Raw genomic sequence first — 72,089 nt, 5'->3', positions numbered from 1 at the left:
GTACAGAATAAAATGCACCAATACCTAATACCAGCCCCTAAACGAATAATAATTAGTCCCCGTTTGTCCTAATGTCATAAGGTGCTACAGTACAAATCTTGTTGCATGTTAAACAATGATACTTTTATGAAACAAATAGGCTCAGTGAGAGTGAGGAAGAACAGGAAAAACCTTGAACTGCAACATTTTGAGAGGAAAGCTTCGTCTAGAGCCTACATAGAAATCTGCTATTATGACAGAGTCACAATACATATCACATTGAATAACGTTTCAGTGCACATTTTGTTACGTGTGAAGACAGTGAAAATGAAAACATGGCCACGTAGTCAATTTCAAAATGGAGTTAGGGCCTAGTCTGGCCAGTTTAAGGAAACGTAGTTCTATTAAGTGCCGCTAGCTTTGATTCAAACACAAATTATTAATGCCACAAAATAGTAATTAATTGTTAATCACAAATGTGCTCTAACAGAGGCTTCCATCTTCGGAAGACTGCAAAGGGATGTTGTAGTGGAAGACAGGAGCCACCGCCTGACAGACTGAACATTAAAGTAATTGGTGGAAGAAGGAAGCACAGACTACCATTTAATTCTGCTGTATCTTACTAAGCAGTGGTACAAAGGCCAGTGATGGGAGGCCACGCCCTACAAATGTAAACATGTAGTGCACTCGCGTTCTAGCCCCTGATACCTATTGCAGCCCCTGTCTCTATGAGTGGACGGTGGAGAGAGGATGGCAATAATTGTCAAGGAGTGGAGCGGAGACAGAATTATACTTTTCAGAGGTAGCATTTTGGCACTGACATCACCTATAAGGATTGGGATTAGAGGGCGTCAGTTGCAACAGACAGGAGATGTAGTAACTTGTGAAAGGAGTAAAATGGAGGGAAGAGTGAGAAAGTAGCTGCATATGAGATTGATGCAAAAAGAGGACAGAGTAGAGTAGAGTAGGAAACAGCAGTAGAAACGAGAGAGTACAAAAGAGTAAGACAGGAGAGCAGGAAGCATAAGACCAGAAAAGGGGAATAGAGTGAATAAGACATGTAAGGAAAGACAGCATTGCAGGCGAAGAGGGAAATGTGAAGTAAGACAGGAGATGGGCAATGTATCCAAACAGAGTAGGATAATCAGAAAGACAGTATGTAAAGACTGAGCATGTACAAATCAATAGTAAAGCAAGAGAAAGGGAAAACAGGCAGGTTAGAGAATCCAAGAAAGATGTGAGTAGGCAGCTGGGAAGTAAGAAGCATGTGAAGAAATGAGAGGCATCCAAGAAATTACCAAGTAACAAACACAGCATGTGAAAATGTAAAGGGGAGAACGAGAGGTTAAAGTACAGGTCAAAAGAAATGTTGACAATGTCATTATAGTTTGTTGGGCCTGCTATCTGTGTTGGGAGATTTTTTTTTACCCATAGCGAAACAATAATGGCTGGTGTAAAATGCCATGGCGAAATACAAGACAGGTATTCGGCCCCAACAAGTGCTGAGGGACGGTTAAACAGTCTTTCATTCATTGCTTTATGGCATTCAGGCTAAACCGAATGATTTTCGAAAACAAGGCCAAAACAAGCAATACTATCAGTGCTGTGCAAATGCAACACTACATTCCTCCCAAAATGGAAGAAAAGACAAGAAAAACATCTCTACTAGAGCAAATAGTCTATCGCTGCGACATTGGGGAATGGCCCTAAAACAGTATCGTGAATGTTCGGTCCTGCTGGACTGTGGAAAACAAGTAATTGTGAGAGTCATCTTCGAAGTCATTGGTTCTTGTGGCAGTGGTAAACGGCGAGCGCAGTCAGACTGTGGGGGTGATCCAGGCATGACATCAGGGGAGTTTGTTTGTATCGGTGAACACCATTCTATGTTATGATCAAGACTGTCTTCAGAATCATTGTGTTCTTCATTGTTAGAATGCCTCAAAACGTCTTGAAAAATAAATGTTCCTTGTCATAAATTCTGTTCCTCTTTTCGCAGTCACCATTGCGCACCCTAGTTTAATTACTTCCCAAGATGACCCATCTTGAAAATAAAATAAAATACCAAGATGTCTGTCTCTGATTAGAACTAAACCTCCTCTACAGATTCTGATTTTCTTTGCTCTGTGTCATATGCTACACTATTTAATTTTCTCTTTTCTTCAGAGTTTTTCAATCATCCATACTTTAGGGACCCTTAATGGGTCATTAAACAGTGGGTTCAGTTACACATGACTACGTGCACAACCTGTCTGGTTAGTCTGTATTCCTTACTATTCTATGCTCTGCCCTGCAACATGGATGATTCTCATGAGTTTGTCAATGTTCCCTATAAAGTGTTCCATCCCTCCATTGGCCTGTGGCCACCCGAGTGTGATCTTGAAATACTTTACTTTTAGAGAAGATAAGCATTCAGAAAAGTCTTTGGGGCATATTATCAAGAAACGGCGTTAAAACTATCGCCGCTTTAGCGGCAGAAAACTGCAGCTAAAGCGGCGATAATGGGCTTGATAATATGCCCTTGAGAATTCCCATAGGAGCCCATGTTCTGGTGTCAACAAGGAATTCTATGGGAATTCTCTGCGGCATATTATCAAGCCCATTATTGCCGCTTTAGCGGCAGTTTTCTGCCGCTAAACCGGCGATAATTTTAACGCCGTGCATGATAATAAGCCCCCACGTCTTTAAATGGAAGTTCAATATCAGTTCACAACTCCTTTATCTCTCTATGAATGGCCATCACTTTTTCTAGTTTTTAGTTTGGTGGCTGACGTAGAGTTCACAGTCTCAACTTCAAAGTACTTGGAGAAGTCATCTATGATAACAAACAGATGATGCCCATCAGGAAAAACACCAAAATCTGCCCTTGCTCTTACCAACTGATGCGTACAGACTTTGTTGGTGATTATTACAGTTAGGGGACCAGATAGCCTAGACACGTGGCAGAGGTAGCATTCTCCCACAGTGTGGTACACCACCTTGGGAAACTAGACTTTACAAAGAAGCAGGCTTTTTGGTTTCACAATGTGTTGGTTCCCAATACTGGCTAAGTGTACCACCTCCAGTATAGTGACTCTTGGTGTGACTCAGTGGTTCCCTCTCAAGAGACATCATTCAGACTTCACCCCTCATTACTTCCTCACATTCTACAGTGACTTGCAAACGTGTCTAGCCTCTGGAGTGTGGGTTGACAGCTTGGAAGTCAGTGATCAGTTTCCATTCTGGCTGGCTCAGATCACAAGCCATAATCATTTTCTGTGGTAATTCTAATGTTTTCTAAGTTATTTTGGGCACTGATAAAACTGCTCAGTGACCAGTCTGACATATTTCTCTGTCTCAATGACACTCTGCATTTTATGACTGATAAATATTCGCTGATGTGGTGGAAGATAATCAGCAGTATTCTGCAACCCAGGTCGATAGACCATGGAGAAGGAGTAGTTCTGCAATTGATGAAACCATTTCTTGAACTTGGGTGGAGGCTTTGATGATGATGTTTGAAATAACAGAATTGGAGGTTTGTGCTTGGTACAAATTGTAAATGAATGTTGATAAAAGGAAAAGTGAAAGTTACTGGACTTCCAATGTGTTTTAATGGATGCTGCATTATTCAAATACCCGACCACCTGACATAAAATATCATCACAAAGCAATGATATAACATGAGCAGTTTTCAAAATACATACATATCTTTAAAATAAACAGCACTCATATTTCTCTCAGCTTTTTATGCAATAAGTGAATTATATCTCAAAATCTGCCAAAGCCCATGCATCTCTGACCTCATCACATTTCACACAATAAACCTACATCTCATCCCTGAAACAGAAAGATTCTCTCTCCTCCACAAACACTGACCTTACAAAAATGAAAACAGCAAAATAATTTTCCACAAAAACGATTGGCTCAAATATTAAGGGCTACAATTGGTGCTACACATCCACTTCTTCCATTCCTTCAAACGTCTCTCAATAACCATCAAAATGAACCATAATATCACCATCTGTGGTCATACTAGACATTGTCTACAAGGGCATGACATTACTTTCTTGATCCGAGCTCAATATATCTACAATGTCTGACTATTCTAACAATATTTCCTAGGTGTTTTTTCATTTCCATGAAACATTAATTCCAATTTCTTTGAAGTTAAAATAAATTTCCACACTCTTTGATCTGACATAACTTGCCCCATTCACCACAGTAAAGTATACAAAAAAGTGATGGATGGAATGCTTGAAATATTCTCAGCCACTGGTAATTGCTAGGGCTGCATCCTACTCCATTATTTTGCACACCATGTCACCTCAGTTTGAACCCAGCTACGTACAAGTCAGTCTTGACCCTGCTCCAATCAGAACAGTCCAGCCCGAACTTCCAAGTCAAGTCCTCCCTGAATCGGAACACTAGCAACCCAGGACTGGTTTTGCCCTGGCTATGGGCTCATCAGACGGATACAGCTTGGTTCTAGTGACACAGTGTGCACAGGACCCATGTCTGAGCATACCCGTCCCACTTAGGGTGACAGACTAAAGTATACAAAAAAGTGATGAATAGAATGTCTAAATTAATCTCAGCCACATGTTATAACTCGGGCTGTACTACAATCCATCGTTTTGCACACCATGTCACCTCAGTTTGGACCCAGCTACATGCAAATCAGTCTCGACCTTGCTCCAATCATAACAGTCCAACCGGAAAACAAGCAACCCAAGACCAGTTTCGCCCTTGTTGTGGGCTCGTCAGCAGTGCACACTGTGTCACTGAAACCAAGCTATATCTGGCTGATGAGCCCATAACGAGGGTGAAACCGGTCCTGGATTGCTTGTGTTCCAGTTCATTGAGGATATGGCATGGCAGTTTGGTCTAGACTGTTCCTATTCGAGCAGGATCAAGTCTGATTTGCATATAGCTGGGTCGATACTGAGGTGGCATGGTGTGCAAAATAATGATGGACTTTGATGCGGCCCGAGTAATTACTAGTGGCTGAGATTAATTCAAGCGTTCTATCTATCACTTTTGTATACTTTGGTATGCTGCCTTAAGTGGGACGGGTATACCCAGACCTAGGTCCTCTGCACACTGTGTCACTGGAACCAAGTGATATCCAGCTGATGAACCCATAACAAGGGTGAAACAGGTCCTGGATTGCTTGTGTTCTGGTTCATGGAGAATCTGGCTTCGCAGTTCGGGCTGGACCGTTCCTATATAGAGCAGGATCAAGACTGATTTGCATATAGCGGGGTCCGAACTGAAGTGGCATGGTGTGCAAAATAACGATGGACTGGAATGATGCACTAAGTAATTATCGAGGCTGAGAATAACCTAAGCATTCCATCCATCAGTTTTGTATACTTTAGTATGTCGCCTTCAGTGGGATGGGTATGTCCAGGCTTGGGTCCAGTGTACACTGTGTCATGGGAATCAAGCTATATCTGGATGATGAGCCCATACCAAGGGTGAAACCGGTCCTGGATTGCTTATGGTTCATGAATGATCTAGCTTGGCAGAACGGGCTCTACTGTTACTATTGGAGCAGGATCAAGACTGATTTACATACAGCTGGGTCCAAACGGCGGTGGCATGACATGCAAAATAACAAAGGACTGGGATGAGGCCCAAGTAATTACCAGTGGCTGAGATTAATTAAAAGTGTTCCATTCATCACTTTTGTATACTTTAGTATGTCACCTTAAGTGGGACGGGTATGCCCAGACGTGGATCCCGTGCACACTGTGTCACTGGTACCAAGCGATATCTGGCTGATGAGTCCATAACAAGAGCTAAAACTGGTCCTGGATTGCTTGTGTTCTAGTTCATGGAGGATCTGACTTGGCAGTTCGGGATAGACTGTTACTATTGGAACAGGAACAAGACTGATATACATATAGCTGGGTCCAAACTGAAGTGGCATGGTGCGCAAATGATGATGGACTTTGATGTGGCCCAAGTAATTACCAGTGGCTGCAATCGTATAATTATCCCCCCTTAAGTGGGACGGATATGCCCAGGCGTGGGTCCCATGCACACTGTGTCACTGGAACCAAGCCATACCCGGCTGAAGGGCCCATAATAAGGGTGAAACCAGTCCTGGATTGCTTGTGTTCTAGTTCATGGAGGATCTGGCTTGACAGTTCGGGCTGGACTGTTCCTATTGTAGCAGGATCAAGACTGATTTGCACATAGCTGGGTCCAAACTGAGGTGGCATGGTGCACAAACTAACAATGGACTGGGATGTGGCCCAAGCAATGACCAGTGGCTGAGATTAATTTAAGTGTTCCATCCATCACTTTTGTATACTTTAGTATGTCGCCCTCCCAACTCACAGCAAAGGTAACAACTTTGCTCTCATTATCTCTATTCCAAACCTTCTCAACCTTGACAGAACTCTCAAGCTTGACTGGTCAGACTACTATATGAAATGATTAAAATCTACCATGCTACACATTAATAATGAAGGCTAACCCTGATCCATAAAAACTCTTAGGAGACAAATAAAAGACATTTACATCTCTCAACTGCTTCAAGAACTCATTGGTCTTTCTACATAAAAGAACCCACATATTACTACAGCACAGTCACCCATATAATAACAAAACAGGAACCTCTGGGGCGTGGCTTAGGCACCGAGCGCGATGGCCGTACGTCGGTGAAGCTCCTTCCTTCCGCGGCCTAAGCCGGCCTCAATGTCCGCACATAGATCCGTGAAATACCCCAGAGCCGCTGCGGAGAAACTGCTCAACCGTGCTGTTGAGCCGTGACCGCAGAAAACGCTGGCAATGGAGGCTTCACAGATAACGAACTGCGCACCGACTAGGCCCAAAAAGCCCCAGGCTCGAGTTTGCGTGAGCCGCCAGGGACTTCCAGGGGAAACGTGCATTGTCACCAGCATGTTGGGGCGCATTAAACACCAACCCTGTGATTTCAAGAACGGAACCCAAGCCTCCAATCCTGTTGAGAGTTGGTCCCCTCCCCTACTGCAGGGATGAGGGAGGTGTGAGGAAGGGCTGCCGCTCGCGCCCGAGTCCGTGGCAGACTGTGCAAGTGAGGCGCTGCCCCGCAGAATATTCCTGATGACAAATCAGTGAGCCGACCCTGTGGAGGCTCGAGTACGGGGTCCGTCAAGGAAATCGGCACAAAGTAAGTGCAGCTGCATCCAAACTGAGAGGCCCCGGGCTCGAGTGGCGGCCTTTGCGTCCTGATCTACCATTGGGGGTGGCCCTGGCGGGCCGCAGTGGGGATGCTGGTTTTAAACAAGGCGGACCAGAATAACGTTGGGGGGAAGGGCCTCACAGTGCGGGTGCGTTGGAGTGCCGACTGTGGACACGTGTGGGCCCCCCAGACGCAATCAGGAGGATTACCAGAACCGATCATTTTGAAACAGCGTGAACCCGATCCACCGTGGATTTGGGGTGCCCTGCGCAGCGCCTACCCCATAACAAAGTGTGCAGCACTCAGAGGATTGGTCCCCAGGAAGACACGTTTGTAGGCTACTAACGGGCCTAACAGTGGAGGCAGGGATCTAAGTGTACGGGGGCCCCCAACAAGCAATGAGGAGTAGGAAACAACACCAACAGGTGACCCTAGGAACATCAAGACTTAGAACCCCCTGGGCAAACCCCGCCAGGATGTCAAGGGAGGTAAATCCCTAGAGCAGGCGGTGGGCAGTACCTGTGGGGGGCTCTCCGCTGTATATATACAGAGATTGGAATTGTCTGGGGCAAAGGGACAAAAAGGTACGCTCCAAACCAAATTAGACAAATATACCACTCAAAAGCCGGGAGAGGCAGACGCCACAAATAGAGGAGATGCAGACAAGACGACGACCCTGGACAAGGGGAAGCCCACACTCAAGGATGTCATGGTGGCCATAGTGGGAGTACGTACATCGCTGGAACAAAGGATGGATACCATTATTACTAAAATGACCCTGATACGAGCTGCTCTGCAGAAGACAAGTGAGAAAGTGAAATCCATGGAAATAGTGACCACTGAGCTCAGCAGCGAAACCCATCAGATGTGGCAAGAGATCAAAGAACTTCAGGTCGCTCAGAAAAGGACAGAAAGTCAGCTAGATGACTACGAGGGTCGATCGAGACGCAATAATGTAAGGATCATAGGGGTTCCCGAGAGGGCCAGCTGTCGACCTATTCGTGGAGAACCCAATCTTGAACCACCTCCGGCCCAAAACCCTATCGGAGTATTTCGCGGTTGAAACAGCGCACAGGGTACCAGGGGGGGAGGCCAAAGCCAGGAGCTCCCACATGGCCAATACTGGCGAAACTCATGAATTTCAGGGACCGCGACTTCATACTGCAAATGGTTCGATCGAATCCTCCACTCAACTTCAAGAACAGTGAACTTTCCTTCTTTCCGGATTTCACCATGTCAGTCCAACGACAAAGGAGAACCTTCCTTAATGTAAAAAAGCAAAAAAGGGACAATAATATTTGGTACGGAATGTTAATCCCCACAAAACTCAGAGTTGAAGCAGACGGCAGGGCCTGGTTCTTTGACACCCCAGAATCAGTGCAGGAATGGCTGGAAGGTTGGAGGCCACAAGACCGTAATCCTCAGGCGATTGACGTGCAAAGATCGCCGACTAAAGAGGGCTCGGGCCGCTGTACTATTTTTTGGGACGACACCATGGCAAAAAGCAAGCGGCGGATTAAGAGGACATTACTTACGCTAAGTGGCAATGTTTGAAATTGAGTATGTTTTAGTAAATAGAATGGGGACACACTAAAGCAGGCAGACGGCCGCGGGGGTGGGGGGAATCGCCACCCCCCGAATTTCTTGTTAGTTTAGAAGAATAGGGCAACAGGCACTCTGCACTACTGGGGATTTGGGCAGTTTTAGGGCCAGAGTGTGGCAAGCAGGGAGAGGGGATGTTGGGAATTACGAGTCATATCATTTCACTTGGGTAACAGCCAAGTAAAGCACACAGTCGGGTTTGGGAGGGATGGTGCAAGGGAATCAATACCTGATGGCCCCACAAAGCAAGCACACAGCAAAGAAAACAGTTGTTCGGGTCCGGGGGGAGGAGCTCAAGATGAGATGGGGAGGTGTAGGGGAGGCGAAAATGGGTTTGGTGGGTGAAAAGAAATTCAGGCTTTTATCCTGGAATGTCAATGGCTTAGGGGATAAGCTGAAGAGGGGAATAGTTCTACAGTTTATTTAATGACACATCCCAGATGTGGTGTTGTTCCAGGAGACACACCTGGTAGGAAACAAATGCAGTGCACTGGATAGGTGGGGTTACCGATTGGTTGTACACTCTGGGTTTACTTCAGGATCACGGGGTGTCAGCATTATGATGCGTAAATCCTTTCCCATGTCAACTGAACCTACCTGGACTGAGGAACTGGGCAGATACGCAGCAGTGTCGGGGAAATGGGAGGGTGGGCCATTAACTCTGGTGTCCGTTTATGTCCCCCTGGGACTACAGGCCATAGCGTTTTGGGACTTCGGGAGCACTATGATAGAGTTTCCAGAGGGGAGGTTGATTCTTGGAGGCGACTTCAACTCCGTGGTATGTGGCAGGTGTGATCGCTGTCCTCCCAGAGACTTGGGACCTATGCAATTGTTTCTTCCCACCTTCCTTGACGCTAACGGATTGGCGGACGCATGGCAGACCCGCCACCCCACCGATATCCAGTTTACATTTCACTCCGGGGTACACAACAGCCTCTCTCGTATTGATTATATCCTCATGCCGGCAGACCAAGTTGGACACATTACCGAAGTCAGACACATGGCACGGGGCATATCGGACCACTCTCCCATATGGGTGCAGGTGGGGAGGGGTGAGGGTCAAGTAGGCAGAATAGAGCCCATAAACCCATGGCACTTACGTAACCCCATTATCAGGAAGAACATTGCACTGACTATCGAACACTACTTCCAGGACAATGAGGGAGTGGTGGGCTCGGCGCAGACGCTCTGAGAGGCATTTAAGATGGTGGTTCAGGGGCAGGCAATCTCCCAGATAACTGGGGCAAGAAAAGAGAAGAATGCTGAACTAACTAAGCTGGAAGGGGAAGTTTTGCAACTTGAAGGGGACCTGTTGGCATCAGGTGAACCCGACACAACACACAGACTCAACCTCAAGAAGGAAGAATATAAAAGCGTAGCTACGGATAGGGCTAAAATACTACAAAGGGACAAACTCAGTAGAATATATGAGCAGGGGGACAAAGCAGGCAAATTACTTGCGTGGCTAGACCGACGCGAACATGCAAGTCGCCTGGTCATGGAACTCACAGCTGGGACGGGGGAGACAATTTCAGCCATGCGGTTGATAGCGGACAAATTCGCCAAGCACTACACTCGGATAAATGAATCTCACTCTGCTCATCCAGCGGAAGATTTGAGTGCCCTGTTAACTGGCATACGGTTTCCGACACTGTCGAAGGCCAACAGCGACTCACTTGATAGTGAACTCACGGACGATGAAGTGGTGTGTGCCATCAGGGATCTCCAGTCGGGGAATACAATGGGCCCTAACGGCCTCCCAATAGAACTTTACAAATTAAAGCCCGATAAAATAGCCCCTTACCTTAAAGCGATGTATGAGGAAAGCCGAGAGATCGGCCAACATCCCCAAGATCAACGATTCGCCACAGTAGTGGTAATACATAAAGAGGGCAAACCTAGGGACCAGTGCTCTTCATATACACCTATCTCACTATTGAATGCTGAAGCGACAATATTAGCTAAACTGTCGGCGACACGCCTGGTCAGAGTAATTTCTGGGCTGGTCCATCCGGACCAATCGGGCTTTATGCCTTCTAGAAATACCTCCGTAAATCTCCGCCGACTCAACGGGGTACTGGGGAGAGTGGACACGCTGAGAGAAAACACAGTAGTGGTGTCCCTGGATGCCAGTATGGCATTCGATACTATTGAATGGCCCTATCTCTTCACAGTGCTGGGGAAGATGGGGTTTGGCCCCGGATTTATTGGGTGGGTGAAACTCCTTTACTCTGACCCGTTGGCACAGGTGGTAGTGAACAATAAAAAGTGTGGGATCTTCATCCTCGGAAAGAGGACGAGACAAAGATGCCCTCTGTCCCCGCTTCTCTTTGACCTGGCACTGGAGCCCCTGGTGAGCTTGATCCGCAAGGACCCCATTGTCAGAGGGTTGAGATGGTCAGAGGAATGGGAAGGTCGCATCTCCCTATATGCGACAACATCCTGTTTTATCTAGCGTCACCGCGGGCCTCGATAAATAGAGTCCTTGATATATTCAACACCTTCGGCAGGTACTCTGGATATACCATTAATTGGACCAAGTCATTGCTCTATGTGCTAAGGGCAAGGTTTCCGCTGTCCCAAGGGTTGTAACGTGACAGAGGCAGTAGACAGCTCTAAATACCTTGGCATATACATTACTAGAGATCCCAAGATGTATTACGACCACAACCTCCTGCCACCGCTGCAGCGACTTAAGAGTGACATAGAGCACTGGAAATCTCTCCCGCTGTCCCTTCTGGGTAGGGCGGCGCTTTTTAAAATGATGTCCCTACCTCGCTTTCTGTATATCTTACATAACTCGCCCAGTCCGGTCCCAGCGACCTACTTTGCGGCAAACAAAGAGCTCTCCTCTGGGTAAAGGGGACACCACGAATATCATTTCCCAAATTGGTTCAGGATGGTACGTGGAGGGATTGGACTCCCAGACACCAAAAGATACTACTGGCCTGCGCAATTGGCAGCTTTTTATCAGGGCATACACAGACCACTTGACGACCCGGGATACCAAGTGGATAGATGGCTCCTACCGGGAGGCTCTTACACCAGGGCACTTTACTCCAGACCCGCTAATTTACGACTATGTCGCACTCGGTCCAGATTTGACACACAACCCACAAGAGTCTAGGCTGGGACACTCTGGCCACCCCCCCCCATGGTACTCATATCTGTTGGGAACACTTTGCAATACCAAGGGCTTTGACAAATGGGATTTGATTGGACTGTCTAAGGTGGGTGACATGTGGATAGTGGTAGACTTCTCTGTGCTGCAATGCAAATATGATCTAGCAGCCTCGGAACTATTCAGATACTACCAATTAAGACATGCCTTGTATGCATGTATCCCGTTAGGGGAGACATTACCCGAAGCAACGCCACTGGAGGACAGACTCCTCGATGGCTACATGCCCAGAAAATCAATATCCCTCACCTACCGGATGTTAATCAACCACATATCCAAGGCCCTTATGCGGCTTTGGGAAAATGGGCTGATTACCTGTTTGAAATGGATGACGAAGACTGGACGGAGGCACTTGCCTCCCCCAGGTAAGTCGCAATCTCATTGCGGCTTAAACTGGTGCAACAAAAAATTCTCCATAGAACATACTACTCTGGACCAGCCTTAGTACGGATGGGGTATGGGGAAGACTTCAGCTGTAGGCAAAATTATGAGAAGGAAGGCACGTTTATGCATATTCTGTGGGAATGCGCCAACATCCGTAAGTACTGGACCGGTGTGCTCAAATGTATGGAGGAGGTGCTTGGTCAGGACCTGAACCTAGAGACCAGGAGGTATCTGCTCAATGTGTGGCGACCGACGGATTTGAGTAGCAAGGAGAAAATCTGGGCATCCCTGGGACACATGGCAGCTAAGCACAACATTGCTAGAATGTGGGGAGCGAGGGAGGCCCCAGGTCTAAAATCGTGGAAACCAGATATGTATGTTTCGGGAAAAAACAGTGTGTGCTTCTAGATGGTGTCCGAAAAAGTGGTGCCAAATATGGACTAAATGGAATGTCTATCGTGGAAATATTTGTGCTCCCCCTGTTCTTCCCCCTACCCCTCCCTGATGAACCTGTAATTGCTAATTACTGTGAAAACAAATGGTCATAACAGTGAGAGACACGTGTACCATCCAGAACTCACCTGTACCTAATCTGCATATTCTAAATACCCAATGACTGTATATGTATAGTTGCTAAACTGTTTTCAATACAAAGAACTGAAAACAGGAACCTCTTGCCCCAGGACTCATTATGGAAAAACCCTGGTGCCCCAAGGGTCTTAATTTAAGAAAATGAAAACCAGAAAATTACAGAAAACCTGTCAGAAAATCTCTGATTTCTAGAAGCTCTCCAAGCTCAAAAGAGGTCTACAGGCAAATAAATCTCCCCACCAATTCCAATTATTTCAGGATACATATCAACAAGGTAACTAGACATCAAAGAACGTTATTTAAAAATGTAAAACACTCTACCAACTCAGCTAACAGTTCAAAGCTTCCAATCTCAGTTACTATTGCAACCAAAAGAGTATATTTGTTTTTCTGAAAAAAATAGTAAAAAAGGCATAATTACTTCAAAAATATCTTGCCATCTTTACTACTCCTAAACTGAGAAAAATCCTATCTTTAAAACTTTCAGTATTCACAGAAGATATTTAGGAGTCCTAAAGTTGGGAGTCCTAACTTTACTACTCCTAAACTGAGGAAAATCCTAACTTTACGACTTTTGGTATTCACAGAAGGCATTTAGGAGTCCTAAAGTTAGGAGTCCTAACTTTACTACTCCTAAACTGAGAAAAATCCTAACTTTAAGACTTTTGGTATTCACAGAAGGCATTTAGGAGTCCTAAAGTTAGGAGCCCTAACTTTACTACTCCTAAACTGAGAAAAATCCTAAATTTAAGACTTTCGGTATTCACAGAAGGCATTTAGGAGTCCTAAAATTAGGACTCCTAAATTCTGTGAATACCGAAATGAGTAAGTGCCTTCTGTGAATACCAAAATGAGTAAGTGCCTTCTGTGAATACCAAAAAGGTAGTAAGTTTAGGATTTTGTCTTAAGTTAGTTCTGTGAATCGGGCCCTATATTCCTCTGACAAATCCTCTACTTACACTGCAGTTCCTATTCCAGGAAAAGTGATGAAAATATGTGCTCAAGACATCACTCCCGTCATTCTCAGCATTATTAACTCTTCCCTGGAAAAAGGTGCATTTTCCTCCACCTTCAAATTTTTACAAATCACCCTAAACAAACAAAACTTCTGAAAAATCTCGACTCCTCTCACTTTAATAACCTGCAGCCAATCTCCAGTCTTCCTTTCTTCAGAAAAATTGTTGACAAAGGCATTTTTATACCGCTTCTCTGACGCATCTCCTATTTAACTCCTTCCAAAACAGATTGTATCCCCAATGCAGCCCTGAAGCAATAAGCTGTCGTGCAGTAAATTATATTTTACATTGGCTGGGGTAGAGTGGCATCGGATTCCTGCTGCTGCTATAACCTTTCTCGGCATTCAACACTCCTAATCAAGATATTATATTCAATACTCACTTTCCTTTCCTGAAGAACAGGGATTCAGGGTTAAGTATTGTAATGGTTTTCTTCGTTCTTCTCACCAACTGCCTGACATGGGAAAATAGACTCACTCACATCACTTCTGTACTACTGACCCGCAGAGTACCACAGGGATCCAAAGCCACAGTGAATGTGGCTAGTGCCACTGCACTCACATTCAGTTTCACAATTGCTTAGAAACAGTTTGTGTTCAAACCAAATCTTCCATGAGGGAAAATTAAGCAATGTGCGAAAGTGAAACTTAAAGTTAACGAAGTACAGATAACTTGTTTATTGGGATTTACATTACACCACACTTGCACAATAATTTTGTTGTGCAGCCCTACTGTTACTTTTGTATCCAGAATCTAATTTGAAATCGTTTTTTTTTTCGTTTTTTTTATAGAGTTGTAGATATGAGATAAGCTGTATTACCAAAACCCCTTGTTGAGTTTGTCATAGGGGTGGTTTGAACAATTAGCCAATGAGATCCCTTTATGGACTACATTCTTTACTTGTTGTATTTATTTGTATTGGCCAACCCTAACATCAAGGGCATAGGAGCAGTTCTCTGTAAACCATATGGGGTGAGTAAAGGAGTTAAGGGTACCAACAGTAATTTTAAGTTATGATTTGGTGCAGCAGCATTCTGTTTAAATTGCCGAATCCCGTTAATTATGAGTATTGGTGCGTGCATTTGGAACTATGAAAAATTACAAGAATTTCTACAAACTTTGCACCCTTTTAAAACGTTGCAATGATTTTTAGAAAAATTACAGGAAAAATAGTCTATCAAAAGTCGGTCTTAAAGTAGTAAAACCCCTGCATCGCAGTTCGTTTAGTTGGTTTATTGTGCAATAAAAACTTGCAGGGAAATCATGTCTTTTTTATGAGAATTGTAACTGAAACTTGAAATTTTGCGAATACAACATGCTTTGCAATCTTAGTGAAGTGCAAAAGATATTTTGCGCACAACTACCTAGAATGAATAACATACACATTCTGCTATTTAAACACTATTCGTACTTGTTTAAAAATCATAATAGTATTGTTTGAGGTGTGATCCAATTGGTTGTGTGTTACAAATGTGCAGGACTGTTAAACTTTACATCAACCTGTACGGGATGTATTCATGGTTTGGAAGGTATTGTGTGTAAAGGATTTTGAGGCTGCTAATGAAAGGTTTGCTAACCGTAAAGACGTGCATTAAACATGACTTCATTATTAAAATACTGAGTTTCACTAATCTCAGTGCCGTAAGGACACCCTCTAGATATGTGTGCACTTTATACACAGTTTTTCATTCATTTATCATTTTACACTTTGCTTAAATGCATGATCAACGTGGAAGAAAACTCTTCCATATTGTCCAGTCTTCTGGCAGGGATCTGGTGTTGGCGCTTCTCTACCACGGAGAAGAGCCTGCATTCCGCCTCCACCCCTAACCTCCCCTTGCAACCAGCCACTGGAAAACCTCAATCAGCTCTGTGCATTCTTATATGGCTTGCATCTCATACTCACATTACTCTCAGCCCTGTACATATTGTAGTAGGTGTAAGGGGCGCAGGTAACATCCCTGGGCTGCTCAATATATCCTTAAGGGAAGACAGATGTGGATATGCTATGCATTCAGTAGAGTACTTCTTCGGACTTAAATACCCCCTACATTCTTGCAGGCTATCATATGGGTTCCTTACCTATTAGTATGTCAGGAATGCATTGATTCATCATATCCACCCCCTTCGGGTCACTGGTGCTTCCATGATGGCGGGTGAGGAGAGTTGTCCTTCTTTAGAGGCCTGTAGAAGGTCCAAGCATTCAATCATAATCATAAAGACGCAGGAGATCGCCAGGCTTTTGCATATGCCTAAATGGGAAGACCTGGAGCACTGAGCCCCAGTTACTTTCTAGTGCATCACCTGGGAGTCTTCCCTGCTGTGGTTCCTCAGTGTGTTGATATTATGGCTGTCGCAGAACGGCATTCATGATGATATCGATAAATATCCACTTTCACCTTGGCTGTCAGGTATCTCTCCAATTAGGCTGTGCGGTATAGTAGTCACCTCTCTAATGGTTGCATCTGTAATGGAGTATGTCTGTGATTTGGGGCAATACCTAGGAACATCTGAAGTGGTGGGGGCTGCATATTTGTTTTTCAGATTTATATGGCATAAACCGGGCTCTCAAGGGTGGTTAAGCACTTTACATAGGAAACAATGCATATATTACATTACACTTATTGAGGATTGGTTTATGGTTGTATTCAAGCAAGGCAGTCAGGCAGTTTATTTTCCAGGTCAATTACCAAATACAGTCCAAAATGGCAGGATGCAGGTCTCCAGATACATATTCTGCCCATTTGCTAGGCAAACCATGCCCAGATCTGCCGGTACAGTTTGGGCGTCTCTGCTGCCCATGCTGTCAGTAAAGAAGTATCCAATCAGTGGTCCAGCAAAGTCATGTCCAAACATCTCTGCGTTTCTTAGCCAATTCATAGAAAATACCCTTTTCTTGTTTGTAAGCAATCTATTAAAGAAGGAACAAAGCATAAAAATATGCACAACTAGTAAGAGCAAATATACATATAAATTCAATAAATTAGCAATATTAAGAAGTTCAACACTCTGTTACTTTGTTGCAAATAAAATTCGGAATAAAATCAAACATTTCTAGCAGTAATTCTAAAGAAACTTGTGACCCAAAGTGCAATAAGTGAGCAAAATGACTGCATGTAAACATCGAGATATATGTACCAATTGCAATTGAATGCAAGTTAATTTCTCAGCCTGAAGGTGACTTTCTTTAGATTTGGTTGTCTGGTATAGTCAGCAAATCAATCATCCATTCAAAGCTTCTTTGAAGTTTTCCAGTAGCTAAGGATAATTCTTTAAGCAATCCAAACAGTGCAAACCATTGCTGGATTGTCAGGAAAGAAGGGCATACAGCAATAGATTGGCATCCGTTTCCCACGCCATCCTGTCTGATTTAGAGGTAGTTGGTATACAATGGAAATGGATCTGTTCCTTTTTGGACCAATGAGTGCAGGCAGTTTAGATATGTTTTGGATTCTATGACTCTTAAACACTGCTTACAAACCTCAATGTTCCTCACTAAGTCCAACTTTGTTTAATATCCATATGTCCTTCTGGCTGCTTTAGTGGAATCTTTGGCATTAAGTTTATATTCTGTGCAGCTGCTACTCACCTTCTCGAATTGTATGAGAGCATTTGTGATCTGGATGAGAACTAATAATCTGCTATGTCATTCAAAGAAAACTGAAGCGCTGTTACTTGGCCCCGTCTCTGCCCTTGGTTGAGAGGGTAGTTAGCCCAGAGAGATTCCCCTGTCCCAGCTGTAGTGGCTAGGAACCTGGGCATAACATTGGATTGTCATCTTTCTTTCAAGGCTCTTTCAAGGACCTTTGGTAGTTTGTTCTTGTTTTGGAATTATGAGAGCCCTAATAAAATGTCTATATCCACTCCCGAGAGAGATCAGTAGTTCATGCACCAATGTTCTCTATCTTGACTTTCCTGACTACTTCCTCAAGCAGCTACAAGTTATGCAGCATATGGCAGCTCGTCTTTTAAACTCTCTCTCTGTGCCCCTATCTCCTCCTATTTGGTGGAGTTTTATTGGCTACTGGTGAGAAAGAGAATTTTGTTTAAGCCTCTGGTATTAGCTCATCAAGCTTTTTATGAAACAGGTCCTAGATATCTATCGGAGGAATTGCCCGACAAGAGCTCTTCGCTCTACTGAAGCCTGTTTATTGGTTGTTCTATTCTTTGAACGGTTGAGGAGGGCATTCTTTTACAGTTCTGGTAGCTGGTTCAATGTCAAATATGCCAGCCTCTTAAATAAATATGAATAATAAATAAATAATTCCTTTTTGATTTCTGCTTTATGGAATACTAGTGTTCCTTCAGTATTCTTTATTCCATCAACATGAGCCAACAAGCAAATCTCCCTTTTCTCCTCCATCCCAGTATTTATGATGACAGAGATATTTAGGGTCTTTTCATTTGTATCATATTGGCCACATATTTCACTTGTTCTTCTCACAGTTGTGTTTATTGTGTGTGCGCCTTTTGACATGTCCTCTCTTGTTTACTTTGTAAGCTGCACAAGAAATCATTGTTCTGCTCTCAGATGCCTTTAGAACTTTTCAAACATGGTTCATGTTTGAGACACTACCATCATTTCAGTTTAGGAAGCCATTGGTATATTTCAGTGTAAAAGGTTCGTCCTTTATAAAGAAGTGGTTAAGCTTCCCGATTGCTGTCTTTTCATTCTTTATTACATCTGTCATATTCATATATGCAAGGGCATGGTCAGACAAATGCAGAACTCGTTTTATTGTGTAAAGATGCCTATTGCCATATAAATATTATTATGGAGAAAGTTTGATACACATCTGAGCAGTGGGATTATATTGCCTTGTAGAGGTATTTATACATTTCAAGAAATACATAAGACCTAGGTCAAGTATAAAAATGACCAGTGATGTGTGATCTGCTTTGTATGGAATTGCAGATTTACCACTCCAGGTTATAATATGATCTGGGGTCAGAGAGAAGTCCCCTCCTATAAGTAGCTCAGTTTACTTTAGAAGAACAATCTTGTAGATGTCAGTAAGGAGATGGTGGAAATTTTTATTATGCATATATATTTACATTAATACCCTCACATCCTATATTTCTATAAGAGTTAATAACCATGTACCATTTTTATTTGACTTTTCCTGCTTCATTGTCCCATTCAAGTCCTATGCAGTAGTGTACTGACTCCTTTTGAATTATTAAGGCAACAGCTATGGATCTGCATAATTTCACTGCTTGTCAAATTTGGTTGAGTTTCTTGATAATAGAGCCATATGCATCCTCTACCTCTTTAGTACAGATAAAACCTTCTTTGTTTAAATAGGATTGTTTAGTCCATTGTGTTCCAGATCCAATGTAAAATACTTGCCATTGCATTTATTAATAGATGCCCACTATGATGAATGATGATAAATGCAATTTATAGTGATCATATAAAAAGGTGGCATGAAAGCTCTAGAAGTGTAGATAGCAATAGCAACAAGATACTAATATAGTACTGACCAAGATTCATATTCAAGCGACAGATGATAATGAAGTACAACATATTTCTTGACAGCCTCTAATAAAAACCCAAAAATCTATGTATTATTTATTTAGAAGACATACTTAGTCTACGCACTTTCTATGCCCATTAGAAACACAACACATCCACGCTTCAGTAGTGAAATAGTTAATAACCAATACAAAATAAACAAAAGAGAAATTTCGGGAGGCATCTTCACAGGTCCCTCCCCCCCCCCTCGAGTGGCTGCCTTTCCCGCCCCATGATTTTGCACAGATTACGGCTGTGTGGTGACCATGAGGCCATTCCAATAAATGGATCTGTGCAATGGACTAGGACCTAATGGCAAGGAAGGAGTAGATGCCCTGAACCGCAATGCCCACACACATTGGAAGACACTGGCTGGGCGTGTCTCTCCTCCCTCTAGCCCCATTCCTCCCACGACATACTTAATGACATGCCTAGAGCTGAGGGTGCTACCTGGCACAGAAGTGGGTATCTTATGGATATAACAACAAAGTCTCTCACAGGATCACAAGGATCGTCTAAGGAGAAGACTTTCTGGAATGAATAGACTGCACAGATGCCACTGGAGAAACCTTTCAGAGGCAATGGTGAGCATATCTCTGGGGTGATGATATGATTCGTTGGCTGTGGCAACTATACTAAAGATACATCTTGGTAAGCATGGTGGAACACCCTGCCACCATTTCTGCAGTGGAGAGAGCCACACAGAAATGCCTCAGTTGCTACTATATGCTAGTGGGGTACAGACAGGAATTCTGTAGATGCATGCCCTTCAATAACCCATAAACCTCTACAAAGTGGACAGCATGGGGAAAAAACAAGAGCCAGAGTAAGTTGCTTTTGAACAACAGAAAACCTCAAAATATATGATTACAGTATCGGACCAAATGGCTGAGACAAGGGACCTTGGTCAGATGGATTCCAACGAAGAAACAATGACACTTACATTGGAGCAATTTAAGAGAGGATGGCATTTCACCTCTTTAAATCTATTTATTAATGCGTGAGAAATACAGTGTGGTGAAAATTCCACCTGGACTTGAGCCATTAGCCCAACTGATTAGATTGGATCACTCAAGGAGATGGCTTTACTAGTGGCAAAATGCAGCATCGTCATGAACTGCTACAAAGGTACAACACCTAAACAAGAGGACTGGCTTAAGGACATGACCATATGTAATGAAAAGACAAAGATATAAAAACGTCCCTAGAACTGCACACAAGCAGGCCCCAAGATATATAGATAGACTCAATTAAAGTTCTACCTTGCAACAAAGAGTGTCACAATTACAAGAGTCTATTGATGGTGACACCATTGTAGTGTAAGGTTCGTAAGCAAGTCATGGGTAAAATAGTAATATATGGAGATGACACTGAGGTATGCACGCTTGGTACTGCATGCTGCTGGGAGGCCCCAGGAAACAACTGCGAGGGAATGTGCTATAAGATATTGAATTGGGATTTAGACATTCAACTTTACTTTTAACCACATTTACTCCCTTTTATTCTACCCTCTCGAAAAGTTATAGAGGGAAGGAGTCCTGTACCATACTATCTGTGTAATGTGAATGATTTACTTGCGACAGTGAATATGTGGAAAATGTATTAATACATAAAAACAGTCACAGTTACACCATCTAAAATTATATTAGAGGTTATTACAAAGGATGGTATTCATATATTTAAATAAAGTTTGAACATTACTTTCTTGAGTTCCTTCTTGAACATTTGGTTACTTAAAAGTAAAAAGAAATGAGAACGAAAACTTGAAGTAGGCTACCTGTGGAGTCTAGCTGTGGAGTCACCTTAGAAGGCAGCTGCAAACCTTCAGGAACATTATTGCTATTTTTCATTTAAAGAAAGGAGAAGCAGCAGCCAAGAGCCCAGGAGCACAAGAGGAAACAGACCCTGTTAAGATATTTTTCCAACCCGCAGCTGTGGGCTACAGATTCCCAGGGGATCACAGGACCACAAAGTACTGTGACTCTAGGATGCCCAGGGAGTAGAGAAGCCACAGACACAACAGTATCAGTAGAAACAAAATATTTCATAAATGATTTATCTTCAAAAAGTGGAGAAAATTGAACCTGGAGTGAGATATTTCAACCTTTTCCCTAGAAACTGGCAAGTGAAGAAGTTTGCCAAGTGGCTCAAATATGTTTAATAGTTGTCTGCAGGACAGGTCATAGAAGAAGGAAACGTTTGGTAAAACATTTTTCTGGGACAATTCACCTACTAAAAGTGAGATTCTTCCGGAGGTTTTCTCATACACACCTATTATTAGAGGATATGATCTCCAGCTATTCGCATTTTATTAAACAAGCATTTACAATGCAATAGGTCTCGCAATCATGTGAGTTTGAGCTATTGGCATTGTAAATGATAATTCCTTTATGTATGTTTTGTGTTTTTAAACTTATATCAAATGCATTCTTATTTAAAACCAGTAGGTCAAACTCTTGCAAATGTGAGACATATTGCATTGCAATAAATGGCCTTCGTACTGTATGTTATATTGTAAATATTAGAGGAAGAGCCTGGCGTGTGATGCTATACAAGTAGTGATAAATTGTGCAGTGAAGATGTGTAAGTGTTGTAAATCACATGGACGCAAGTGTTTTGTAATATAAATAAACAGGAAAAGATAGACTTGTGTGTGTGCATGAAAAAACAAAACATACCGGAGAATGAAGCGCTGCGACGAGCTTACGAGTAACAAAAACCTACTGGCGGGGAAAAAGCTCAGCAGTGTCCAGTGAGATGCCGGCGCTGCACATGATGGGTCACTACTCATGACAGTGATTAAAGATATAATTGAAGGAAGCAAAAAGGGTGACTAGATCAAGAAAAAAGGAGAGGGGGTGCAGATGGCTGTGTAGAGGAAGGAGAGACGGAAAGTAGGAGAGGTGAGAGAGTGGGGGATTAAGTGCCGGGTTTGATTAATCACAGGGGATTTATTGATATTGGGAGGCTGATGAACCGAGCAGACTCGCACGTATATGAGCCTGTGCGTGCTGCTCTCACCTCCTCCCTCACTTTTTCGCATTTTAACCTTTGCTCATAAGTGTATTTCCATGTTGTATTAAAGTGCCTGGCGACGGGGCACTGGCAGGCCAAGGCTTCTTCCCGCCCCTCCTTCTGTTACCTGGTGTTATGTGCTCGTCTTGGGTCGGCGATTGGCAGCGTGGTAAACATACAGAGACCAGAAGGTAACAATAAATTAAGTGGTGATGTTTTGGGAAAGGTGGCTGTTATTGTGTGAGCCCCAACTTTTTGTGCTGGAATTAAATGGTTGCAGCAAGCGAGCCAGCTAGTGTATGCTGCTTGTTGAGGCTGGGGGCTATGTCGGTGCCGAGCGAACATGAGCAGCGCCACCTAAACAAACAGAAAAAGATAGGCTTGTGTGTGTGCAAAAAAAAAAAAAACACCGGAGAACGAAGCACCGCGACGAGCTTCTGAATGACAAAAAGCTTCTGACGGGGAAAAAGTTCAGCAGTGTCCGGTGAGATGCCGGCGCCCCACACGACGGGTCACTACTGATTACAGCTTTAAACATACAATTTAAAGTGCATACGCTGTAGCCGCCATTGTCCTGATTAGTGTCTCTATAAAATAGTGCTCACCCACCAGATAAAGCCCACCATGACACGCCGCAAGTACACGATCCAGTCCGGATGGGCGAGCCGAAAAGGAGACAGGGCAGTAACAAAGAAGCCTCATTTCAAATAGGGAGTGAGCATTTACCATAAACGATGATGACGGCCAATAAAAACGATGGGCGGGGCTTCCACTCCACTTCTAAAATCTCCTCGATTCCAAGAGGCCTCGCAGAGCGAGTAGCGCATGCGGTCTGCAATGCTAGGCGAGACCTAAAAAGGCTTTCCAAACTTCCTATAGTTCATGAAGACGACAAGGCTAGTTCCTTTAGAAAACTTTGCAAAATTACAGTGGAAAAACCTTTGCAAATATGTGCATTCCTTAATGAAATGACAGAATGAAGAGTGAGCTCATGATAAGTCTCAGCATGCATCGTTTCAAAGTTTATCTAATCAATATGAAAAAATACTTTTTTATGGTTATTAGTTACTGTGGTGTGGAAGAAACACACCATTAAAAGTTCTGCTAGTAAATTTGAAGTTTATTTCCACAAAAGAAACCCACAAAATGAAGGAAGACCAGTGAGTGAAGCAGCAGCACAGCAACTGACCAACTCAGAAAGCAAACATGCGGCAGAACGCCCTACCACATTCTTGATTAGAATAATCATACACAGGTGAGTGTAAATAGCAAAGCATATGAAGTGTAAAACTTAGATATGAATACTTGCTACAATACCCTCTCTCCCTTATATAAAGAAAAATAAAGTTAAAATTTACAAGAAGTGGAAAGAAAGCAAATGCAAGGACTTAGATAAATCATAATCAGAAAACCTCACTGGAGGTTTGAATGTATGACTGCTGAGTGTTAGGATTTTCTGTAAAAGAGCCAGAGAGGAAATTTGCTCAAACAGTTTTCTGCATGATGGAGATGTTGATGAAGGATGTTCTCAAGCTTCAAACAACCTTGAGACTTATTATGAACAGAAACACTTCCACTATCTGCAGATGTTCATGAATACAGTGAAATATCTGGAACATACCGTTTCTCCAAATACCTTATGAACACTCACTCTTTTGAACATTTACCAGTAAACCACCAAACTTTGATTTTTCTTATTGGAAAACACATCTGTAACAAACATCTAATAATAAGACCTAATTTCAGAACTTCAAGAGTTGATTTTGAATGTTTCATGATTTTTGACATTCTGCAAGTAATTGGCACCATGCTGCATCTTCTCAACTACCCCCTCGCTTGTAACAAAAGAGAAGCTTTTGTGATTTTAGCAATTTATACAGATGTAGAGACGTTAGACTCCCCTTTTGTTACTTTGTATGCTTGTTTGATTAGAACCCAACCACCTACAGGAAACACTACATTCTTGCAACGTTCTTCACATTAAAGTCAATAATTTCTTGCTCTCGTTTTTTCTGTACTCTGGCTAACAACTCATCTTTATTGTTTTTAGACTCATCTGGGGTAATCTACATCCAGGAAGAAAGGATCATGTAGGATTCAGCTTGAACGTTTTTATTTAAGCAATGCAAGAGATGCCAACCTCCAGAAAATAGATCCAATCGATATCCATTGCCTTTCAAGAAAAGACTATTCTAAATCCTGAATACAGAAGCAGGAACATAGTTACATGAAAGATTAAAACAATTTGAGCTAAACGTATACCGCACCTCTTATCCCCAAAGAAACACACGCAAGATAACAAGACAAAATAAAAATAATGGAGTGGCAGTCACATGAAAACACAGATGAGAGGAAACAGAAACACACAGACAGACTTTATTTTCCAACAACTGCAATACGTTTGAAATTCTATATGCATACATCTTGAAGTTTGACAGCACCACTAAAAAACTTAACAGGTCTAAGTGTTTTTCTGACTTAGAATTATTTCGTCAATATATGGGTGACATTACTACCACCATGTCACCTTACAGCAAGTGTAATTTCACATACACCTTTGCAAATGTATTAGTGAACTTTTCTTTGCATTTGTTTTCATGTTCTCTTGTCAAACAGGCATTCGTAATTTTGTGATTGTGCTCTACCCATTCAGCCTCATTTTGACTCATACACTTCTTCACCAATGAAGGACACACCTTAGTTCGTAGGTTGTATCCTTCAGAACAACTCAAATGAGGATTCCTCCATACTGGAATGGGGACTGATGCTGTACGCTAATTTTTCTTCCACATTTCATTCTTCCAGTCTTTACCACAACTCTTGGACTGTAAAATTCCTTCCTTTGCCATCCTTTTGAACTTTGCTACCATTCCATTTGTTTGAGGATGTTTTAGAGAACATTTTTAATGCTCAATACCTCTATTACTCAAAAACATCTCCATGTTACGCAACGTAAACTAAACCCCATTGTGAGTTGGCATTGTCCTGGGATTACTCGCTTTGCTAAAAACATTTGCCAAAAACATAATCACCAATGTTGTAATAACCTCCCGTACAACAGTAATTGCAACCTACCTAGAATACATATCTATTAGTACTAACAATTAATTAGGAGCAGACCCAACAGTCAGGGGTCCCACAATGTTCAAAGCTACCTCTTCGCAAAGACCTGTTGGAATTTCTTTATATACCATGGGAGGAGTTTTCGCCTTCCAGACTTAATTGCTTTTGGCAACAATAAAGACATTCTCTTGCTACATGTTCAATCAGAATGTCCATGCCCAGCCACTAACAGTCACTCCTTAACCGCTCATTGGTTTTACTCTTCTCCAAATGCCCAATATTTGCATAGTCTATCAAAAAGGCTTGTACACTCTCAGCGGCACTACATGCAAACCTTTAATCATTACCTAGATTTGCACTGAGAAATCACAATAAATGTTCTTGAAAATATTCTCATCTCCATTACTGTCTATCCAATCACTTCCATTTTGAACCTGACTCCGAACATTGCAAGAATGACATCTTTGTCTAATTCTTCCAACCATTTCGGTTAAAAAATACACCCTTTACTGACTTTACACACTCCACCCACCATTCATCAACTGCTTTAACTCCTCTGATATCCTGTACCAACCTAGGCAATCAGCAGCTTTATTTGAGACAGTAAACTGGAACTATCGTAAAGTCAGAACTCATTTACAAATGCAACTTGAGATGGCAGTGTTTGAGTGGGTCTTTGAGTGGCTGTATAGATCTGTGTGTGGGTGCATGAGTGTCTGAGTTGGTCTGTGAGTGGGTGTATGTGTCTGAGTGAGTCTGTGAGTGGGTGCATGAGTGTCTGAATGGGTCTGGGAGTGGCTGGCTGAGTGTCTGAATAGGCCTGTGAATGGGTTCATGAGTGTCTGGGTGACAGGCTGAGTGCATCTGTGAGTGGACGTGTGAGTGTCTGAGTGGGTCTGAGTAAGTGTGTGAGTGACTCAGCCACAAAGGAACTGCATATGTCCTTTTATCCAACAAGAGTCCACAGTTTTGCACAAAATATCTACCCAAGTGTAATTCTTTCTACTAGTTAATTACTAAGTGCTACCACCTTGGGTAAATGTCGAGTACGTATTTTACATTACATCTGCGTAATGGAATACAAGGAAATGTCACCAATGACCTTGTGTGCATTTTGGCAATGTGATTGTTCCTGGTGCGTCTTTATCCAGAAATATGTGATAACATGAATCCTCCTATTAAGAAGATGACGAGACTACAAAAAGGTAAATCTCCACCAACAAGGTCTCTTCCTCTTAACTGTAAGAAGTAAGTGCTTTTTTGTTTTGTGGACATGTTCTCATATTCCTCGGCATCAAGAACTCCTCACCAAAATCTTCGGGAAATGTGCTGGGGGGCCAATTGTTAAGCTGTTCATCCTCCTGGCAAAGGCAGGAAGACCTTTGGATGCTAATAAGGTGGGCAGGCCCAAATGGGGATGCATCTAAATGATTTTCACATTTGACTACTTCTAGCAATTTAAAGGGAGAACCTTGGACTCTGCTCTCACTAGGATAGGGCAACAAAGAACCCACTCATTACAGTCACATACAGATTGTGCTCCAAGAGATCAACAATGCAGTCACGTCCACAAAGGATTTCAGAGCGTTTTTCAATATGAAATTGCTGAGAAAACACACTTGCTTTGCCTTTGCCAAGCCCAGTACTTAATATCATTTGTCCTTTACAGTAGAGGAGCTTCAAAGGGGTCACCTGCTATGTTTATATTTGTAAGTGCCTCCTGTTGAGCTTTATTTTCTGTAAAATGGGAATTAGAACATGAAACCAGCACTGAACCTTATTGATAAAGTCCAGCACTCAAACCAGGAACGAATGCTACTGCAATAGAAGTCGAAAAAGTATTTGATAGAGTTCACTGACCGTACCTGAGGGCCACGCTTAAACACTTTGGCCTTGGTAACTGTTTTTGCAAATGGGTCCTCAGCTGCTATAGCTACCCAACTACAGTGGTTAGGGTGAATGGGTGCTCCTCTGCCCCATTCCCAATAAGTAGGGACATGCGACAGGGGTGTCCGCATTCACCCCTGCTGTTTGCTTTATTTATGGAACCGATGGCCCAAAGAATCCAAGATAATCCTATGATAAAGGGAATCCTCTTCGGGGGGACGAGCATGTCATCAGTCTATATGCAGACGATGTCATAGCGACATTGGAAAATCCCTCCACTTTGTTGCCCACCTTCCTTAATGAGCTGGAGAAATTTGGCCAGGCCGCAGGCTTTAAAGTTAATGTACACAAATCCCAAACTCTTAACTTAACACTCCAGGTGCCCACACAGGAAATCCTACAACACAAATACCTCATACAATGGGAGACCACATCCATACCCTATGTAGGGATTCAGCTCACTGCTAAGGCCCATACAATTACAGCTCAAAATTAAAACGGTAGGTTACCCACCAAGTTAAATCAGAACTTTGCAGATGGTGGCCTCGTTGTCTTTCTTGGCTCTGCAGCATCGCGGCTTTGAAGATGACGATTCTACCCAAGATTTTATTTCTTTTCCAGGTGCTCCCGTTGGAGACCCCTCCTGGAACAATTTGGATCCTCCAACAAGAATTTAATCACTTTATATGGGCAGGGAGGTGACCCAGTATGCAAAAAGAGTTGAGTTACAGACCTCCAGAGGAGGGAGGCCTAGGTGTCCCAAATCTTTCCCGCTATTTCTAGGCAGTCAAGCTCAGGGTCTTTTTGGAATGGTTGCACGATGAATCCGAAAGGCATTGGCTTTTTATGGACAGGGTGGTGGCAGGCCAACCTCTGTAGAAGATTCTTTTCTTTCCTAAACCCATCCATCCCAGGAGCCTTTACTTTTCCTCCATCACTAGAACCCACCTGGGTGTCTGGGACAAAGTGGCTGAGCGAGATGGGCTTACCTCTTTTCCTTCTTCTCTGACTCCAAATGTTGGTTACCCAGACTTTCCTCCAGGTCTGGACTCTTTAGCCTTTAAACATTTCATTACAGATGACCTGTGCACACGTTATAATATCAACAGTATGAGTTACTGCATGTAATGTACACACAATTATAACAGTGGTCAAATGGCGTTTTCTTTCTTTGTGGTTTTAATCGGTGATCAGATGCCCAGCCAACACGTGTTTCGTCAGGGTATGAACCCACGACTTCTTCAGGGCTAATGGACAAAAGGTCTGAAAATGAAATCTCTCCGCCGGTTGTAATTCCGTCCCGGCTGCAAAAGGGTGAGTAAATCCCAGGAAGGCGCCATCGCATACTGCATCACTTTAAACCTCTTGCGAGATTTTGTCTTTAAACATTGCAATCAGATTGGCTGCAAATCCATTGGTAATTTATTTGACAAAGAGGGACCCCTTCTCTTCGAGAGCTTTTGTTCTGACCATGCTCTACCTGAAACTGAACGCTTACATTACATCCAGATTAGACATTGCCTAATGCACCCTTCAATCTACCCTAAGGCGCAACGCTTTCTTACCCTTTTTGAAAAATGGCTCCTCTCCAAGACATCCAACAAATGTCTTATTACTGAACTGTATAGCATCCTTTGCTCTGCTGTCACCGACCCCAAATCCACAGGTCAGAAATGATGGGCGAAATATAACTTGGTCGTTCATTAACACAGCAGGAATGGGGGGACGTTTACTACTGTGCTAGGCACATGGCTTGTACCGTGGCTAATGTTGAAACAGCTACCAAGATTGTCACATGTTGGTACCTCACGCCTACCTGCTTACATAAAGGCAATCCAACTCAAAATCTAGATTTTTGGCGTAACTGTTGTTTCTTAGCCTCATATTGGACTTATTATGAAAATGTCCCACACTCAAATCCTACTGGGCACAAGTGCTTGATGACATCGATACTCATTTCAACACACAGCATCCCTGATTTCCTACCTACATCATTCTTGGATTACCCAACGCACTCCCTTTACCACTGAAATCCTGCCAGGACAGACAAATTGGCTTTAGCATTGGGTACAGCCCTGCAGAATATCCTGTCACATTAGGGTTCGGGACAGACTCCGACACACCAGGGATAGTTACTCAGATTGTGGTATACTCTTGGGATGGAGTGCTTGTCTCTTTCTTTACTGAACCAAGGAACCTCTTTCTCTGATTTCTGGCATTATAAACTTTGAAGTTTAGAGAACTCACCTAACCCAAATATCTCTGCCTTATTCAAGTAACTGAAATCCCTCACAGCCCTCCATGAGGAAGCCCTGGCCACTTTTCTATCTTAATCTATGAGATCGCACCTTCATTCAATTTCAGATTCACTTTGGGGAAAGGGGGGAGTTTTGGAGGTTGTTAAAGGAATTCATAAAGGTACTATTGCGGATGGGCTGATGGCCTTGTATTGATTTTCCTTTCCATTTATGAAACTAATAAAGAGATTTGAACCATAACATGAGAATTAGGGTCAAAATGACCATGCAAAAACTTTTATGGGGAGGGAGGCAGCGCGGCCCCTCTTCCTGGGCCAATTTCGGCCACTGAGGCCCCCATCCCCGGGCCCTGACCAATACCAACTGAGGGAGGAGGGCGCGTGGCCCTCCTCCCCAGGCCGATTTCAGCCCCGGGGAGGCATTCCCCGGGGCCCGGTTGAAACTTATTGGAGGAAGGTGCCGCGCGGCCCCCCTCCCTGGGCTGATTTTGACAAAATCTTTGGCAAGGCATATGTGCGGGCTGGTAAAGAGCTGAAAACTCTGCTTCCAGCAAGCAGGAATGGTTTGACAGCTCCTACTTGCTGGAAGCAGAGTGTATGCTATTGCTTGGTGGGAGCTGTCAAAAGCTCCCACCAAGATTAGGCAAACAGCTATGTCTCTGTGGTGGGCCCCCCGGGACATATCAGGAGCTGGCCCTGAAAGATGGTGGTCCCCAAGGCCATATATGGCTCCAGGAGGGGGGCCACATGGCTCCCTTCATTGTTCTGCACAGGCTTTCCCCGGGGAGGTGGTAGTCACCGGGGGCTATATATGGCGCGAGATGGAGGGCCCCACCACCTTCATTTAAAAAAAGTATTTGATCCAGGGGGCTGTGAGGTCCGTGCTGGCCGCCTATTCATTTTTTAATTTATATTATAGCCCCCGGGAGGGAGTGGTCCCCAGGGCCCAGGAGCTCCACTCTGCCCCCGCATTAAGATTGCCATGAGGGGGGCTCCCATCCTTTGTTCACCTAATCCCATTAATATTTGTGCAATCATTCATCCTGGGGCTCTGTGGACTCAATGAATGAGCCCCGTACTGCCTAGGGAACTTGCTGAGCTGTCTCGCATGCCTGAACATTTCTCCCTGATGAAGGACCGGGATGAAGCCTGCGTAGAGGGTGTGGTCTGGCTTGGGGTGCTGCCCATACTATAGCTACCATGCCCGGAGGGGTGCCAACCCCGCAATTGCTACAGTGGTTGACCCTTCTTGGTGATGCCCAGCGGTGACTACCCTGGTGATGGCCTGAGACTTGGGGGCAATACAGCGCGGCCGAGCTCTTGTGCCGAGCAAGGCACTCAAGCCATCTGGTCCGTTCGCAGCAGTAAATGCTGTGCAGTGGCCTGATCTGCCCCCCTGTTCTCACAGCTGGCAACTGGGGGCTTGTGCAGTGCCTGTGTGAGTGGTGCCTCCGGCGGAGCCAATCCAGCACTCACCTACAGCTACCCACAGCCTGTGTCAGGAGGAGCTGAAGGCCGCATCGAAGCGGGGGCCAGTGGCAGCTCTCGTCACATGTATGTGGGGCTATCACGAGAGCTGCTGGGTGCGCTCCCTGCTGTTCTATTCTGAAGAAACCCAGACTGCCTGATCCAGAGGTCCAACTGTGTTACTGCCAATACACCCGACCAGGCCTGCCCTGTAAAATACCTGCTCCTTAGACTGGCCCCTGGTCTACCCCTACTGCGGCCTCAGACCAGGAGACTGCTCAGGGTGAAAATGCTCTTCCTCTGCCTTGCTCCGGCTGTGCCTTGCAGATCTCTGGAACAAAGTACTGCTTGCTCCTCGTCTAATACACTGAGGCCCCTCGCCAGTCCATAGTCCTCCTTAATTGGTGAGTTGATGGCGTAAAAACGGAGACTTCTCCTGTTACCGGCAAATTGTCTTGCCGGGGCTGGGATCCCTGGTTCCTGCTAGGGATAGGGGGATGAGATGTAGGAATCCCGACAGGCCGCCGGGGACACATTTGCATCACCCCAGGCTAGCGGTGATGAGTACTGTGGTGACCCCATCTACACCTCCTGTCGCTTCTACTAATCGACACTGATTGACCACCAGTGTGTCGGGGATACAATCCTTAATTATGACAGGAGGTAAGGGAGTGCGAAATGTGCATCAAACTAAACTTGGCAAATATGCAGCCCTGAAGAAGGCATCTGTGGTTGGAGTGGTCCCGGAGCAAAGTACTGTGCCACCAGATCAGGTGTCCCCCGCTGCTGGGACTCTCACGCTTCATGACATTATGGAAACAATACAGGGGGTTTGTACCTCCCTGGAAGCCAAAATTTACTCATTCATGATGGAAGTCACCCTACTGAGAGCTGACCTGCACAAAATGAGTACGCATAGGAAGGAAATGGAGCACTCTACTGCCACCCTCAAGGTTGACACGGCGACGCTGAAGACTCAGGTTGGTGAGCTGCAGGCCACAGCCAGGACTCTGCTGGCTAGACTGGATGACTATGAAGGCCGGTTGAGATGCAAAAATATTCGTATTATTGGAGTGCCTGAATGTTCTGAGAGGACGGCGGTAGACTTGTTTGTTGAGGACCTCATCCTGAAAAAGCTGTAACTATGTGGCTTCTCCAAATAATGTTTTGTGGCGTGAGCACATCATTTCCCCTGGGTGCCTCCATGTCAAGGGGTGCTCCGTCATCCGAACATAGCCAGAGTCTTCAATTTCCCAAACTTCAATGTTATTTTACAAACAGCGCACAGCAACCCTTCGGTCACATGGGAGAGTGCTGTCATCACCTTTTACCTGGACTTCACACTCCTAGAATGTGTTACAGCTTTCTAGAGGTTAAAAGAGCCTTGAAAGAGCAGAAAACAAAATACTCCATGGTCTTTCTTGCTAAGTTGCTGGTGGTTACTGAAGGGAAAATGTGGTACTTTGCAATGCCACAAAATGAATGGGATTGGATTGAGGGATGGAGGACTGTGGGAAGATCGACAAGTCAGTCGCACTCTGGGCAGCGGCGCTGGGCAGTTGATCAGTTGAGGCAGCAGACTGGCGATGGGTGTCATTGAGATCAAAGCACTTTCCCGAGAATGGACAAGACCTGAGGCACCTGCAAGCGGTTGAGATTCAGTGACTGCTTATGAGGCAACTTTGAACTGCTAGAGGATGACCAACATAACTTAGACACGGTGGCAACTCCATTTGCTTTATGGAGATGATGCCTCCCCTATGTGTACTGCGACTCTCTGGCTGGACATTACGAAGAGGGCATGTGGGCCAGAATGGTAAACACTTTCCTTTTTTGGGGAGGCGAACGGGGGACACTTTGGTGTTGGCTTCAGCCACCTCTAGTTAAATATGTTGTATGGGGGTGTCAGACAGTCTGCAGAGTTGGGGGGTGGGCAGTTTTAGGTTCATCATGCAGGGAGGCAGGGAGAGGGGATTTGTTTGGGTTTTGTTTGAGTTTGCCTATTACCATATTGTTTTTATGTTTAATGTGCAATACATTAGTTTTGGCACAGCTTTGGCTCCTTACCCTGAGCTATTACACCATCGTTGCTCTACTCCCGCTATGCTATATATTTGCCCTTTGCATCAGTAGCCTAACACACCTACTTGTATGGCTCCTACCCCTCCAGCCATCAAATAATGTCCTGAAATATCAATAATCTGGGTGACAAATTTAAAAGAGGGGTGGTACTCCTGTTTCTTAAGCAACATGCACCCGACATCGTTCTCCTCCAAGAGGCGCACCTGAGGGAAAATTCTTATCGAGCTCTGGACTGCTGCGGATTTTAAATGATGGTTCACGTGGGGCTCTAGAGAGGTGGGGGTGATGGTGCATACATCCCTCCCTCTCATGGTCCAGAGCACCTGTTTTTTTTTCCTGCAGATTTATATAGCACAAACACGACCCGAAGGTATTGGAGCGCTTTACATGAGCACCAGTTACGTTACACAAGGACACCTTCATTGTTTTGGTAGGCACGGGTAGATTAAATGATTTGTCCAGAATCACAGGATGTACAGTCGACCCTGAGGCTCGAACCTTGGTTTCCCAGCTCCATGGTCGGCAGTTTAGCCGTGAGACCACATCCTCTCCCCAATCGATACAGGAGATATGTTGCACTCTCTGTTAGGTGGGAGGACAACACAATCAACATCATCTTAGTATACATTCTCCTCGACTACACACTGCGGCCTTTGCTGTGGTTACTGGTCTTCTACTGAACCTGGACGATGAACTAATAGTGGACAAAGACCTCAACATGGCCCATTGTGAAACAAAAGACCGGTGGCCTGCTTGACACACTATTTTGACCCGTCCTCCTTTGGCTGACTTTTTGATGGCCCTGAGACTCGTAGACATGTGGCGCGCCCATTACCCTATGAGCTGCAATACACATTTCATTCGAGAGCCTACTGCATCCTTTCACGAATCAATTATATCCTTTCCTTGCCTCATCTTTTCCCCCACTTTAGGGAAGTTTGTCATCTTGCCAGGGGGATATCTAATTACTCCCCTGTCTGGACAACATCTTGCAGCCCGCTTCGAGAAGAACAAAGACGTCTTGTAATTAGCCCCTCATGTCTCAAGATACTTCATATCCGTGCTAACCTTAGTACAGCAACAGAACAATATTTCAAGGAGAATGTGGGTTCTGTGGAATCGGCATATACCTGTGGAAGGTCTACAAGGCTGTCATAAAGGGTCAAGGGGTCTCATTGCTAGTGGGGCACAAGTAAGAAAAGTGGGCGCACTTGGAGGTTTTAGAGCAATAGATTCAAGAGCTGGAGTCGGTTCTCCTACGTTCAGATTCAGTGGATGGGCATCAACACCAAGCCTTGAAACAAAGGAGTTCCAGGATGTTCCATTGGAGGAAGCCAATACCCACTATCTTGCCACACAGCACCATCTATGAGGTAGATGACAAGTCTCGGAAATTGCTAGCCTGACTCAATGGAAAGGAAAGGGCAACTAGATGGGTGCCGGAAATACTAACTGATACAGGGGACCGCGTGTGGGGCAGACAAGAGATAGCGGATACCTTTGCAGCTTACTATGCATAAATATATTCACCTGTGCTCACGGTTATGGCTGATGAGTGTCAGGAATTGTTATCTGATATTAATTTCCCCACCTTTTTTCATTCGGACAAAACTCTACCAGACCAAGAAATCACGGACGACGAGATAGTGCAGGCGATTTGAGACTTGTCTTCCGGTAAAGCGCTGGGTCCTAATGGCCTCCCTATCGAGCTTTATCAGCTCACAGCATCGACGATTGCGTCTCACCTCCTTAAGATGTTTCTCAATAGCCGTGAAAAGGGCTCCTTGCCCAGAGACTGGCCAGTACTGTTGTCATACCCAAGGAGGGTAATCCACCAGAAGCCTGTGCCTCCTAAAGGCCTATCTCAATGCAGAGTTAAAGATCCTAGTGAAACTTATGGCTTCCCGATTGGTGCAAGTAATCAAATCATTGATCGGTCCGGATCAGTCCGACTTCGTGCCGGGGCATAGTACGGCCTTTAATCTGAGGCGCTTACACGGTGTGTTGGGTAAAGCAGCAAAGATTTGCTAAGATGCGATAGTGCTTGCGCTTGACGTGCGAATGGTCTGTGATACTGTTGAGTGGCCATACATGTTCAAGGTCGTCCTGCAGTTCAGTTTTGGACCATGTTTTCTAACTTAGATGTGTCTCCTTTATGCCGATCCTCTGGCTCAAGTGAGCATTAACCGTGGTGTGTCCTCGGTGTTCCAACTCCAGCTGGGCACGCGTCAGGGCTGCCCACTTCCCCCCCTGATTTTTGCACTGGTCCTGGAGTCCCTGGCGTAGTAGGTACATAGCGAATCCCTCATTAGAGGACTCAGGTGGACGGAGGAGTGAGAGGATAGGATCTCCTTCTATGCTGATGACATCTTGTTTTATATTCCAGATCCCACCCACACCCTTGACAGGATAATGCATGTGCTCACTCTATTCCGTTGATACTCCGGATATACTATCAATTAGGATAAAGCCTTGATTTACCTCCTCCATAGGAATGCCCACTGGCTGCCTGACGGCTGTGCCACCTGTGTCACTGTGGAGGGGTACCATTATTTGGGAATTTAAATATCACTGCAGAACCGAGTGTTTTCAACACTAATAACCTGGAGCCCCCCTGGCATGTTTTCGGAGGGATGTCGAGCATTGGAGGTTCCTGACCTAGGCACTCTTGCTAAGGGTTATTGAAAATGATGACATTGCCCCGTTTCCTTTTTGCGCTCCTACATGACACCTAGTTTTGTCTTTTCATAAATAGTGCTCCCGCGTAGTCGTAGGTCGCAGCACGCCCCGTCCCGTAGCGGGGCGGGAAGACCCCTATGATAAAGCATGACACCAAGGGCCCTTTTGGTGTGTGAGTGGTATTTTAACAAAACTGTGTGTTTTTCCCACCACTGTAGGAAACACACTTAGTCAGGGAAGACACGACTCTAGAACTATCTGAGGGTGGATCTCTATGTTTAGTACCTATTGACCTGAGAAGGACGTACCCACCTCCACTGCTCCTACGAGCAGAACCTCTTCACTCCCCCTTTTGTTTTTTTCATATGGAATCAGCCACATTCCTCCATCAGTTAGAGGTGGGAACCATGAACTCAACTTGAGAAGGTTGGAGAATTCATATATTCTGCTATTTAAGTCTCCCATCTAGAAGGCACGTAATATTGAAGAAGAGCTTAACATCCACATAGGTTTGACCTAAAACTGCACACATGAACATAATTTTGAAAATAAGATGAATTATATATGTTATGTACCTATGCCAGATTGGCTTTAACTATTTATGTCTTTTTGATCCTTTTACTGAATTTCAGTTATTCGTTCAGACAAGGGGACTTTTTCAGAAGATTATTTTCTTACACAGGTTGCGAAGATAACACGTGGGATGGGCATAGGTAAATGGAGGTAAGGGTAATTTTAGGGAACTTTGGGGCATACCATCAAGGACCGGCGATAACTATCGCTAAGCGCACTCAGCGCTAGGATAATTATCGCCGGGTAACGTGGAATTTTATCGCTGAGATAGCGTGCTATTAGCAACGCTTATCTCAAAAGCGATAAAATTCCAAGCGCTAACTGCCAAACGTGAGATTATCACTGGAAATCCAGCGATAATCTTACAAAGTTTGGTGATAGCTTGATGATAGGGCAAGGCATACTTAGCCATGATATCCTCCTTTCATAGGATATCATGGCTAAGTCAGTCTTGAAGCAGGCGTAAGGAAGGTAGCGATAACAGAGGTTATCGCTACTTTTCTTGCCGCTATGCTTCTTAGCGTGAGGCTTGATAATAGGAGAAATGTCGCTTAGCGACATTTCTCCCATTATTCTGGGGAGGAATGCCCACTTTGCATCTCATTGGAGATGCAAAGCTGGGCATTAAGGGAAAGGGAGAAGAAGCATGGATTCACGCGTTAGCGTGTCCTTGCTAATAGGGCGTTAAAATTATTGTCGCTTTTCGTCCGAAAACGGACGCAGAAGCGGCGATAATTTTTTAACGCCTCGTTGATGATATGCCCCAATTAATTTTTCTCTTACCCTGTATTTACGAATGGCTGCACAATGTGGTGATATCTCTATTAGAATTTTAGGCACATGACAGTAATTATCCAAGTAATTCTTACAGCAAAAAATCTATATTATGGACTAAGGACATTAATATCTTGTTCAACAGGATTTAAATATTAATCATATTGATAATTGTTGTAGGGGGATCGTTGGACTATTAGATGTTCTCATTCAGACAAGTTTGTCCGATTGGACATTCAAATCGGATTAACTTTATTTGGCTGATAGTACAACCATACAAGTATAACATAAGTGCACAGTATAAAATACAAAATAAAGAGGCACATCCACTGATTGGCAGTCGAAAAAAGGTTAAAAACATACAGTAAAAGCACAAGTCTATTCATCAGAAAGCCGCTGAAGAAAAGCTGGGACATATTGTCTTAAGTTCCTTATTCTCAGAAAAGGGATCACAAAACTTTAGTATATAATTCATAAAACTTACAGAAGAACAGAAAATAAACCATTGATTGATTAGCGCCATTATTACTACACGAACTAAGGGGCATATCAACAACAACCGGCGATAATTATCTCTAAGCGCACTTAGCGCTAGGATAATTATCGCGGGCTAGCGTGAATTTTTATCGCTGAGATAGCGTGCTATTAGCAACGCTTATCTCAATAGCGATAAAAATTCTCACGCTAACAGGCTAACGTGAGATTATCACTGGAAACCCAGCGATAATCTCACGTTACCTTGTTGATAGGGACAGGCAAACTTAGCCATGATATCCTCCTTCCATAGGATATCATGGCTAAGTCAGAAAAATACCAGACGTAAAAAAGCAGCGTTAACCGCGGTTAGCGCTGCTTTTTTTGTCTCTAACAGGGTTAGCGACATTCTTGATAATAGGAGAAATGTCGCTTAGCGACATTTCTCCTATTATTTTACTCTGGAACGCCCCCTTTGCATCTCATTAGAGATGCAAGGGGAAGCGTAGAGTAAAAGGGTGCTAACATGCAATTTTGCATGTTAGCACCCTGTTGTTGATAGGGCGCTAGTTTTATCTCTCCTTTTTTGGCTTTTAAAGCCAAAAAAGCAGAGATAAAGCCCTTGTTGATATTCCCCAAGGTGTTGTATTTAGATTTGACTAATACCCTATGGGAAAACAGAGTAGGTATTTAACCATGTCAGCTCTGAATCTAAACAAAAGTGACCGCTCCCAATTCCTTGTTGGTTTCTACAAATAACTGTCTAAGAGTTCGCCCCTATATTGATCATTAGATAATTAGACATAATTGGATCACTTGGATCATTGGTGTACTGAGCATAAGACTCAGTACACCGGAGTTTGATCATCCAAAACCCCACATTTGTGGGTGAAAGTCTTTCATATGTGAGCTTTATTCCCATTCAGGTTTCATCAAAATGGGAAACAAGGGAGTAAACTGAATTGTGTGTCATGGTTTATGTACAACTTTATTTGGGCGAGAGCTGAAGGAACCTTGTCAATATAATTTTTTTTAAATGTTAGCTGAAAGCAAATATATATTTTGGTCTCACTCTCAAACAAACAGAACACATTGCCCATACTATTCAAAGTAGTTTCCCGGCATTTAAGGAAACTACTTTGAGTGTAGACATTCACTCGGAGTAAAGTTAGCAAACGACTGAAGTGGGCTGACCCAAAGGACTGGCTGAAAGCCCCTATAAATAAACCTATCAAACAGATCATTTTAGTAAAATCAAAAGGTATTGGCTAACCTTAGGTATAAAGCTACTGTAAGTATATTATATATTTCATTTTGATAAAATCGAAAGATGGTGGCTAAAAGCTAATAAAAACAAGCATTGGCATAGCCAAGAGGTCTCGCCTTTGGGACCTTATAAGGGTTTAGCCAGAGATATTGACTTTGCCTATGTTTTTGAGATGTGCTGTACATTAGTTTGTAGAATGCTGAAAAGTTATAATAAAGAAGTGTTTAAATAATTTTTGTTACCTTATATATGACCAAGAAAGCATTGCGTACAAGTGAAAGACTATATTAAAAAAGTATTACCTATTAATGATGTCTTGATCTAATTTTGTTCTTTAAATGCTGGCAAATTGTTTCTGCGTGTGCCAATGCTTGCTTATGTTTTTTTTTGTTATGGAGGGGATAAATAACAGGAGGATGAAGCTTGGGAAATAGTACCTGTGTAACAGTTAGTGAGATAGTTAGCGAGTTAGTTAGTTTGTAAATGATAGAGTTGGTTAGTTAGTTAGTTAGTGAGACAGTGAGCGAGTTAGTAAGTTAGTGAGTGAGTGACTTAGTGAGAGAGAAATTTATTCAGTGAGTGAGAGAGTTAGAGACTTAGTTAGTGAGAGAGAGAGAGTTATATAGTGAGAGAGAGAGATCGTTAGAGAGTTAGTTATTGAGAGAGAGAGTCCATGAGAGAGAGAGAGAGAGAGAGAGAGTTAGGGGCAGATTTACAAGGACTGGTGCATCCCTGCATATCAGCAGGGATGCGCCAGGTAAGATGCGTCACGCAAGTTTACCCTTGAGCCACCACAGATGAGCCGCATTTACAATGCGGCGCATCATGGCGCAAGGATAAACAGATGCGTGACGCATCTGATGGCGTAAGGGCGGCGCATTGCTGGAGTCGTGTCACAAGCGCGACGCAACTCCAGCAATGCTCAGGGGCTGCCCATACCTAACATGCTGCGTCACGCCTTACGCCTGCTTCAAGCGGGCGCAGGGTTTTGACACAGCGGCGTCAGAAAAGTGACTCAGTGAAATCTTGTAGATTTCACTGCGTCACTTTTCCGAGGCTTTTTCCGACGGAACGCCCACCCTGCATACATTAAACCTGACACAGGTTTAATGTGGCGCAGGGCTTTACAACGTGACACATCTCCCTAGATGCGTCACGTTGTAAATAAGGCGCAACATGGCGCATGGTTTACGCCGCCGCTGCGTCACAGAAGTGATGCAACGGTGGCGTAAATGTGTTACAAGGGGCTTGTAAATCTACCCCAAAGCTTGGAAAGAGAGAGCCTGTGCGAGAGAGATAGTTAGAATGAGTGTTTTTAAAGTGAGTTAGATAGTGAGAGGGTTAGTGAGAGGGAGTGAGATAGTTAGTTAGTGAGAGAGTAAGTTAGTTAGTGAGAGAGTGAGTTAGTGAGAGAGAGAGTGAGTGAGTTAGTGAGTTAGTTAGTTAGAGGAAGTAACATACACCAGACCTCTTGTGACGAACATAACTGTGCAGTACACTACACATAAACATTGCAGTATGCACAGATGTCATGGGCACATAGAGAAGATCACAGTAAAAAACGTAAACTTCTAACTGTTATACTGCGTGGACTAGGGGACATTGCAACATGCCAGTAGCTAAGGGCAGTCAAACATGCACGGCAGCTCCGCGGCAGTGAACTCGATGGATGACATACTCACAATGCATCAAAAGTCATGCTCGGTACATGAAGAATGTCCACATTATGGAAAGGTGGCATTTCAGATGCCTGTTACATCTGCATTGACTGTATGTCTTTCATGGTTCGTGCTGTCACTTGACTGCCGGCCACGTGACTGCCTGCCAATGGTGGAACAATGTAGACCGGGTGATGGTAAGGGGAAGACGATAATGCAGCCTTAACGGGGGGGGGGGTCTGTTGGCGGACGAGGGTCTGCCTCCACCAACCCTTCTGGGCACCAAGTCTGTCCCAGAGCAAAGCCGCCCGGAGCTGCTCAGTGAGTCCTGGGAATGTGTCAAACCTTCCACGGTCTCTCGCGATGCAGACACTTCACACACAAGCTGGAAACCCACTCTATGAAAGCTCATTTTACTGCTCACCCGGAGTGACAGCTCCTCTTCACCGGGTGAACGAGGAAAGAGTGTAGAAACCAAGGTCACGCGGAGGTTTGAAGGCCTACTCAGGGCAACATCTTTAGAAAAAGCACCATTTGAAAGTGTCTCAAACTACGCAGTCACTGGGAGTCTCAGCCGACGTGCAAAGGAACGTATGAACAATTTTTGAAAATTAGCATCTCACACTTAAGATGTAAATCTACAGACACGTTCGAGATCAGTCTAAAGTTATTTCAATCAGATCATTTTAAAGGAGCTCTTTTCTAAAATAAACCATGTACAAATTCACTACCTCAGCACATCTGCAGCCCACTTGGGGAAACGCACACCTGCATGTGAGGTGCTCCCATGGCAGACCCGCAGCTGTGCATAGCAGGGGTCTGGGGCCTGGCTTTACAAGGGGTCCCGGTGGTGGTGACAGCACACGAACCGTGAAGCTGAAGATGTGCTTTTCCCCTCCTAGCAGCCAGTGTTTGTCTGCAGTGAACGTGCAGGGAGCAAACGCGGTCACTAGGGGGCAGTGTGAGCACAAAAACAGGCTTTTCCAAGGCATGCACTGGGGCGTGACGGCCTGAGGCAAGCTACCTTCGTGGTGTCAAAACAAACGTGAATAAGTAAAGCAAGCGCACAAGAGCGTCCTCGCGGCCATGAAAGTTAGAGTACGTGTTTTCAAGCACTCGTGCTTGTGGCGGCATCCACCTTGCGGGAGCGAGCAGCGGCCATATGTTTGTAATTAACGTGGCTGCGCCGCTGCTCGCTCCCGCAAGACGGATGCCGCCACAAGCACGAGTGCAGTGCTTGACAAGTGAAGCACGGTGGCTAAAGGCCCTCCAAGAGCAGCGCATGCGCGCTAGCTAGTCGAGACCTAAAAAAGGCAGCTGAAGACATGTCAGGCTTTCAAACGGGCTCAAATTGTGCCCAGCATTTTCTAAATGCTTCTGAGCTGAAATGTAGAAATTTAAATTCACCTAACCTAATGCATGTGAAATTAAGAAAAACTGTTTATTTCTCCTCAAAACAGCTACCTCCTCGACACCCTAAAATATCTGCCATACAGAGCATCAAACACACACATCATTGCAGAGAGGACTCGACTCCCAGTAGGCCTAACAACGTGCCGAACCCGGTTGCCTAGGCGTGGACATAACGCACACAGAAGTACTGCTAGTTATGTGCGCAGCCCCTAGGGGGTGCACACCCCTTTATTTCTACCCCGCGGCGCACCCGGCCGTGGGATAGCGGGCTACAGCAGCTCGACCCAAAGGTATTGGAGCGCTTTACATGAGCACCAGTATTACACAAGAACAGGTTTATTTTTTTGTATGTACAGGGAGAGTAAGTGATTTGCTCAAAATCACAGGATTTTGAGCCCAGGACGAAGGGCGTGGCTTGGTCAATAAGATGGGGGCATGGGGGTGAGCTTCAGATTTTCCGACAATCAGGCTGGCATAAAATATTTAAATACATTATAGGACAAGCAGGGTGCATGAGAGGGGCTTAAGGGTCAGTGGAAAGGGAGAGAAATGCGAATTGGTAGGGGTACTAAGAGAGAAAATGCAATATTTTGTAAAATAACTAATATTTTGAGCAGTGGCGTCACTATGGGGGTGCAGGGGGTGCGGACCGCACCGGGTGACACCCTGACATGGGGTGACACGAACAGGGCCAGTGTGCGCAGAGCAACCTAACCTTTTAGGAGGAGGAGGTGCCTGTGCGCAGTGCGCACTGTCTCCCCTCCTTTCTTTTATTTGCTTCCCTGTGAAATGGATCCAAAAAAGAAAATCACTTTTGCTGGAAATCAATGTCGTATTTTTCTGACATTTAATTCCAAAATGCTGCATCGGGAATAAAAGTTTAAAAATATGAAAAATAAATAACTAAATAAAGTAAGACAGATTGGTAGCAAACTGTCCAGATTGATTTTATTCACACCCAAACACATTAGCGACACTTTTACAGAGTTTGCCAGTGAAGCGCTATTTTTGTTGTCTTGGCTTTGTTTTCCCTGGGCTTGGAACTAGTGCTCCAATCCTGGAGGTACTGCAATGTGAGGATTGAAAAACAACATTTGTACTGCTGCTCTGTATCTAGGGATGTTGTCTTTTTTTACCATGCTGCTTCAGTTTTGTAAGGATATAAGCAATGGCCATTGAAATGGGTCCATTCCGGGCCCTGTTGTCATGTCCTTAACTTTTCCGGCAAAAGCACTAACTGATTTCTGAACAGTGAGTGTAAAAGCGTAAAGATAACCGTGTTGTTCCTGCTTACATTTCACATGGTTTGCAAAATTTTGCATTCCCTATTATTGTTTGCTTTTTCCAAGATGCTGTCACTTTTTTTTGGAGGCCACATATTGCTCTTGCCCAGTGCGTAATTTAAAGTGAGCCGCATCCAGGTGTTTATAGCTGGCAACAATTGGGTTGTAGTTGAAGGCAGTCTGAGTTTTTCTCAGTGGGGAGTATGGTGTTCAGTGGGGGAGAGGATGTGGCACTATGGCCAGAGCTGCTGAATTTGGAACTGGGGAACCAGGTTCAGCCTTAATAATCAGTCCGCCAGACCACTCTCCTGAGAGAGCACTATCTCATGCTAGACCTTAGAAGGCTTCGCAAGACATTAGAAGCCCAGGTGTCGTAGCACCAGCAGGTGGACCCTAGCATGACAAGTGTAGGTTAACCTTCAAGGCTTGCCCACCACTATTCATACTGAAGTTCACCTCCAGTCTTGCGGGCAGGCCTATGAAGCAGTACACCCTAGAACAGTGACCCTGTCACTGAGATCACAGGACCCTTGAGAAGGGCCAGCTCTAGGGCGGTGCAACCGGTGTAACCGCACCAGGTGCTGACTTTAGGTGGAGGCATCATTTTTGCAAGTATATTATGGTTTTAAAAGCGCTTGCTGCCTCCTTCCTGGCCTCCAGTAATTTTCGGTAACAATACAAATGTAATGATGACTCTGGTGATTAATGTTCTTCCTAGAGAGAGATCGGAATTTTGTCTAATGGAAGATTTGACTCATGGAAAGGTAGCTGAGAGGGTTAATGTACCTGCTGCAAAGAACATGTACCATGCAGATCACAAAGTGCACATAATGTAAATAGGCCAGTGGGCTACTGCTTTTGTCAGAGAGATCCTTTTGTTACTTGCAGTTTATAAGTTAAAATCCTAACATAGAACAGTGAGCTATTAACCGTCATCTACTCCGCAGCAACACAAGTCACATTTTTTTATTAACTTTTGATATGTTTGAGCTACAAACAATTTATTAGTTTCAATGGTCAGATCATGCTGCAGATCTTGCATTATGAGGCAATTATGGCAGAGCCATTATTATTTAGAAAACATTTGCAAACTAGGGGGCATATTAACAAGGCGGCGATATGAAATTATCGCCGCTTTTGCGTCCGTTTTCGGACGAAAAGCGGCGATAATTTCATCGCCTTATCAGCAAAGACACGCTATCGCGTGTCTTGCTGACTTAGCGCCTGTTTGCAGCATGCCTCCGATCGCACCGCTAATGAGATGCAAAGGAGGCGTGCCTGACAAGACTCCCTTGGGAAAATATCGCGAAGGCAGCTTCGCGATATTAACATGGGAGGGTAGCGATTTTTAAAATCGCGTTAAGTATGCCTTAACGCAGGAATTTAACGTCTGTTAAATTCCTGACTAAGGCATACTTAACATGGGGGGTGGATTTTGTGGCTAAGACCACAGGCCCTATCATCTAGGATATCGCCGTTTTCCACCCTGGAAAACGGCGATATCCCAACTATCTCTGGAATTTTTATCACATTGGCGATGCGCGTTGTTAATAACGCGCAAACCGGGCGATAAATTGCAGAGATAGCCGGCGATAAATATGCAAGCGCTAAGCGCGCTTTGCGATATTTATCGCCGGCCCTTGTTAATATGCCCCAAAGATTTTTAGCCATTCATGTTTGAACTGCTGTTTTGGAAAAGGGAGAAGTGCTGATGACAGAAACTCCATGGCTCGGAGACAAATGGCTTGTGCTTCCACATTTTATCGTAATTATTGTATGGACCTACATTTACAAACGTTACTAAGGATTCTGTATGGTCCCGTTATTTGCCAACTGTGTCCACTGGCAGACTCGGGGCGGAGGAGGTCCATGCGGTAAGTCGTGAGGGGGTGACACCATGAGTGACCCCCCACCGGGTACCACCAACCCTAGTGACGCCACTGATTTTGAGGACTTTCAAAAAACAAAGAGGGAAGAAAAAGTGTGTGTGCATTTATGCCTGTGTGTCTGTAAATAGCCTTGAGGAAATCCTACTGATATCTCACAATACCCGACTGAAAGCACCTGTACCCAACAATTTTTCAGAAAATATATTTATTGGAAGGGTGGGGTGGGGTGTAATGCCCCAAACACCCCCCCCCCCCTGAAGCTACGCCGCTGCCCACGCCGAGACTCAAACACGGTTCCCCAGTGCTAAAGTTGGCAGGGCAGCTCTGGCACTTTGGCAACACCGCTCCCAAAAAGGAATAAGATGGAGCCATCCTGTAGAATTTGATTACGGACCCGTCACTTGAGACTCTCATTATCTCACAGACAATTATAGGCATTAGGCTCAATAGGATCCCCCTGAAGACTGGGGGTCCCTTTCCGCTGCAAGAGCGTTACAGACCCTTATTACGCCTCTGACCACACAGATTGTTTTTGTTAACATTTCTGTGACTCGTGCAAGACTCGATTCATCGGCAGCAATCACTGGACAACATTTGAGTCACAGCAAGGCTGAGTGCCACTAGGGGGCATCTGAACACAAGCAATAAACCTCTTCCTTGCTGCTGCTCGGATTTGGAGTTTGTTTTGGGGCACTGCACTGATTAACTTTGACGTTTTTCTTGCAATGTAAGCTATGGATAACTACTCTTGCAACCTGTAGGGATTTATGCAAGCCTGGTGGACTGTGCTATTCGCCATTGAGATGCTTGTTTAGCACTATATTCAGAGGGGCAGATTTATGACGACTGGCGCATCCCTGCATATCAGCAGGGATGCGCCAGTTATGATGCGGCACTGCTGCGCCACCATGGATGCGCCGCATTTATAATGCGGCGCACCATGGGGCAAAAACGGCACAGATGCGTCACGCATCTGTGCCGAAAAGTGGCGCATTGCTGGAGTTGCGTCGCAAGCGCGACGCAGCTCCAGCAATGATCTGGGGGGCCCTATCTGTACAATGCTGCGTCAATCCTTACGCCTGCTTCAAGCAGGCGCAGGGTTTTGACGCAGCATGGGCCTAAAAGTGACTGAGTGAAATCTTGTAGATTTCACTCAGCCACTTTTAGGAGGCGTTCCTGCGCCGGTACGCCCCCACCTGCCCTGGAACGCCTACATGTGGCGCAGGGCTTTACAACGTGACGCATCTGGGAGATGCGTCACGTTTGTAAATGCCCCGCACCATGGCGCAGGATTTGCGCCGCTGCTGCGTCACAAAAGTGACGCAACGGCGGCGCAAAAGTGCCGCAAGTGCAACATAAATCTGCCCCAATATATTTTATGGCGTGATAGTTTGCCACATTTTTTGTGGAGGACTGCGCGCTCTTTTGCGTCTCCAGGAATCCACGCTTACTTTTGCTACAGTAAAGCGGTGGTGATTAGTGCAAAAATGAAATGGTGGCCATAGTGCATCTCACAAAATACTACATGGTCCTAGATGAGCTCTTTCGGATAATTTCATTTTATAGCTATCAGAACTGTTTTGAGGTGATAAAAGTTCATGTTCTATTTGGTGTATGTAAACAAATCACGAATATTGATTCATTCATACGCTAAACAGAACTGACTGAACTAGTATCTCAGCTCCAGTGCTCCCAAAAGAGCTGTTGCTGCAGTGAAGGGGACTGAAGAAGATTCTCCCCCTAACTGTCCTCCCTGGGGAAAAATGTTCCACGTTGTAGGTTGGTGGTTGGTGGCAGTGAATTATCGTCTTTGTGAGGACATCTGTACCCCTTCACATAACTAGAGCAGTACCTACCGCCACTCAGGGTGTGTGGGGCAGTGATTAATTATTTGCATGTTCATCTGTATTCTTCAGATTAACTGCGGGAGGCTGCTGGTTGGTGGCAGTGATTCTTGTTTTTCTGGTTACAGCTTGGGTGAATCCTAGGAGAATTTGAATGCGTTCGGTAAAAACAAATCTGTGCTTTGCAATTATGCTGCAGAACATGTAATAACGGGTCCACTATGGAGGGCCCCTCTTCACCTGTGTTTCTGGTGTGACTCATATTGCATTAATGACCTATGGGTTGAGTGAGAAGGTCTTTATGGAACTCTGCCCTGTGCCCACCCCCCTTCCTTCTTGCTCCACAGTCTGGAATAGGCACCGGTGCAATTTCTGTTACACATGCATAATTTAGAATCATTTTGTGTTACTCTTGTTACTTGAAATTCCTCAAATTATTCTTTTACGCCACAGCATGTATTTACTTACCATTTGTGGCAATAATTTAGTGCAAGTGCAGGGCTACAACACAAACGACCAGAACGCGAGCAGCTGCTGTTAGCTGCGCTTGTGTTTTTTGCCTTTTTTAAAACATGAGATGTATCCTATCTTTAATTTTGAGTGTGACAACAGTTCACGTTAAAATTTAGCACCAAATGACAGATTTGAAAGTGGTGTAATTTTCTCATATTAAGTACACAAGGTGAACAGCGAAAAAATAATTAAAAAATATCATGGTGCAACAATATCGAGTTAAAAAGTATTGTCAAGTCAAAAATGTTGTGGGACTGAATATAGAAGGTAAGAATATGTTTTTTTTAGGTATATAATTGTTTTTAAATATTTTATATACTATTGTTAACTTTAATATACTTGTATTAAATATCAATTTCAATTCAATTCTTTATTTCGGTTATAATAACCATAAAAGAGTACCGTACAATAAAAAACAATCATTATGACAAAGTGCAGCATTTCTGGTGGGTACAAATAATCCATACATAAATACAATATACAATATAAAAAATTTTTAAAATATTAATTTATACACACTGTTGGTTTACCAACCTTTTAAAATAGGAATTAAAAAGTTTTTTAAAAAAATTTTTTAAGAACCAGGCTTAGTGAAGATACCATTACATTTTTTGACCATTCCTTTTCCTAATTATCGCAACACTAAATAAAAAACGACTCAGACTAAATACTATCCTCTGTGATGAGTCGCCCTTAAATATTCTTTCCCCGTCCTGGACACGACGAAGACCCAAGTTTAGACAAATAGGTTTGATCCATTTTATCCTTGGCCGCATATATGCAGGGCATATAAAAAGAACATGGGTCTCATCCTCCTTTGCCTCCATATTGCACAATTTGCACAGGTCAGATTTATTATTATTATTATTGGGCGCCCATTTTGTTGTTCTAGAACTGAGTTGCAAAATACCATAGCGATACTTTAAATACAATGATTTAGCCAAAGGGGGTTTAATTTCATCCATATAATTTTCGAATTTGCTTTCACATTTAAAATTTAAAAATTTAAGGGTCAGTGGTCCAAGTTTGGGATTATGTAATACAGAGTTATTAATATAGTCCCAATATGTGTCCTTCAACAATTTTTTAGAGGAATTGATTAGTGAATCCGGATCTGTCCAAAAGTTGCGTAAGCCCAGCTTTGTGAACCAGTTTTCAATATACGCTAACCAAACCAACTGAGTAGCATTCTTTATTTGGATTATTTCCTTCAGTGCGTCTCTGTAGTCTGCAAGCTCATCAGTTGACCACAGGCGCACCCAGTACAGTAATGGGCGTAAATGAGCTTGATCGTCCAAGTGACGTATATTCAAATCCCAGAATAACGGGACAAGAGGGGTACAGCCCGGGATCGCTAAGAGTTGCCTGAAAAAACTGTTTTCTTGGACTGAAAAAGAATCTCGTGGTACATGGCCCCATAGTTCTGCCCCATATAGGGTAGCTGATTGAACTTTATATTTAAAAAGTTCAATAGCAGGTGATATTGCTTTAATAGGGCTACTTTTAAACTTCCTGATTATAGGGGCTTTATTTTGTATTAATGTTAACCTCGATTTTTCTATTTGCGGTTTCCAGTTCATTTTAGTGTCAAGGGTGATACCCAAATATTTAAAATTGTTCACTTGTTCAATCTTTTCCTTATTTACATTAAAGACTTTGTTAAACCCTCTGTGGGGATTAATCGCCATAACTTTCGTTTTAGAAGCATTAATTTCAAGGTTTTTATCCAAGCAGTAGTCCCGAAATTTATTCAAAAGATTTTGTAGACCATTAGGTGTCTGGGAGATTAAAATCGTGTCATCCGCAAATAATAATGCCGGAACGGCTTGACCACACAACTTGGGAGAGTCATGCTCGCAGCCCAAGAGGGTTTCAGGGATGTCATTTACGTAGAGAGAGAAAAGAGTTGGTGCCAAAACACAACCTTGTCGGACACCTCTCTTTATATTTATTCTCTCCGATAGCTCTCCATTTGGCCCCCACCTTCCTCTTGCATAGTTACCCTCGTGTAGCCTAATCAATTGATGGCAGATGTCCCCAGGGGCACCCATATCCCTCAACCTTTTCCATAACTGCCCCCTGGGAACCAAATCGAAGGCCGCTTTAAGGTCCACGAAGGCTATGTATAGATGGGATTTCCTTATATTAATATATTTCCATGTTAAACATAAGAATCTAAAAACCTGGTCTACAGTACTAATTTTGGCTCTGAAACTTGCCTGGTATTTGGTAAAAATAGAGTGATCCTCAATCCACATATTCAATTTATTGAGAAGTTGACGCGCATACATTTTTTGCAAGACATCTATCAAACTGATAGGTCTATAATTTGATGGGTTGGATCTGTCCCCCTTCTTGAAAATGGTCACAATTTCTGCACCCTGCCAGTATTAAATATCACTTTTTAATTAATTTAATGTGTATTGGTTAGTACTTTTTTTAGGCATTAGTATTATCATAATAATTGTGTTAATATTTTTTAGTAAAGTTTGTAACTTTTATGTTTAATTAACATTTTTTTAAATGTAATAGTAATTCGTAAATTAGTAGCAGGTTGCTGGATTTATAGGGGAATTGGTGGGAAGTTATTTCATGTATACATTACAGTTTTCCTTAAATACATTGGGGCTCATTTATGAGCCCCTGCGTCACTTTTGCGCCACGGGTGCGTCACTTTTTGTGACGCACCAGTGGCGTAAAACATGCGCCATGATGCGCCATATTTACAAAGTGACGCATCTACCTAGATGCGTCACTTTGTAAACCCCTGCACTACATTATACCTGCGTCAGGTATAATGTATGCAGGGTGGGCGTTCCCACGTAAGTAAGCATCGTAGAAGTGACGCAGTGAAATCTACGAGATTTCACTGCGCCACTTCTAGGGTGCAAATGCGTCAATATCTTGTGCCTGCCTCACAGCAGCCGTAAGACTGGCGCAGGCCCTTTCACATGGGGCTTGCCCCATGTGAAAGAACACATTGCTGGAGTTGCGTCACTTTAGTGACACACTCCAGCAATGCGTCACTTTTGCGCCTACAGATACGTCAGAAATCTGTGACTCCTTGCGACATGATGCGTCATACTGTAAATATGACGCATCATTGGAGTCGCAGGGAGGGCGCAGTGAAAAGTGACGCATCACTGTTTTCACGCAGTGATGCGTCACTTTTCATAAATGAGGCCCATTGTTATTCATTTTTGTTTGAATTACAATTAAAATATTTAATTGCAAATAATTATGAAATCATGCAATTGTTTTACTGTTATTTGTTTTATTTTAGAATAATTTGTCATTTTTATGTTTTTTTTAATTACAATTTTTTTGTTTAAAAGCTGGTTTGTTGGTTTGTTGGGGATTACGAATGGTAGTTATTTAAAATATTAATTATGGTGTTTATATTCGTAACTATTTTTAACAAATGTTATGTTAATTAATTCATGAATTGGCAATTAATTATGTGAATTATTCAATTTGCAATTTTTTTTAAATTATATATTTGTATTTTTAAAGTGAAATTTCCATTTTTTTTACAGTTTAATGACAAATTTGTACTTTAGTAGTGGGTTGTTGAGTATGTATGGGATTAAGGTGGGAGCTCATAAAAAAATATTGCTTAGTTGTAATTAGTTTTTTATGTTAATGAAAAATTAGTTGATAATTTATTATGTAAATTATTTGACCAATAATTTGTTATGCCAATTATTTATTATATTTCAGTTAATTGTAAATTTGTTGATAAGTGTATTTATTATTACAATTTTTAAAATTCATTTTATATTTATTGTTTGTTTTAGTTTGATTTTTTATGGGAAATACATTTATTTTAAATGTATTTATTTTGGTGCATAAATATTCAACAATGTTTGTGTTATTTATTTATGCATTGCATTTAATTTTATTTATTTATAATGCATGGATATTTTATTTGAAATATGTTATCATATTTTTATGTTGTGCGGTTTAAATGTTTTTAAATGATTAGGAATTGGAATGGTATACCTAATCCTTCCAAAGTCCAAAACCTTGCATGGCTTTACTAATGTTGAAGTGAAAATAGTATGGGCCTCATTACAAGTTTGGGGGTGCGGGAGCAGGATCGCCCCGCTCCAGCCCTGACAAACCCGTGTTTGACCCGCCCGCCAGATTAGGAGTTTTCTTCTGTCTGGCGAGCGGTTCTGTGGCGTTCCCACGGCAGCACCTATGAAATAGGCACAGCAATGGGAATGTCTAAATCAGTACCTGTAGAGCATAGACTGATGCAGTCCATGCCGTACACGTACTGGGGTGCATGCCCACAGGGGGGCACATGTTGTGCCCCCCCTGCATGCACCTCATGGTGCAGAGGCATAAGGGGGCCCTGCAGGGCTCCCTTTGTTTCCTCATCATCATACTTTTCATGGAAGTTGCATTGCCATGAAAAGTGTGGCAGTGAGGAACGTCGTAATATGCTTGGTGGGGCCACAGCAGCCCCGCCAAGCACATTGCGGCCTCAAGACTGCCGCATCACCGTCAGGGATCTCTGATCTCTGGCAGTTGCGTTGGTCCCAGGGCGGCCCAACCTCCCTGGTCATAATAGGGCTGTCGGAAGACAGCCACAAGACTGCTCCGCCTGTGAGTCTAGCGGTCTGTGGACCGCCAGCCTCATAATGAGGCCCTAAATCTGTCTCCTCCAGTGTCCAGCACTTTCCCTGCTGCTGCTCAGATTGGGATGGGAATAGTAAATATTAGTAAATATAACCCCTAAAAAGTCCAACACTTTTCCTACTGTTGTTTATTTTGGAGTTGGAATAGTAAATCTAACTCCTCCAAACTCCAACACTTTCCCTGCTTTTGTTTATGTTGGAGTGGGAATAGTAAATCCAACCCTTCTAAAGTCCAACACTTTCCCTACTGTTACTTAGATTGGGATGGGAATGGTAAATATTACCCCTTTAACCCCTTGTGTGCGCATGACGGAACCACGCCGTCATGAGCCACGGGCGGCGTGTGCTCATGATGGCGTGGTTCCGTCATGCTGCGGCCGCTCCGCCCACGCGGCACTAATTCCCCGCCTGTGCGGGCGAAATGAAGAGTGGGCGGAGTCGTGACGGAACCACGCCGTCATGAGCACAGCTCGCCCGTGACTCATGACGGCGTGGTTCCCTCACGAGCATGGCGGCGCCGCGCTCACCCCACACCCCCCCAGCGCCGCGGCGGAATTTGCGCCGCGGCGAAGGGGTTAAAGTCCAACCCTTTTCCAACTGTTCTTAGACTGGGGTGAGGCTAGAGAATTTGATACCTGCAAAGTCCAATGCTTCCCTACTGTTGCTTAGATTGGAGTGGGTATATAGAATCTAACCCATCCAAAGTCCAGCACTTTCCCGACTGTTCTATAGATTGGAGTGGAAATAGTACAGCTAACTTCCAAAGTTTAACACTTTCTCTGTTGATATTTAGATTAGAGTGGGAATGGTAAATATAACCCCTCCAAAGTCCTATTAATTCTTAGATTGGGATGGGGATAGTAGATTTTACCCCTACTTTCCCAACCTTTACTTGGATTGGAGTGACGATAGAAAATCCCTTCAAAATCCAGCATTTTCCCTACTGTTGAATAGATTGGAGTGGGAATAATAAATCTAACCCCTTAAAAGTTCTACATGTTACCTACTATTTCTTAAATTGGAGTGACAACAGTACACCTAACTCTGGCAGAATTCAACACTTCCCCTTCTGTTGCTTAGATAGGAGTCGAAATAGTAAAACCAATCCCTCTAAAGTCCAAATCTTTCCCTGCTGTTCCTGTGCTTCTCTAATGTTTAGCCCTCGGGTGGGCCAGGTACCAGGGCCATGCAGGATTATAAAAAGGAGGGGGCACACAAGCCCCCCTCCTGTGTCCCTTTCGAGGCCCGGGGACCACCACCTACCTGGGGCTTTTATTTTAATCTAGGGGGTGGGTGCTTGGACTCCTAGGGCCCCAGGGATTACTACCTCCTTGGGGCAGCATAATAAAAATTAATTAGAGGGGCTGCGCACCTCCTCCTACTCATGGGAATGCTACCTCCAAGGGGCATAAATGCACATTGAAAGGGGGGTCCCCGTGAAACCCCGGGGACTACCACCTCCCTGAGGCATTCAATTGTTTTTTGGAGGGGGCCATTCGCCCTCCTGGGTCGTACTCAGCCCTGGGGACCGCCACCTGCTTGGAGCAGGCCCTTTTAAATCAAAGGAGGGGGGTCGTATGGCACCCCCTCCTGGAGCCAATAATGGCCTTGGGCACCACCACCCACCAGGGCCAATTCCTGCTATGTGCTAAAGTGCCCACCCCCGGGACAGAACTGTTTCTGTGACTTCCCAGGAGCTTTGACAGCTCTCGCCAAGTCACAGCAAACACTCTACTTCCAGAAAGCGAGAGCTAAGAAACGCTCTTGCTTGCTGGAAGCCGAGCTTTTGTCTGTTTCAGTGCCCGCTTGACTAAGCGGGCAGGATAACAGTAGGAGTGGAGTGTACGGAGATTTACCTACTCCGCGCTCCGCTGAAAACGTGGAGTAGGGAAAAAACCTCCAACTCCGCTGCGGACTGTAGGTAGCCAGCCCCCCCCCCCCACTAAATTGGCCCCCGCCTTCACCCCCCCTCCCCCAATAAAATAATAGTGGCAAAAAAAAATAAAGTCACTTCCCTGTATTGTGGCGTCCCCGGGCTGCCCTCCTCCTTCTCGACGGACATCTTGCACGAACTGCGCAGGCACAGTTCATGCAAGATGTCCGGCGTGGAGGAGGAGGGCTGCCCGGGGACGCCACAATATAGGTACGTGATTTTTTATTTCTTTACATTTTGTTGTGATTAATATGTTATTAGTGGGGTGGAGGCAGGTGGCAAAGCGGAGTTTTTCCCCACCTCCGTGGACCTCTGCATAGTTGTACTCCACCAGCTACGCCCAGGGTAGATAACACACTAAATGATTGTTCTGACAGACAGGGAGCTGGCTCCCGCTGGAGGTGGAACACCGGCTGGGACCATGAGAGCCTTGAGGCTCCCACCATGGTCCCAGGGAAAAGAGAAGAAAGAAGTATAAATAAAGGTCAGAAACAAACAGAAAGTGGCAGAATAAAGGTCAGAAATTAGCAGAAAGAGGCAGAATAAAGGTCAGCAATGAACAGAAAGAGGCAAAATAAAGGTATGAAATGAGCAGAAAGAGGCAAAATAAAGGTCAGAAATGAGCAAAGGAAGGCAGAATAAAAGTCAGCAGAAAGCAGAAAGAGGCATGATAAAGGTGAGAAACGGGCAGAAAGAGACACAATAGAGATCAGAAAAGAGCAACAATACGCAGAATAAAGGTCAGAAAGAAAGAGCAAAATAGAGATCAGAGACAAGCAGAAAGGGGGAAAAATAAAAGTCATAAATGAGCAACAAGAGGCCCCCAACAACCTTCAACAGCCAAGACAACTCCATCCCCCAGCCAGCAGTGCACCAGGAGGCGTATTTGCAGAGTGGTTGAGAAAAGGGGTGGGGCCTCCAACAAAGTCTTAGCAATCCTGCTGTGGCGGACTTACTTGTGGCAACAATAGGGGTTCTTGGCCCCAAGGACCTCAGCAGCCACAGGGACTTCATCCCCCAGCCAGTAGTACACCAGTAGGTGCGTTTACAGAGCGGTTGAGAAAGGGGTCAGGGCCTCCGATGAGTTCTCAGCAATCCCGTTGTGGGGGACTTACTAGTGGCAACAATAGGAGTTCTTGGCCACCAAGGACCCTCAGCAGCCAAGTGGACTTCCTCCCCCAACAAGTAGTGTACCAGGAAGCACGTTTGCAGAGTGGTTAAGAAAAGGGGTGGGACCTCCAGCGAGATCTCAGCAATCCCACTGTTAGAGACTTACTGGTGGCAACAATAGGTGGGAAGAGAGACAGGCGCAAGACAATTGAATCTCCTCTGATGTCTCACTGTCACTCTGCACCCGACTGCCCACAACCACAACACACTTTTCTAGGTCCCTTACAGTGTATCTGTTTTTGAAGTTCCCCAATGCTGTCGTCCAGGCTCCAGCGGCCGCCATCTAGAAACATTTCTGTCAGCAACAGCATAGAAATCCTCTGGGACATGCTGCCCCAAAGACGCCGGCTCTCTGGCTCACTTAACAAGGAATTGAACCTACCGTGACCTTGTTTTATTTTTTACGTGGCACTGGTCGGAAGTGAGGACATAATGGCTGGGGCACCGGAAATGCAGCAGGAAGCAGACAAGCAGTGTGCTTCATGCCCTTCTGTGAGGAGCAGGAGGGAATGTCAAGAATCCTCATGTGCCACTGCCAATAAACTGTCCCGAGATCACGACGAGGGTCGCAGTCACCATCCCCAGGAGCAACGCAGAAGGCTGCGAGGTGAGTTCAGGGCAGAGCGGAACTCCGGGGAATTCCACAGAGTGTTTTGCAACTACAGGAATTCCACGTAGTACAACTCCATTAACTCCGCCCACCCCTGGTCTTTATCATGCAACCTTGCTACCCTTATGGAGACCTGTTTAGGCTGGCACAATAAAAATGAAGACTGGCTCCACATAGGAGGCCATTTTCTAAAGAAATGCAGACCTCAAACAGGAAGAGTGCAGGAACAGCTTCCTGCTGGAAGAGTAAATGTGGCTTCAGCATAGGAACTCATTGGGGGCACCTCCCCTTAACCCCAGAGATCATTTGTTTTGTGAATGCAGATAGAAGATGAATATCTGCAGGTTTGAATATCATAAACACACGTTAGAAACACATACGGGCATTGCAAAGGTGCCATGCAATACATAAAAGTAATAGGTAGAGTCCAATTGAACTCCACTATCTACCGGTCACTGTACATGTGAGAAACCATTATGTGTTGGTTTCACACAAAAATATACAGGCACCCATCATTAATACCTCAGACATTACAGCCTTGAGACAGTGATGTAAACTTGTTTTAAAAAGCGTTTCCAGACCAACATGGGCATACTCAACCCGCCAAATTACTCCGCACTCCATCTTTATCCAGAAAGTAAAATAGGTGATGGAGTAGCACTGATAAACAAAAACTCTAATCGCTGCCAAGTAGTGACTTCTGAGTTCTTCTCAATGCCTGATTGAAAAACGTAAGTCCATTGATACAGAGCTCCCAGAATGATTATTGTTGGCCACCCGCTTGGAAAAACTTTTTAAAGAACAATGCATGAATCCTATCACCAGCCTGTTCTGTTCAACAACAATGATATGTTTGTTTGTAACTTTAATTTCCACTATTAGAAGCCTAATTACTCACCAGTCTCCCTTTTCTTTTCTGGGTAAAAATGATCTGAAGCATCATTACCTAAAACCCGCACAAATCAACTGAACTACAATGATATCATTAATGCAATGGAAGACTGCCTACTAGTTGACATTATCCCAATTTGTGTGATAGATCACTCTCAAATCCCCATTTCCATGTTCCTCTCTAAAACTATGACTAGAAAGCTGTAAATCTTGGATTCATGGTAACAAGAATATAAATCATCACAACCTTGCTGCAAGTTTTTTTAATCCTATCTCCTTAACTTTAGCGACAATCATGAAGTAAATGATTAAGCACTATCTATAATGAAATCATGACTGAAATTGTAAATGACTTCACCTCTTAGAAGCAAAAATAAATAAAAGTAAGAAATCTGCTCCATGAAATAAAAGTAAGAAATCTGCTCTATGATATCCAAGGTACTTAATTAAGAGAATAAAGACCTTAGAACTGGTGCCAAAACAAAAAGCGAATCTACAGCGGCTCTGTTCTGCCATAAGATCTCACAAAAAGTGCACAATCAAGGTTATATCCACTTCAAGCCAATCTTTACCAGATTTGGCTAAAACCAGCCTAAGAAATAATTTGATCCCAACCCCATTTTATATGGAAGAACCTGAAAAAGAAATGCAAGTAATCCACTAACTCATTTGACACCGAAGAACAAGTTACTTACCTTCAATAACAATATGTCTGTAAAAGACATATATTAGTTATGGATTGCTTACCTTAGAATTACTCCCAGGCATGAGACTCGATCCGGAGATTTTTTTTCATAGCAGTACTCCTGCACGTCAGTAGGTGGTGTCGGTCGACTCCGCTTTCGTCGTCGGCATCGTGGTCACCAGGATGAGGTCGCGGTATCTACTTAAACGCCGCCCTCGCACGCTGGCGTCAGTTCTTTACACAACATTCCACGGCAGAAGTGCAGAGCCAAGCAAGACACTGACCACTGGAGCACAAAACTAGGGCCTTGAAAAGGAAGTCCCTTACCCTAGAAGTCAGTTCGCAGAACGGGGAGGATGGGTAGGGCGGTAAGGAATCTACAACTAATATATGTCCCTTACAGATATATCGTTAACAAAGGTAAGTAACTTGTTCATCTGAAAGAGACAATTAGTTATAGATTCCTTACCTTAGAATAGATACCCCAGAAATACCAACCCCGGAGGTGGGCCTGTGAACTAAGTTAACACCATAAAGTCCTAGAGAAATGAACGGCCAAAGAAGCCGTCTCTCCGGACTTGGCTGTCCAGGCAGTAGTGTTTTGTGAACATGTGCAGGAATGCCCACGTGGCTGCCTGGCAGATGTAATTGAGGGGGATTCCACATCCCAAAGCAGTAGTGACTGCCGTTGCCCTAATGGAATGGACACGCAATCCTACCGGAGTTTCCTTCCTTGCCAAGGAATAGCAAATTTTGATGCAAAGAATGACCCACTGAGAGATGGTACATTTGTGCACAGCCCAACCTTTCTTGGTGCCCACATAGCCAACAAAGAGCTGGTCATCCACCTGGCATTGTTTTGTGCGATCCAGATAGAAAGAAGGCACACATTTTGGGTCCAGACGGTGGTGCCTCTCCTCCTCCTTTGAAGGATGTGGGGGTCGGAAGAAGGTGGGCAAAGTGATGGTCTATCCAATGTGGAAAGAAGTAACCACTTTGGGAAGGAAAGAAGGTTGAGTTCTAAGGACAACCTTGTATGGATGAACAGCAAGGAAAGGAGGATTAGAAGACAGAGCCTGAAGCTCACTCACACTGCGAGCAGAGGTGATGGCAATCAGAAAAGCAGTTTTTAAAGTTAAGAGTTTAGGAGGACAATTATGTAGCGACTCGAAAGGAGTGCACATAAGGTAAGTCAAAACCAGATTCAAGTCCCACTGTGGCATTACGAAAGGAACAGGAGGAAAGAGATGAGTAATGCCCTTAAGGAATCTATTTACAATATAAGAGAAGGCTGATCAGGAAGCCGAAAAAGGCTGAAATAGCCAAGAGATGGCCCTTAAGAGTGCCCAAAGCAGAACCCTGCAGGCCAATGCAAGGAGGAACAAAAGAACCTCAGAAAGAGGAGCAGAAAGGGGATCCACAGCTTTTGCTATGCCCCATGCCACAAATTTGTTCCATCTACAGGCGTATACCGTTTTAGTCGAGGGACGCCTGGCTGCTAAGGTAACATTACAGACTTCGGGAGGAAGGTTGAATGCTGTCAACTGTCGCCGCTCAATCTCCATGCAAGGAGGTGGAGGCAGGACAGGTTCAGGTGGAGAACCGTCCCCTGCTGCTGCAACAGAAGATGATCCCGAAGAGGCAGTCTGATCGGAGGATCGATGGCCATGTGTAAGACCTCGGGAAGTCAAACTCTTTGTGCCCAATCCGGAGCCACAAGGATGACTTGGGCCCGGTGGCGCTTGATCTTCTTCAGCACTCTGGGCAGAAGTGGCATATGCGGAAAGGCGTTTAGAAGACTGCAACTCCACTCGTGACGAAAAGCGTTGCCGAGCGAGTGCTGCCATGGAAATTTCAAAGCGCAGAACTGCTGACATTGCGCGCTCTCTTCAGTGTGAATAGATCTAACCAAGGCTCTCCCCACTGCTGAAAGAGACCTTGCACCACCTCCGGGTAAAGACACCATTTGTGATCCATCATGCACCTGCGGCTGAGTTCGTCCGCCCTGGCTTTCAGAGAGCCTGCCAGGTGTTGAACCACCAGGTAATGCCCTGATGTTTCAGCCATGTCCAAAGGCAGAGCGCATCTTGACACCACCCCGCCCTGTTTGTTGCAGTACCACATGGCGGTGGTGTTGCCGTGAACATATGTACTAATCTTCCCCGGACAGAGGGAAGGAATGCCTTCAGTGCAAGACAAATCGCCTAGAGCTCCAGAAGGTGGATGTGGAGCCCGGACTCCGCTGGAGACCAGAGGCCTCTGATCTCCGCTTCTCCCATGTGGCTGTCCTATCCAAGAAGTGATGCATCCGTCACGACTGTGAATTCTGGTTGGGGGAGGGGGAGGGATCCGCTGCTGACCCAGTCCTGGTTTGCTAGCCACCACTGCAGTTGGTGTGCAGTGCCCTCTGAGATCTGGACGCAATCGGAATTATTCCCCTGATGCTGTGCCCACTGGAACTTCAGGTCGCACTGCAGAGCTCACATATGCCACCTGGCATGATCCATCAGCAGTATGCAGGAGGCGATGAGGCCCAGCAGCCTCAGGGTCATTCTTATCGAAACCCGGGATAGAGGCTGAAACATCGATATCGTAGCCCGAAGATACCAGACTCACTGCTCGGGAGGATAGGCCCGAAACTGCGGTGTGACCAGAACCGCTCTGATGAAAAGGATCTTCTGAGAGGGAATCAGGTGTGACTTTGGCACATTGACAGTGAACTCCTGCAATTGCAGGAGGTCTGCCATAGTCTGGAGGTGGGAAACGACAGCTTGAGGTGAGCCCGCCTTCAACAGCCAGTTGTAGAGATAGAGGAAGACTGGAACCCCTGATCTGCACAGATGAGCTGCGACCACCGCCATCACTTTCGTGAACACCCGAGGGGTGCTGGTAAGGCCAAAGAGGAGCATGGTGAACTGAAAGTGCTCGTGGAGTACCGTGAATCGTAGGTAACGTCTGTAGTCCGGCAGGACGGGGAAGTGGAAATGGGCATCCTGCAAGTACAACGCCACCAACCAGTCTCGGGTTGAGGACAGACAGGGCCTGAGCCAATGTCAACATTTTGAACTTCTCCTTCCGGAGGGAGCGGTTGATGTTCCTGAGATCCAAGAGAAGACGCAGGCCTTTGTCTTTCTTGGGCACCAGTTAGTAGTGGGAATAGCACCCACGACCTACTTCTGGGGCAAGAACTCACTCGATAGCCCCCTTGGCCAAGAGAGTCGTATCTTCCTGATGGAGAAGGGCCAAGTGATCCTCTGACATGGGATGGAATTGTGGTGGCATGGGAGAAGGGGTAGTCTCGAACGGGAGGGAGTAGCCCCTTCAGACTATCTGCAAACCCAACCTGTCTGATGTGATGGTCTGCCAGTGGAGGAGGTGATGGCAGATATAGACTAGGAGGGTTTGGAGGCTGCTGCAGAGGGGGCACTGGTGGACTGGCAAGCCTGCTGGCCCCCTTACCCACAACACTGGGTCCCAGGTCCCTGGCTGCACAGAGGTTGAACAGTTTGCGCAGGCCTGTAGCTCTGGGCGGAACGTGGCGGGGCACCCCTTCCGTATCCACAAAAAAGGGGCAAAAAGCAGACTGCGCGAGGTGGTAGCGAGGCCCAAGGATCTGGCCGTAGCCCTGGAATCCTTAAAGCGCTCAAGCGCGTTGTCCGTTTTGTTGCCAAACAAGCGACGGCCATCAAAGGGCCTGTCCAAAAGGGTCGATTACACATCACCCAAATAACCAGTGGACCTCAGCCTGGTGTAGAGTCGCAGGGCTACTGACGTTAATATTGTTCTGCCTAGCGAGTTGGCGGTACCCAGCCCACATCTAATGACGAACTTCGCTGCATCTCTTCTCTCAGCAACTGCATGGAAGAGAGTGGCCTGGGCCTCCTCCGGACACTGTGGTAGCCCCTACACAACCGTATCCCACACAGAGTGGGAATAACGGCCCAAAAGACATGTGGTGTTCACCGCCCAGAGTCCCAAGCTGGCCGAAGAAAGCATCTTCTTCCCAAGATGCTCCAGCTTCTTGGATTCCCTAACTGGGGAGCAGTAGAGAATGCGCCCTTAGAGGTAGAGGCTTGGACCACCAATCTCTCAATGGTAGGGTATTGGGAGAGGAAAAGTGAGTCGCCTGGTGCTGGGCTGTGGCGTGGGGCAATCACCCTATCCACAGGAGCCCCTGTGCTGGGCTTGGACCAGGTGCCCAGAAGGATGTCAGTAAGGGCCTCATTGAACGGCAGTAGGGGCTCTGAAGAGGCTGCTGCCGGTTGAAGCACCTTAGTCAGGAGGTTGGTCCTAACTGCTACCGTAGGAAGCTCAAGGTTCAAGGCTTCAGCCGCCCTACACAACATCACTGCGTATGAAGGTCCTTCCTCCGTAGCCACGGTAGAGGGACAAAGTATATAAGGGTCTGGTGAGGTATCCAGACCTCTGGCATCACCCAACTCCTCTCTCAAGTCCGGTTCACTCAACTGGTCAGCTAAAGGGTCACCAGACCCCTCCCAGTCCTCCTCGTTCTCTTCTGGCTGCCACTCAGGGCGATAGGGAATGCCGCCCGGCGCCAGATCCGGGGCCGGTCGACGCCGGTCCAGGTCCGTGTCCAGGTCAGGGTGGAGGCCGGAGTCGACGACGGCTTAGGACACAACTGGCGCTGGAAGGGGTGGAGGTGTCGTCAGTGGATTTGGTGCCGGAGGAGGTGTCGTAAGGTCAACCGGCGCTAATCCGGATCCAGGCCTGGAATCCTCAGGACCTGCGGTGCCGGGACCGAAGCCGCTGGGTTCGAAGGCCTAGAACCCCCAGCCGAGTCTGCAGGGCCCGAAGGCGCACCGGCAGAGTTGGGCTACCCAAAGATCAAGTGGAGGGCTTCATAAAAACTACGAAGCTGGGCAAGGGTTGCCCGGGCTCCCGGGAAGGAAGGGAGGCTCGTGGTTGTCCCAACAGGCTCTGTGGGCAGAGCGAATGACTACCTTCCGCAACCCGCGTTGCATCGACCGACGGACGGGGAGAACGCGAAGAGCGACAAATGCTTCTTCGCCTTCTTTTTGTGCTTCAACTTCCTCAAAGACGAAGACTTTGATGATGAGTGGTGGTGATGGCTCTGCAACCGGTCCCGTGACCTCCCTCTCTACCAGGACCTTGAGCGGCGTGAAGCAGACTGCTGGGCCTCAAGAAGCTTTCTGGACCGCTCCCGCAAAGACTTTGGGTTCATGGCCTGGCAGTCGGAGCACTACTTCAGGTCGTGGTCGCGCTCCAGACACCAAAGGCACACAAGGTGCGGGTCCATAACCGACATCAATTTACATCAGGAGTCGCAAGCCTTTAAGCCGGTTCGAGGACAGGACATCCCAACATGCACCAGGAGTCAAACGACTCAAAAAGAAGTCGACAGAAGTCGGGAAAGAGTAGTCAAAAAGTGACTAGAAGTACCGCTCTCTCAGGATCTGCGCTGGCTGGCGTGGAAAAAGAAAGAACTGACGACAGCACGTGAGGGCGGCTTCTAACTAGATACCGCAATGTCAGCTCTGGTGAGCACGACGCAGTTGACAAACGCGTAGTCGACCGACGCCACCTACCGTCGTGCAGGGGTACTGCTATGAAAAAATATTTCTCCGGATCCAGTCTGACACCTGGAGGTAAGGAATCTATAACTAATTGTCTCTTTTAGATATCAAAATAATTCAGGTGTACTTTAAGATACCTACCAACATTCTGCTTTCCATGCAGTTTAGGAAATTACCTAATAATTTGTCACCATTTTTTAAATAGGCACTTCAGACTGAACGTCTTAATATGATCTCCAAGCTCAAGCCTCCAACCATTTTGCAGAAACATTGTCTTCTTACCTAACCAAACAAGTGCATACACACCTTATGACATACTGATGTAATTTTTCAATCTGTTCCTCTCATATGGGGTGCTTTTAGCCCTCCTAAAAGTTGAACTCATTTGTCCAATCTTAAAAAAAAATCTAATGCATTCTGACCATTATTAAAACTTCGAAATTGCTTGCTTTTATTCCAGTCATACACATCTTCACAAACACATTAATAACATGGCTAAACCTTTGCCAACATCGCCAGTCACCTGCTCTGACTAATCTGCTGGGTTAAACCTTCTTTACCAGAACAGGAGATCAAGGAAGAAGTTCCTATTTTGTTCCTCTCCAGATTGCACTATGGACAATCCATTCTCAATGGCATTTTCGCCTTGCCCCAATCAAAGCTACACTTCATGCAGCAGCCTGTCCACCACATTCCTCCTGCATTGTGCACTGTGAACTGACATCCCATTGACTGCACATCCATATGTTTAGTACACAAACCTCTAAATTCATTTCAACACGGATTGGCAGCCCACGGATCAGCAGTTTCATTTGGAAGCAGGGATTGGTGGTTCGAGTATCAAACCCTCAGAGGGAATGGGCTGGAGCTGAACTTAGAGACCTACACCTCATGATCAGTGAGACTGGTGCTTTTTCTAGTGTACGCCTAAATTGTGGAGCAATCTGCACTCGATGAGATTTGCAGCATTTTTCCACATGGCTTTTCACTCATTATTATTTCCTCTATCCCACTTTAGGCTTTGGTGAAATTTAAATTATACTGGTCAACTTAGAAACAAAAATACCAAATTTCACATTATACGAAATGCCTTATGCATTTCATGTACTTTTTGCTTATAGAAGACAGATTCTACTTCATCGCGGAATGATTTTCCAAGTCCCATGTAAAGGATGTGAAACGTTTCCACGTTATATCAATATTTTGTTGTAGTACTGGTCCCTGAACTCGTACCCCATGCCCCCCAAATGACAACAGTGATGACTTGGCCTAAAGCAAGTTGCAATTAGCGACTGATCTGAAGGGGCACTCCAGCGTGCATGGTTGTATGAAGTACGTGCATGGGTGATGCAACCAAATGAGGAGGTACTCTACACCCAGGGTTAGGAACAACCGGGCTCTGACATGCCCTTTCCTTTGCAACATGAATTGACACTAATGAAAGCGGGGTAGTGAGATGGACAATAGCAAGTCATCACTCTATGAATAGGTGCTGCCCTGGCATTGTTGGCTAATGCTGTGCAGAATATCTGTAGGTGTGCACCTTTGATGCGCTCCACTAATAGTGGCTCACATCTGCGTGTTTGGTTCTCATCCCAGTTTTCATATTCTTGCAAACTTACCCCATCTGTTTCACTAAATACGTGACAATGGAAATGATGAGAGCTACATTTTCTGAAGAATAAATTGTGTAAAACAGGGTTTGACCCATTCCACCCAAGGTTTACCTTTAAAGCCTTAAACCACATTTTGGCTCATTGACGGCTTCAACAGGGACTACCGCACTTGTCCACTTCTCAATTGCACGTTTGCACAACGTTTCTTTCACTTTCACATAAAATGTGCCTGCCTCGAATCACCATTATGCTGGACAAAATACTTTAAGCAAGACATGAAATCTGAGCTGCTTTTACTTTACAGGATTTCATGTGTCTGAAATGTAATGTCCTCAGAAATTACGATTAATTCAATTGATATAATAATGTTGTCTTATTTTTATGTAGTACAAACCCCCTCAAGAGCTATAAGTCATTGATGTGTTACCAGAGCTAATTTTAGTGACCCGTGAAGAAGAGAGGCAGAGTCAAACCTTACCAGATCTGAAAATGTTTCCTTATTGGCTGGGCCAAGGCATTCTATACAATCGAAATCATTGAGAGCAGGGCCCGAAGGGCCATTTTGCCCCTCTGGTATTTTCCTGCTGGGTTGTAGGCTAGGGGGCTGCTTTCAGAGGAGGATGAGCTGCCGTAACCCAATCAAGCCAACACTTCCATTCTAGAAGTGCACTCCTGCAGTCGGGGGCTGGTTTGAATATTTTCATCAAGCCTTGGATCCGAGTCATGCATTAAACCTAGCATAGGGTGCCAATACTATTTGCACTTAATTTTAGTTTCTTGTACCAAGGTTTTCCACCTTACAAATTTCTCCAACTATTACATAGCAGAATTTGAGGAGGTAAAGCAGGATGGATATGGGGAAACAAGCAAGGTGACCAACATGTAAAGCCGAAACCACACATTGTTCCCACATTACTCCAAAACACAACATGCACATCTTCCTGGAGAAATACCACAAATGTGCACTAACAGTGTACACCCAGGCAGTTATACCTGACAATTTCCCGCTCCACTAAGAAAGAGTGGCTAAGGTTATTAAGCTATCAATCTGTTTTTAGCTAATATTTTAGAGGTACATGGGAAGGCGCGTGCAATATCTTAATGTAAAAGTGACAAACTGTTTAACTTTTAAAAGTAATTTGATTAGTATGGAAAGATAGTTGTAGAATTGATCAAGAAATGTGTGGGAGAATATGCTATGCAAATCGTCCATTTCATGTAAGGGGGAGTTAAAGTTTTAAACCGCAAATCTCATTACTTTCCTCACAGTAGAGTGGTGAAGGATCCCCTCTTTTCAATCCCCTCCCCCCTTACTCGCCTGTCCCTCATCCTAGAATTGGTGAGGAAGCATCCCTAATGCCACAAGGGCTTTGTGCAAGCCATTCAGCCGCATGAAAGAGCAATGTGGGCCCAGAGGAGGGAGCAGACTTTAGTGGGGTCAGAGCGGTCACCTTAGAATAAATGTGCTCCTTTGTGCGCACTAAGGACATACACTCAGCGGGAAGCCATTGAGCCCCTGAAGACAAACCTAAACCCCCTACTTATTCAACCAAGGACAGCCACGACGAACATGTAAACTGCTGCGACGGAATAAGAAAGGAGTTTGTCGACCAATGTTCTGATATTTTTGCAAGGGGACAAAAGGCTGTTTTGTATCGTCTTGTGTCGCAATCACAAATAAATACTCAGGACAGTGTGAGTGGGTGGAGGTGGGAGAGTGTTCTTAAATCGTACAGAAACTACTCTTTTAGCTCTCCCTTCTTTCGGTGCAGGACCATCCACGCCACTGAAGGCCTCAGATGCTGACAGTAGGGCCTAGTCTCTGCAAGCTGGATCTTGTGTTTCCATGGAAGTGCTACAAGCCTGCCTGTGTAGGCCTTCATTGGCGCGAGTTAAAGAGACGGGGGTACAACTGGTGAGAACGGAATGCAGCTCAGTGTCTGAAAGCTAGAGATGGGTAGACATGAAATCCGACTAGAAATGTAACACAAAAGCGAAAGAACAGCAGATAAACTGACAGCGGGAGACCTTCTCTCCCCCACCACCAAGTCAATACAACAAAACCACACGCTAGTCAAAGAACCATTTCCATCATCCATGGTTCTAAAACCTATTTTTCTCTCCCTCTTTTATGCTTTTTTATCTCAAACTCTTGTTGCTTGCTTTTCCCACACATTCCTCATCAAAAAACGAAAGACTGAACTAGCACTAACAAAGCCTATAGGTCTATCCTCGCTTTGCTGATGGGGTGGCTATGTTGCAAACTTTTCTTTCAAAGTTGGACAAAGTTAGTAAACTTCTGAAGTTTTTGAAGTTTGCCTAGTTGCCCATGTTTGTCTATGGAGGCTGTCAGCACAAAAAAAGAATTTGTGAAAGAACTTTCTTGCAAGGTTAGTCTGCAAGAAAATTCTCCAATTAAAAGTAGGATATTTGCAGAGCAAAATCCAAGTTTAGCAGACGTTTTCTCTTCATATTTGATTTGTTTTTTTGTACTTTTCAAACTTCCTGAGAGTCAATAAAATGTAAAAGAGTTACTAAACCTCAATAAGTTTTGATGGGATAAACTTTACATTCTTACATACACTTAATACCTGGTTTCTATGAGCTTGGCTTGTATAACGAAATGTAAATTTTGAACTTCATGTATGTTGAGCCACCGGACTTTGATACAAAGACATAAAATACAACGTTGTATTATTTTGTACCATGTGCTTAGGGTAGGAAGACAGACCTGATGGCGTGCTAGATCTAAGGACTTCCTGTTAGGATTGGGTGAAACACTGCCTGCCAGAACAAAACTTTCTGTAAGGAAACCTCACGTCCGTGTGGTTCACTTTTCCTCTACCTTAAATTAAAACTTAATGCACCTTCTATCGAAACATAAATATTACACTTCAATGTGTGACATCATTTTCTGCCGACTACCATGCACTCTTTCAGACTCTAATTTGTGAATCCTACACACTACTGGGGCTCCTTTATAGTTATCTCAGATCTCAAGTCAAAACACTTCCTTTCTTTCGTCCGCCGACCGTCTTCGGTAGAGGCCTGACTAGTCCTACATGGTGGTCTGTGTCAGGGCGCCCCTAGAAGCGTTATTGATGCATTGTCCAGCTATATGCCTGCTACTTAATAAAGACATGTCCAAAAATACCTACTGGTTGACACACTGGATGGTGCAGCAAGGTCAGGAACCAGCATGAGGAGACAGAAAACAGCAAGAGTCAGAAAAAAATTCATGTGCAGAGAGAACTCTCATTGGTCGAAAATGACACTATAAAGTTCCAGCAGCTGACAACTGACTCCAGGAATTCCAGTCATTTTGTAGACTTGATTTTCTGAAGGACCAACAATTTTGAGCACGGGGCAGGATGTACTACACATGACATGGCGCTTGTTTACAGATGGGCATTCGCATTCCCAGCAGACTGAGATAATTGCCGGTGTTGACAATTACGTGCCGGTGCGAGCACCGGAAAACACTGGCTTAAATTAAGCACCCTCCCTCGGACCCTCAAATTAACAAGACATGACAAGTTCTTACGAGCGCGGATCAACTTCTCAAAAGAATACCAGCTAGTTTTGAAAAAGTCCCAAATATATAACAAAATTTCATTATTATAAAAATAACGTAAGGAAACGTGTAAAGCAAACAGAGAAGCTGAATCCATCTGTATCTGACCCAAAACTGATCTTTATAACTTATCTGATTGGCCAGCTCACTTGCCATTGGACTTGAACTGACAAAGAAGCCCGTGCGTTAGTATTACCTTGAACGTCGAAAGAGAGCAGTTTTTAAAGAATGAAACATCTCAACATTATATGGCTTGGGCCAGCTTGGCAGTGGCATCATGAAAACATCAGACGTTACCTAGCTCGTTTCAGCGCCCGTTTTTTTGGAGGATGACGAGCACTTTTTCAGTTTCTTTTGCTTTTTATAAAAAGTAAGAATGTTTCTTTTTTTCCCCTTATACGAGGAAAACTAATTGGTACCTTAATAAATGTTGTACCTCGAGGCTTAGTCAAAGTTCATTCTTGTCAGTAGCCGCAGCAATCAATCAACACTCTACAGCTACTTAAGAAACAGCCGCTTCGCTAATGCGACAGATCAGTTTGATCTCTGGCACCCACGTAACAAGCTCGAGAGTCCCCCGCCGCTCCGGCGAAGAGAAGGGGTCGCGAGGCAGCGCATGACGCAGCACGCGAGCGTAGACGAACGACAAGCCCGCTGATAGCAGTGCGCCGTGCTGCGACATACCTGCCCCGCGGCGTGAGGTATTCAATACTCTGAACCTGTTCAGACTAAGGGGAGCGTGTGCCTTTTCAAAAGCAAACATGTCGGCGTGGATTGTGCTGCTGCTTCTTTGTTTGTTGGTTGCTGAGAGGTTGCACATTGACAGACACGTTTGGCAAAAACACCTGCGTGCACCTGCGTGCAGCTCTAGCTCCCAGCTTAATGGAGTCAGACTGATTTCTGCCTCAGGACACTAAAAATAATCCAGATCCTCAACATCACACCAGTCATCCATCCATCAAGGCACAGCCATCAGCTCTGCACAGTATAGGCATCCAATCCGGGCACACTATAACAATGAACACGAAACCCACTGAGCAACCATTCAGCCAACTACCATCAAACTTTCCTTATTTGACAACACCACCATCCAGCCACTGTATAACAACCAACCGGCCATCAAAGCACAACCCTGCGCTCTCCACAGCGCAACCTATTAGACACCCTAACAATCAAACCACCATGGCACAATAATACAGCCACCAAAAACAACCATCCGACCACCACAGCACAATCTTCTTGCTACCACAGTGAAACCATCTAGCAACCATGGCGCGACAGTCGAATCACCACATAACAGCCATTCTGGGACCCCAAAGGAGGCATCCTCAGTGCAAAGCTAAAGCCCCACAATTAATGCCATGGAGACATCAAGATGAAATGACTGTGTCTCGGACAAGCAATTCAAAACTCAGAAGTTACAACAATATACAATTGAAAAGGAACATACACATCCTTCCAATGTGAACAATCACTATCGCTCTCAATTTCGCAATCACTATCTGATTTCGAACATAAGTAAAATTACCATCACACACACAATGGAAATGCATCTTGCAGGCAACTTCAATAAGACATTAACACAGTAGTATGAAAATTGTCAGTGTTCAGGTCTAAGTTTTTTGATAGCAGGAAACCTTCCCAAGTCTCCTGACATATGGTTAGGATTTTCACCATAGCCCTAAGGTAAGTATATCAAGAACTATTGGTACTAATGATCTCACACAATGGCTCAATCGCAAGCACAGGCGGATCATATTCTTGATACAGAAATACGGACAGGATCAGACAGGGTTCTGATCATCAGCGGCAATTGGGTTTGTGACGCCTACAAGCACAAAGAGTACACATAAAGAACTGGCAAGACTTTGCTTGAGCTCTGCATTCAGTTAGCTAACAAGCCAACCAGAAGGATGGCCTCTAGACAGTGAGGCAAGCCCAGGCATACTCAATTGTGGTCAGGGGTACCTATGCATTCACACAGGCCACTAATGGAGTTGGTGGACCTATGCACAATGCCATTTGGACAAGCTCTCTTGATTGATCTAATTGAGGAACAGAGAGAAAGTGTGCTGAAAAGGAGAGTCCCGCTGAGTTCACCTACAGTTGTGAGATGGTCCTTCGATCATTGGCAAGGGTTAGAAGGGACTTCTTGTTACTGTAGGTCTGCATCTCCCACCCCATGTGCCGGTCAAGGGCTTTTGACTGCAAGGTCAGCAGCAAGGCAGACCAACAGAGCTTCACAGGTACATTTAACACCTGTCCCCTAAACGGCCCACATTTTTTCTAAAAAAGCATTGCAAATCCCACCCCATGTAACATAATTAAGCTTCACAGCAGGTCAACTGACAGAGCAGACACGGAAACAGCATGTGGGACAATATGGAAGTCAATGCACCTACTATAACCTACGGGAGACTGCAAACTCTGTGAATCCCACAAGGGAGACGAAGAGTCAGAGACCAGTGTATGCTCAGTGAGGATGGCACTGATGGAGCAAGGTTTAGTATAAAAAGAAACTTGCTTGTATGCAATCCTCTCGAATAACCAGAAACATTATAACCAACCTGTCCGTGAATACTAATTTTGCACCACATTTTACATAATCGTATCTAGGGGAAGCTTTTCTATGTGCTTTCCTAATAAGTAACCCGAGTGTCCTAAAATGGCTGCCAAAAACGCGGAAAATCTGATCCGCATGCGTCTACTACATCTACGTAGTATGACGCCTTCTCTCGCTTGGGGGGAAATCTTTGCAGCTGCGCAATAGCTTTTAACATGGCTGCCCGAAAACCCTCGCAATAACGCACATGCTTTGCTGAAACTAACCTATGCAAGTTTTACTAAGCTATTAAGGCAAAATAAATATTAAGTAAATGGGGTTAGAGTTTAAGTAAGCGGTATACAGTGAATTCATTTAATTTTGTATTCTAACATGTTTTTCTCTGACTTTCTTACAAGTTCGTATTTGGGCCTTGGAGGGAGACCAATGTCCCTATCTGCTGCGACAGCTACACATGCGTGCAACCTCCTTGTTCTGAAACTAATGAAGTCATTGGGTGACTGCCAATCCATGTGCCCAGCAAGGACATTAGAAGATCAACTTTTGACCTTACAAGAGGAAGAACTTGAAATATAGTATTACAGATTTATCGATCCACATATGAAATGCTTGTGGGAATAAAGCTTGTGGGTATTAAAATTAAGGGGCGGGGAATCAGACAATAGAACCAAAGAAGAGTATTGAACTTAGTATGGTGTGATTCCCTCACCACACTGCTTGGCCCAATCAAATTGCGGGTGAACATGGAATTGAAACATTTGGTGTGGATCATACATTTGAATTGGTATAACAGAGGTAAGTTCTAGATAGTTAGACACATTTGCCACCTCTGAGATGCCGAAGCTATGCTGAGATGCTGCCCGATTTTGCTGCAATCTGACTGAAGAATCCAACACTAGGGAAAAGTCGCGGAACAACCGAGGAGGCACATCTAGGAAGGGGTCCGGACGAGCCGGAGAGAGTAGCACCAGAGAGGAGTGTAACGCTGGTGTTACACTAGAAGAGGCCACCTTCCCTGTCCTGAACCTGTCCTGAATCCTTGATACTCTGATGTCTAGGTCCTCACACCATTCTAGGTAAATATAGTTCTGTGGGTTGTGCTTCGTGTTTGCTCTCTGTTCTTTCTCTCCACAGGTACTGTCATCATATGAGATTAATTAATGTGATTTGAACTTAAAAACGAATTGAACTTTTATTCCTGATGGAGAATCTTGATGTGTCTATGTGTATTCTGATTTGACTCACACAATCATTAATTCAGATAAACTTTTAAAACTCCTTCTGAGTCTG

This window comes from Triturus cristatus, chromosome 7 (assembly GCF_964204655.1).
Source record: "Triturus cristatus chromosome 7, aTriCri1.1, whole genome shotgun sequence".
Classification (NCBI taxonomy): Eukaryota; Metazoa; Chordata; class Amphibia; order Caudata; family Salamandridae; genus Triturus; species Triturus cristatus.
Note: the sequence above shows the minus strand (reverse complement) of the source record.